The sequence below is a fragment of the Euleptes europaea genome, chromosome 9 (genome assembly GCF_029931775.1).
Source record: "Euleptes europaea isolate rEulEur1 chromosome 9, rEulEur1.hap1, whole genome shotgun sequence".
Taxonomy (NCBI): Eukaryota; Metazoa; Chordata; class Lepidosauria; order Squamata; family Sphaerodactylidae; genus Euleptes; species Euleptes europaea.
Window position 1 is genome coordinate 54,674,776 of NC_079320.1, and position 60,701 is coordinate 54,735,476.

General features: G+C 41.5%; 1 protein-coding gene across 1 annotated transcript; it reads right to left on the bottom strand.

Annotated features, from left to right (window-relative positions):
- Positions 1-11,399: 11,399 nt before the first annotated feature.
- HPGD (15-hydroxyprostaglandin dehydrogenase) lies at positions 11,400-38,917 on the bottom strand. Its single transcript, XM_056855701.1, has 7 exons — positions 38,825-38,917; positions 35,661-35,784; positions 31,277-31,383; positions 26,116-26,212; positions 16,427-16,503; positions 14,066-14,229; positions 11,400-11,538 (listed from the first exon to the last, which is right to left on the bottom strand). The coding sequence occupies exons 1-7, from the start codon at positions 38,915-38,917 to the stop codon at positions 11,400-11,402; spliced, it is 801 nt and encodes a 266-aa protein (XP_056711679.1).
- Between the last annotated feature and the right edge of the window lie 21,784 nt (positions 38,918-60,701).

Below are 60,701 nucleotides of genomic sequence, written 5' to 3' on the forward strand. Positions count from 1 at the left end.
CTATAATAGCCTCACATATATTCTGAGGAATATGTGGGTTTCCTCAGATAGCACTCCCTGGTACAAATTTACATCAGAAAAAGCAGCAAGAAATGAGGGAAGCTGAAATACCTTCACATGTGACACAGTCCTGATATGAATCAGGCACCGTGCACATAGGAATTGAGGAGAACTGCCAATTGACTGTTTATGCAGGGTCAGGACTCCAGACCCAACCTTTGTACTCTGTAATGTGCGAATCAATTCTTTTTCCTGGGGGAAAAAATAGGATTATGATCACTTAGTTGAAAGTTCAAGTATCGGACGTTTCAGATATGATTTATCAGGCTTTACCAAATGTTCAGCCAAAAAATTTCTAAGACCATCATCTTCTTTCTTTAATCGAGCATGCTGGAGCTCCAGATTTTAATTTGTTTCTTTCGAGGCAGTAATGGAGATTAAAGGCACTTAAAAAAACAAACACATTCATTGTTTTCTATGTACAGCTTTTAATGGGTGCCAGTTTCCCTGCTTTGTTACCCCTCCTGATCACTTTAACATGATTGACTTTTAATATGCCTTTTCCTGACTCTGTTAAATTTTGACCTTGATATATAATGTAAATTCCATGTTACAATCCAAATCATCATCTTTTCCCCCCATGGAAATATTCTGCAAAAAAACAAGATGATAATTATTGTTTTCCCAAGTACGTCCCAAGAAATGTGCTGGCAAACAAAGGAAACCAAGATGGAAGGAGATGAGGAGTCATTATGAGTATCCCTAAAGGTCCTGTTGTCAAGGGTTCATCATCTTGGATGACAAAATCAAACACAGTCCTGTCCTGTGACTTTTCAGTACACAAAGTACTAAAATGGATCCTGCATGTCTTCATCCAAACTTAAGGCTGGATAATTCCACAGGTTTGAAATGAAGAATCATTCCAAAGGCTCATTCTTACTATATCTGAAAACATTATTTGGCTTTAAAGGGCTAGTATCCCTTCACAACTATTCAAATGTGAGCTATGTTTGATTTGAGCAGGTGCACAAGTACTTAACTTGATATAGTTACTAACTATAGGATTGTCATGTTGATCAAATAACTGTAAGGTTTTTTTAGAATTATTTTATGTTTGCAGTGGTAGACTTGAGAGCTTCACAACATTACCGTTGTGGGAAGGGTTCCTTGATTTTCAAAACTTAGAAAATTTATCTTGGTAAACCAGAGAATCAATGAAAGTTAAAGGCTGTGATAGAATTCCTATTGTTTTAACCATGTGTGTGTGTAAAGTGCCGTCAAGTCGCAGCCGAATTATGGCGACCCCTTATGGGGTTTTCAAGGCAAGAGACTAACAGAGGTGGTTTGCCAGTGCCTTCCTCTGCATAGCAACCCTGGTATTCCTTGGTGGTCTCCCATCCAAATACTAACCAGGGCCAACCCTACTTAGCTTCTGAGGTCTGACAAGATCAGGCTAGCCTGATCCAGGTCAGGGCTGTTTTAACCATAAGACTTAGAAATCTCAGAAGCCTTTTGCATGCAGTGCATATGTTCTGCCAATTACTTATGAATCTTCTCCAGTTTAATCTCTTATTGCTATAAATCTTGGAATAGCTTTTAAATTCTAGGAACAAAAGGTATATCATTGGATTCTCAACACAGATAAAACATTTTCTCAGCTAATAAGTATATAGTTTCAAGGCTGAACTTAGCTGCTCCAACGTTTCTTATTTGCTGATTCCCAGCAAGCATTGAGTTAGATTTAAAAACGGATTCCCTGTGTCCCCCATCCCCACAAATTATTGTACATTTTCATTTTGATTATAACAGCACTACTTTTCGTGCTCGCCCCGTTTGTTCATCTCAGTTTTTAGGAATACTACCACCACGCGGTTTGCCCGCTTACACTTACTAGTATAAGCTCCTAGACCAGATCACAAAGTTCTCAAAGAGACAGGACATGGTGATCATGGGAGATTTTAATTACCCGGATATCTGTTGGAAGTCCAACACTGCTAAAAATGCAAGATCCAATAAATTCTTGACTTGTCTTGCTGACAACTTCCTATTCTAGAAGGTGGACAAGGAAACAAGGGGGTCTGCTATCTTAGACTTGATTCTCACCAACAGGGAAGAACTGGTAGATGAGGTTACAGTAGTAGGCACCCTGGGTAGTAGTGACCACGTACTCTTGGAATTTACAATCTTGGGGAGAGGAAAACCTGTACGTAGTCAGACATGTAGGTTGTACTTCAAAAGAGCAAATGTTAACAAACTTAAACTTATGCTAGGTAGAATCCCATGGTCAGAAATACTTAAGGAGAAGGGAGTTCAAGAAGGGTGGGCATTTCTTAAAAATAAAATACTGAAGGCGCAATCCCAAACCATTCCTATGAGAAGGAAAAATGGGAGGACCCTAAAGAGGCCAGGGTGGCTCCATAAACAGCTTTTTAAAGAGTTGAGAAATAAAAAAGATTCATTTAGCAAGTGGAAGGAGGGCCTTATAACAAAAGAGGAATATAAGCAAATAACTAGTGCTTGTAGGGAGACTGTTAGGAAAGCTACAGCTCAGTATGAACTTAGGCTAGCGAGAGATGCTAAACGCAACAAAAAGGGTTCTTTTCCTATGTACAGAGTAAGAGTAAGAGCAAGGATAAGATAAGCCCATTGCATGGACCGGAAAGTGAAATTGTAACAGCAGATGAAGAGAGGGCAGAACTCCTCAATTCCTACTTTTCCTCAGTTTTTTCTCGTGAGGGAAGTGGTGCTCAACATGGCATAAACAGAACATGTGATGAGGGAAGGGATTTGCAGCCTAGAATTGGCATTGGGGTAGTGCACAAACACCTGGTTTCTTTAAATGAAACAAAATCCTCTGGGCCAGACGAATTGCACCCAAGGGTACTCAAAGAACTTGCAGATGTAATTTCGGAACCTCTGTCCATTATTTTTTAAAAGTCTTGGCAAACAGGTGAGGTGCCAGACGATTGGAGGCGGGCAAATGTTGTTCCCATCTTCAAGAAGGGGAAAAGGAGGATCCAGGTAACTACCGACCCATCAGCTTGACCTCTATACCAGGAAAAGTGTTCGAACAAATCATCAAACAGTCCGTCCTTGAGCATTTAGAAAGGATGGATCTGATCACTAAGAGCCAGCATGGGTTTCTCAAGAATAAGTCATGTCAGACTAATCTTATCTCCTTTTTTGAGAAAGTTACTACCTTGTTGGATCAGGGGAAAGCTGTAGACATAGATTATCTAGATTTCAGTAAGGCTTTTGATAAGGTTCCACATAGTATTCTAGTTGACAAATTGGGAAAATGTGGGTTAGATCCTATTATTGTTAGATGGATCTGCAACTGATTGACAGATCGTACCCAAAAAGTGCTAGTTAATCGTTCCTTGTCCACTTGGAGAGAAGTGACTAGTGGAGTTCCTCAGGGATCTGTGCTGGGCCCTGTGTTGTTCAACATCTTTATAAATGATCTGGATGAAGGAATAGAGGGGATGCTTATTAAATTTGCAGATGATACTAAATTGGGAGGGGTAGCAAATACGGTAGAAGACAGAGCCAAGATGCAGGATGATCTTGACAGGCTGGAGAAATGGGCTAGAACTAATAAAATGCACTTCAACAAAGACAAATGTAAAGTTCTGCATTTAGGTAGGAAAAATCAAATGCATATAGGATAAGGGAGACTTGTTTGAGCAGTAGTGTGTGTGAAAAGGATCTTGGGGTCTTAGTAGACCAAACACTGAACATGAGTCAGCAGTGTGATGCGGTAGCTAAAAAGGCAAATGCAGTCTTGGGCTGCATCAACAGAAGTATAGTGTCCAGATCACGCGAAGTGATGGTATCACTTTACTCTGCTCTGGTTAGGCCTCAACTAGAGTACTGTGTTCAGTTTTGGGCACCACAATTTAAGAAAGATGTAGACAAGCTGGAACATGTCCAGAGAAGGGCAACAAAGATGGTGATGGGTCTGGAGACCAAGTCCTATGAGGAAAGGTTGAAGGAGCTGGGTATGTTTAGCCTGAAGAGGAGAAGACTGAGAGGGGATATGATAACCATGTTCAAGTACTTGAAGGGCTGTCATATAGAGGAGGGTGCCGAGTTGTTTTCTGTTGCTCAAGAAGGTCGGACCAGAAACAACGGGTTGAAATTAAATCAAAAGAGTTTCCGTCTAGACATTAGGAAGAATTTTCTAACAGTTAGAGCGGTTCCTCAGTGGAATAGGCTTCCTCGGGAGGTGGTAAGCTCTCCTTCCCTGGAGGTTTTTTAAGAAGAGGTTAGATGGCCATCTGTCAGCAATGCTGATTCTGTGACAGGCAGATGATGAGAGGGAGGGCAACTTGGCCATCTTCTGGTCACTAGGGGTGTGGAGTGGGGAGGTAGTTGTGAATTTCCTTCATTGTGCAGGGGGTTGGACTTGATGGCCCTGGTGGTCCCTTCCAACCCTATGATTCTATGATTCTACTATCTGACAACTCATCTTTCTAGAGCCTTCTGTTTAGCTAGACTGAATGCTAACCTCTCTATGGTTATGCAGGACAAGATTTTGAATATACCATACCCAGACAGGACCTGTCCTTTCTCTTCTGGCTCTATTGATTCATTAGCTCATACCCTCTTGGAATGCCACTTTTATGAGGAACTTTGATCACATTATATCTCTCCCCTTTTAACATATAAATCTAATGCCTCTATCTCTGACATAATGCTTTTTTTATTAAGTGACAGGGATCCCAAGGCTACATAGTCAGTGGCAAGATTTGTTTCAGTCCTTATATCCCTCAAACATTAGATTTATGCTGCTCAAGATCAATGGATCAAGGAGCTTCTAAGGGATAAAGGATAATTGACTGCTGTCTAAAGGAAGATTGTATCGTCACCACTGTTTGTTGGCTCATAAGATTTTCTTACTATCTTTCACAAGCTGTTTGGATTAAATGCAATGTTATTTTTTTAAATCTTGTATACAGTTGTGCAGAGATGCTGACTCCCACCAACCTCTCCCCCATGCTCCACGACTGCTAGAGTTTAGTTGAAAACTGCCCAGCTCCAAGGGAGTACCCTCCCCATGCCCCACCTGGCTGTACAGCCAATAAGTGGCTGGTTTAGGTGAACCCCCTTCATCAATAGATGCTTTGTGGTGTGCCCCAAGTTACCCTGTTAAACTCATTTTTTAAATTCTAATTATTTATTTTCTTTACTTTGAAAAACTAGAAGCTTATAAAATTACGCAGTGTGAAAGGAAATTTTCTTGGTCAAATGCTAAGATTGAGGTGATGGGTGAAGAAATCACTACAAAAGGGCTCAAGGACTAGGGCTGTCAAAAAAATAAATTCGGTACAGTTCGGATTCGGCCGAATTTGACCCTTGTGGGGTTGGTACGTGCCAAAGTCCGAACTCCCCCGCTTCGGATCCCCGGTAATTCGGGGGGATCCGGAGTTCGGGGGAAAATTCAGCCGAAGCGCGCCTTCAGGGATTCCCTGAAGGCGCGCGGGGGCCCTTTAAACTGATCTGAGCCTCCCAGCTGGGAGGCGCAGATCAGTTTAAAGGGCAGCCCGCGCCTTTCAGCGGGCTCCCCTGAAGGGGGGGCCGAATTGGCCGAATTTATTCGCGAACTCCCGAACTCGCTGAATTCGGCCCCCCCGGTTGCCCGCCAGATTTGAGTTCGGATCCGTCCGAACTGAAAATCACCGAATCAGGGGAAATTCGGTTGATTTTCAGTTCGGACCGAACCGAATTGACAGCCCTATCAAGGACTGAAGTTTGGCTGAAAGTGCGTTACTGAAAAGTTCCATATCTGCTCAGCGAATAGCAATGAATGGGATGTTTTAGAAGGGATGTTTCTAGAGAATGTTGTGGAGTATAAGAATTAATTCTATATATGCACCAATTTGTCACAGGAGGATTCAGTGGGAAATAGTTTGATTCCTTGCTTTTTTGGGTGGTAGTTTAAGTGCATTTCATTCATCAATTCATGTAACAGAACAGGATGATATTTTCAGAAAGGAATTTGAGGTGATTTTTTGAAGGAGTTATTCACTATCTATGGTACCTTTGTCTGCCACAAGGTTCCTTCCCTTGATACAAGAGATTCTTCTGTTAGAAGAAGAGCCTGATGCATCAGATGAAGGTACGTTGTGTCACAAAAAGGCACCACTGTTAGCAGAACAGTTCCATGGGATCTAACCTATATATCTCACCATACTGTGGCTCTATTGGAAATTAGTCCTACTCTAGCAGAGCCTGCCCTCCTCATTGAAGAATAAATGGCAGAATATCTGGTGTTTTGCTGCGGGCTGTGGAAACATTATAGATCTACCCTGGATAAATGCCACCTGAAATTGAGCATCCACCCCCAAACTGTGTTCATTCATCTTTAAAACCAATTTTTAAAATGTATTTGACATGCAAGTCGATTTGCATATCCGCTAATATGCTTACAAAACCTTATAGCTCCTGCCAAAAAGGTATAATTGGGCATGTCCCAGTCTGACTTTTTGTAATTCAACAAGCTTGGCAGTGTTCCTATAACCAAAGCTACCAGATCGGTTGGTAGCTGCCATTCACAGCTGTTTGTTTAGCATTCCATTCTACAGATGAACTCTTCAGTAATACTTGTGAATAAAATATAAAAGAAAAGTGACAAGGCTGAATAGCTGCAATAGGATCAACTCTGCTGTTATTACTAGTAAATATTTAGTCAGGGCCAAAAGCAAGGGAGGAGTTGTAGAGAACCTGGTTCTGCCCCAAAGCTCCTAAATCTACATTAAACAGGCAAGGCAAGAATGTGGGAAGATCAAGATGTAGAAGAAGAGTTGGTTTTTATACACCAACTTTCTCTACCACTAGCTTACAATCACCTTCCCTTCCCCTCCCCACAACAGACACCCTGTGAGATAGACGGGGCTGAGAGAGCTCTAAGAGAGCTGTGACTGGCCCAAGGTCACCAACTGGCCTTATGTGTAGGGATGGGGAAACCAACCTGATTCATCAGATCACAATCCACCTCTCCAAACCACTGCTCTTAACCACTACCCCAGGTATGACCAGAGCAGATATTCTATCTAAACAAATTGATAAAGAGAGGAATGTGCTAACCTTGGAGATGATGAAGAGGAAAAAGCAGCAGGATCTGGCAGTGGAATAAGTGAGGAGAATGTAAAGGAAATGAAAGATGATCTCCTTGCTCTCCTTACTCTTTTGAGAAGTAATTGTCTTGAAGTCTTTGAATCCAAGCATTTGGAGAGACTGTTAAGGAGCAGCTATGGGATTTTAAATCCTGGGGATATAACTTGTTCTGCAATAAATTCCAAATAGTAAGTAACATTTTTCAAACTGATGTGTAATTGGATCTGTAGTGTAGGAAAGTCAGAGTTTTATGGAATGGAACAATGGGCTTTCCCTCCACCAAGAATCCATCTGCATTGTTTTGCATATAGATAACTGATATGTAAATGCAGTACAGAAGTATTGTATTGATCAGAATACGTATAATAGTTGCTTGTATCTTATACTGATCTGGGTAGCTGTGTTGGTCTACAGTAGAAGATCAAGATTAGAGCCTAGTAGCACCTGAAAGGCCAACAAGATTTCCAGGGTATAAGCTTTTGGGAGTCCTCAGGAGCTTTCTTTCCTCAGGAGCTGGTCTTTCGGGTGCTACTAGACTCAAATCTTGATTTGAACAAATAGCTCTGAAAGATCCATTCATATATTAATGAAATGAGATTGCAGACTTATTGAATCAGAGATTTCACCATGATCCCTGGAATAAGGTTGTGCAAAAAATTTTTTTGGTAAATTTCAGGCTTGGGTTTATTGGGCTTAATTGGCAGGCTGGCGCCTCAAAGTCTGGAGGCTCCCTTCATTTCTGGGGCGCATAGCATGATGTCCATGCAAATTAGCTTCAAAAAAACAGCTTAAATGCAAATTTAAAAAAGCACAGAAAACATTCCTTTTGGTGGCAAATTACATCCTGTGAACAGTCCTTTATTATGGTCATCAAAAATCTGATTTCAAGAGATGGTCACAGTGTGGGGAAATGAAGCCTCTACTTGGGGCGACCTTCAGTTTGACAGCAGGTTTTCGGAGTGGTGGTGATATTGGAGCCAGCTGAAGTCTTGACCACAGGGGCTGTCTGAAGGAAATTGCTCATCCACGTGGGTGAGGGGGTCTCCTTCGGAAGCCTGGTGGTGTGAGCAGCTGTTGAAGCTGGTTCATTTTAGTTGGAGGGTATATCCCTCCAGATGGGACCGGTGAGCCCCAACTTTTAAATGACTCTTCTGCTGTGCAGAGTAGTCTTCTGTTGGGTGATATACCTGAAAAGTTGGTCAGACCAAGCTGGCTCTGATTACATGACCCCAACCTCAAAAAAAACCCCAATTATGGGGCCCTAACAAAACCAGTCAAAAAAAGATAGAAAAATGGGAGAAAGCACAGAGCTGTGCATCTGAGCAAAGGCAAATAGCCAAACCCGAAAAAGCCGTTTATTCTGCTATTTCGGGAATCGCCTATTCGGCTTTGGGGAGATCCCTGGGTTTTGGCGTCTGGTAAAGCCGAAGCCCGAATATTGCTGAAATGGCTAATTGTTGGTTTATTTTTGGTTCAAGTATATTGATATGCACAACGCTACCCTGGAAATTCAGAGGAATTAGTAGATTGTGGCAATAGATCATTATAACATCACTGTGCTATGGCAAAATGAAAGTTACTGATTTAAAAAGCTGATGGTTAGTTGTGTGAGAAGGCAGGAGAAATGGAGGCTGATTGAAGAATGTGAGTACCAACCTCCAGTGTAGATACTCCATTTTGATTACAAGCAAGAGGGAAACTCGATGCAGCCATGGAGAAAACAAGGAATACTGAATTGCCTTTGGGGTACATTCACACAAGGGATACTTTTCTGTGTTCCTTCCACTGATGCTGTGAAGGTATTTGCAGTGGCAGCAGAGCATCCACATCAGTTTTACCCATATAAAAAAGATGTTAACTGAACCTGGGAGCTTCTGCATACAAACCAGAGGTTGAATGATTTTATGAATGATTTTATTATTATGGCAATAGCCAGATAAGCTGCAGCCAGAGGTTCTTCTACTGAGCCACAGCCCCAGTATAGCATAAAATCACTAATTAACATATTGTTATCGTGTTAAGCCAAGATTCCCCAACAGGGTGCCCATTTGCACCATGGTACCAGTAACAAGCCCTGATTTAGAATGGCCCCACCCACTTTCAGAAAAGCTTGACAGGTTCCAGGAGAAGTAGTTGTGGGTACCACGGTGCCAACGGGGACCATTCTGAGGAACTCTGCTCTATGGTTTCTTTCCACCTCTCTCTCTCTGTCTTTGTTTTTTAATGGGTTATGCAAGAATACTAAAAAAAAAATCAATGTTATTTTTTTTTGCCTTTCTTAAAAAATATGGAATTTGCTGATCCAAATGCAAGCGCAGAGGAAAAGAAATATCTTACTATGAATTCCCGACCTCCAAGGCTTCTGAAGTACACTGTAAATTACGTTTAACAATATCTTCTCTCCATTTACCCCCAAAATTGTTTATTCATAGTGCAAACAGACCATATTACTTACCAATTTTAATTAGGTTCTGACTCCATTAATGCTAACTGCATTTTCTTATATTATACCATGGCCACAATCCAATCAGATCACAAGCAAAATTTCTCGAAGTTTTATTAAATTCTGTCCCCTTGCTATCCTAGCAATTGAAAAAAAATCTGTTTCTGAAATGACATACCTAGACCTGTGACTATCAAATTTATCAGCATGTCAAATTTCAGACTGATTGAATCATTCCTGTCAGGGTAACATATGGTAAGTGTCCGATGATTAATTTACAACAGTTAATCTTTCATCTTGTTTTTGATATATGATAATATGTACCCCCATACTTAATTTAGATTGGCAAATTAGTCATTGTTAGAGATCACTTAGGGATTGTTGGTACTAACACATCTATAAAATGGAGAATTAATGTACAATACAACAAGAACAGCAGGTTTTGAACTGATAGTACAATACGATTACAAGTACATATTCTGAGCCAACTTCAAAGGCATGATTTATTTAAGCAACTGGCACCAGAACTAACTTATGGGGAGGCTTAGTATAATGCCTACAGAAATTATTGGCTTCAGTGAACATTAGATTGGTGCCTTTGTCTGTCCCATAGCCAAAAGCAATATTTTAAATTCCCTTTTCTTGTAAAGCTAATACAATTATGGTTGTATACAATAAGATAAATAAATAGCTCTGAAGCTTATTCTTATCATATGCACTAATTACTCTTTTTAAGTATTTGAAAGGCTGTCATTTAGAGGAGGGTAAGGAGCTGGTAGTAGATGATAGGACTTGTAATAATGAGTTCAAATTATGGATGGGAAGATATCAGTGGGATGTTAGGAAAAAATTAACAATAAGGGCAGTTCAATGGTGGAATCAGTTACACAGGGATGTTGTGAGGTCTTCCTCCTTGGAGGTGTTGAGGCGGAGGTTGGACCATTATTTGACAGGGATGCTTTAGGTCATCCTGCATGGTGCAGATGGTTGGACTGAATTTTATGATTCAATGAATTAGAACAGTGGTTCTCAAATATTCTGAAGAGGGATGCATGTCTAAATGTACTATATTTTTTAGGAATCACTTGCACAGTAACTGCATGTTGCTTCCCCCCTTCTAAACATAAAGGCAGGAATCTCACATCAGTTAATATTGAACATGTATATTTTATATTTTCATGTTAAGTATTTACAAATATATGTTACTGAACAGCAGGTTGTATTTCTTGGTCATTTCATACACTATGTCGAAAACCCGAATATGCCATCCCAGAACCTCTTCTGCCAACTTTCCCCATGTGATCTTGTCCCTCATGGCCTCACGATCCACCTGTAAGAAAGTTGTGACTCGCTTTTGCATCCTGACCCATGTTTTGAAGACCATTGAAATCAGACAATTACAGCTAGAGTAAGTCAGACCCTGAAAGTACACAGCGCAGCCCATGTCAATATTTTGAATTACTGTGAATGCTTAAAATGTATACTGCTGTTCTCATGACAAACTTTACAAGTACACTTGGCATCTAAATTATATGACTTTTATAACTTAGCTCTACAATGTTTTGCCACAAATAAAATTAGATAGTATCATAAATAGTTTTAAAATAATTGAATTGCCATTTTGTATAAAATAAGTAACAATTACACTTCTGACACAAAGACTGATTCTGGCAATATCCACTGTCCTTCACATAAGGGATACTGACAATTAAAAAAAAAAAACTCAGGTAAACGAACATTAACCAAGATTTTCTTTCTGCTTAACCATTTATTCCAACTTACATTTTTGGAGGCAAATAATATATATTTTTAAAGCACTGAGGTGATATATTAGAATTTATTTCTTGTCTGGCTGAAATGGCGATGGACCGTATTCATGAAAATGTATCCCTTGGTTTGTTGTTATCTTCATAACTTCTCCATTTAATGTGTCGTCTTCAAGTATTTTTATCAGTCCCTCAGCAATTAATGGTGGGCTATAAATGAATTTCAAATGACAAGAATTAGAGATGGTTTACTACAGATCATACTTCTCTATCCCTTAAGGATGGGGTGAGGAGCAGAGGTATAATAAAACTGCAGTCCTGTGTTTAGCTAACCATGCAGGAGACCCAAAGCTTCAATGAGGCTAAGAACCAATTCACCTATATTCTTGTGCATGCCAGCATTGAAGTGGCATAGCCACACATTTATTTCCATGACTTTGACACCTGCTGAGATCATCATTCAGCATGAGGTAAGTGATTATACTTGATTCAGTGTATGATGAAAGCCTACATTATACAGAGACAACTGGTAGCTCAGAAGTTTCGTATCTGGCTCCCTGCATAGCCTTCAGTTCCAAGGGATCCCTTACCCTGTATTATGGTTAACGGGTGCCTTCTCTTACACATACCTAGACCCACACAAATGGTTCTATAACTCCCTCCCCACCAGTGCAAACTCAATGGGGATTTTAGGACAACCCTCTGCTTATTATGTATGCCACTGTCTCTTTTGGGGTATAGGCAAATAGCTGTTTAACCCTCTCTCCACTTGATAACAACAGTAACAACATTATCTTTACTAGAGGCCATTTCACACTCCCTCACAGATAGAAAATAAACAAAGTAAAGTATACAAATAACAAGAATGGGTAAAAGGCAGAGAGAATGGTGTTAGATTTAGATAGAAATTAGATAGAAAATAGATAGGAATTAGATGTAATGTGAAATAATATTTCTCTAATCTATGGTTAGGCTGCAGAGCCAACGGTCTCTGATGCTCTCCCCAGCAAGGCAGGATTCTAAACTCAAGAAAGGAGGGGGTGTTCTGCCCGGAAGACAGGAAGTGAGAAGTTGAACCTGCCTCCCCAAGCAGTGAGCGGAAAACACCCAAGCTAGAAGATGCTCTCCTGCCTCAGAGAGAGAAGAAGCAATCTTTTGGGGCTTTGCTTCATCAGATTTCAGCCCTGTATCATTTAAAATGTCACAAGACATACATTTTGGCTCTGTAGTCTTGCTAGACATGAAATGAGAAGTGGGAACAGCTGGGAAATGCAGGTAGCATAACAAACAATGTGCTTAGCAGAGAAGAGAAATCTTTTAAAATACCAGTTCTATATCAAAAAATCAATAAATAACAAGAAAAGGAATATCACAGAGCTGAAAAGGTATTGAAGGGAAAATCAAAATGATCAAGTTGGAAAGGCCTAGCGCTTGGGATTATTTAGCTTAGGAAAAAACTTAACAGACATTATAGAAGGTTCATAAAGTTATATAAGGGGTGATGAAAGGATATAAATTTTTCTCCTTCTACAATAATGCTAGAACTCAGGGACCAATGAAATTAACTTCCACAATATGGTGATCGCTGCTACTATATAGGGCATTAAAAGTGGGCAAGACAAATTTATGAAACATTGCTCTATCAATCATGGTTAGTCATGTTAGCTAAAAAGAAGTCCATATTTGGAAGTTATGTATTCCTAGGCACCAGCTATCAGGCAGCTGTTACTTTCTTTGTTGGATGTTGACAGGGTTCTGGATGCTGTAAAGCCAGCAACCTGCTCCTTGGCCGAGGAGGGCAGGGTATAAATTCTATTATTGTTATTGTTGTTGTTAGGATCCCTCCCTTCCTGGCTGATTAAATCCTGTATGAATGTGGCAGAAGACCCCCTGAAGGAGTTTGTTAAATTGTCTGTCTCTCATGGCTGAAGAGTTCCTTGAAGGAGGCTGTAGTTAGACCTCTATTGAAAAACCCTTTTTAGATAAAAAGGACCTAGCGAATTACCTCGCTATATAATATCTGCCATTCTTGGGAAAGATAATTGAGCAAGCAGTGGCTGAGCAACTCCAGGCTTTCCTGGATAAGACCTCTAAACTTAACCCCTTCCAGTCTGGCTTCAGGTCTAGTTTTGGGATTGAGACAGCACTTACTGTTCTGGTGGATGACCTCCTGCTTCAATTAGATTGAGATGGTTATTTACTGTTGATTTTATTAGATTGGTTGGCAGTCTTTGATACAGTTGACCATTTGGGCCTGGTCAACCGTCTGGCCTTGCTGGAGGTACAGGGTACTGCCTTGAGGTGGTTTTCCTTATGCCTCCAGGGATGTTTTCAGAGGGTTGCCATTGGGAGCATAAGGTCTTCCATGTGAGTACTACACTGTGGTGTTCCATAGGGTTCTGATGTTGTGTGTGTGTGTGTGTGCGCGCCTGCCCTCTAGCAGAGCTTTTCAGAGGGTTTGGGGTTGGGTGTCACTAATATGCTGATGACGCCCAACTCTTCCTCCTGCTGGATAAGCAACCAGAAACAGCTCTCTCAGGCTTCAGCCAGTGTCTGCATGCTGTGGTGGGATGTTTTAGAGAGAGCTGGTTGAAGCTAAATCTATCAAAGATGGAAGTCATGTGGCTAGAGAGGTCTGGGTCGATACGGGGGTTACAGCTGTGTATAACAGCCTGCAGTATTGCTATGCATTTTCTTGTTGGATAAAGATAATTAGTATTGGATATGCTTTACTCACGGCAATAAACCATAGTGGTTGATCATATCTTTGAGTTGTTCTTTGTATGTTAAATATTGGCCCATATTCTCTTCCTTTTCAATGCTTTGAAGAATTGGTGTGTTAACAAAACTAGGACAGATTGTATTTATCCGTACATCATACTTTCCTGCTTTAGAGACCATCTATTAAAAAACAACAGACAACCATCTATTAAAAAACAACAATAGGGTTTAACGCACGGCCAATTTGTCTCGCCTTTGTGCCTTAAAAGTAGCGAATCCCCGTGATCCACATGCACGACTGTCCAAGGGCTGCGCATCGGACCCACCTTAGTCGCGAGTTAAGGCAAAAAAACCCGGGTTAAGCAATCCCTGGTTTCTAGCGATCTTTTCGGTGCTAAACCGCTACTTTTTTTTTATTTCGCCACATTACTGGAACGCTGACATGCATGTAATGACTCGACTAGCTCGCTACTAATGCCCCTTACCGGTCTCCTCCATCCCGCCCCCTTTCCTGCATGAGCAAATGCCGCTTCCGGTCTCCCGTCCCGCCCCCTTTCCTGCGCGAGCAATTGGTTGAGATGATGGTATACCAGAACGCTGGTGTTCCAAGAAAAAAAAAGAGGGAGAATCGCCCTTTGATTGGATAACTCCTCAGCCAATCCTTGGGCGATGTCACTCCCACATTGCGAACTATCCCACATTATATGGTTGGTTCAAACGCACGGGGAGCCTCCAGCAGCTACTTGTTTCAGACTTATAGTGGGATGGGCTGGCGTCATGCGTTTGATTATCCAGTCTTAAATATTGTGGGATTAAAATATTGTGAGATAGCAGAGGAGCGAACCAGGAACATTCTGCCCATGCGTTAATCCCCAAAGTGTTCCTATTCGGTTCACAAACCTTTCTCAGTTAGAGGTTATATGGCATAGAGGCTAGAATGTCAGACTAGCAACTGGGAGACTCTGCTGTAGAAGCTTGCCACAAGAATTTAGGCCAACCACACCCTCTCAGCCCAACATACTTCACAGAGTTGTTGTTAGGATTAAATGGAGGAGAGAAGAGCAATGTAAGTTGCTGTGGGTCCCCATGGGCATAAAGACGGCATATATATAAAGTAAATAAATAATAAAATAAAACCATCAGTATTCTATTGTCATATCTTATCTTGTTAGGATCATTTGCCTTTGGGAGGGGGTTGCAGATGACAGTGTGGAATATCGTGGTGCTTGTTTGAGGCACATAATCTACTATATTAAAATTTTAACAGATGGAAAGCTGCCTTGGAAATATTGTTTACTTCTGAGCTGTAAAATAGCAAATATAGTCATGGCCAATGCTGAATCATGGATTCAGGTTACTTTTTAAAAAATGAAGTGAAAATAAGTGATATATAACTAGACTACCTACAAAATCTGACCCGCAGGTGAGAAATAGTTTGTCCATCATTTGTTTACGTCCTTCTAGCTAAGACAAGGAGTCTTGCAGTCCAAGTCAGTTGGTTCAAATAGAAGGGAAAACACACAGATTGTACTATCTGCCCATCTCTCACAATTTCCTTCCTCCTCACAGGACAGTTAGAAAGCTAGCCTGGAGCTTTCAAACATAGGAGGTTAACGAGAGGGTAGAAAAGAGAAAGGACTTGGCCTATTGTCTCTCTTTTAATTCTGTATGGGATCACTAATCAATCTTTGCTGGCCACTAATATAAACAGTTTGCCAAGAAACATGCTTCATGTTTAAATGAGCATTTGACTGTTTTTTAATTCAATATCTATTGCCAAACAAAGTGTCTAGAATGAATGCAAATATCATTTATAGATTTTTCACTGTTGCCATTTCAGGTACCTTGCTTAGCAATGGTTTCATATTGCCAGATAACCTGGGCAATATTCAAAATATCAAACAATTGGGTTCTAAGGAAGAAACATGATTTTATTTTTTTAAGACATTTATATCCTGCACTTTCCCCATCTTGAGTGGGTCTAGTCTACAGTTGCCAGCTGGGAAGTTTTTGGGGTTAGGGACATTTCTGGGGAACAGAGTGGAGGAAATGCTCTAGGAATCACATACTCTAGGAATTCCACCAAACTCTATGGTAAAAGCAATTGAGATTTGGGAAATTCTTAGAATGTTATGGCACACCATGACATCACTTCCGTGGACTAGTAATGATGTCATGGCATCATGGGATGCTGTCCCCCCATTTTGTTCCCACTGATCCACTGAGAGAGGGCTTTGGGCAGCAGGGGCAGGTAACCTGGTAATACTACTCTAGTCCCTTGACACTGAATGAAGCATACAGTTGCTTTCAATAGCTTAAACCATTTTGATTTTGTTGTTTAGGAAATTATGATAATTCTTTAGCTGTTCATACTCACAGCTACTGAACGTGTGAATCCAATAACCCCGTGCTTTGAAGCACAATAAACTGGTTGGAATGGAACAGGCATAAGTCCTTGAATGACAAAAATAAAGTAGACATGAATATCAATCTAAAATCAACATATATTCTGATAAATAATGCATGCAAGTGTCAGCCTATATACATTAATATTTCTGATCATATATTTTACCTTGTATTTTGACTGAAACAATGGAAAGTAAAAAAAGATGTATTACAGTTATTTACATCATGTCTAAAAGACTGTTAGTCCAGGATCTGCGAGTAAAAGGTAAAGGTAAAGGTCCCCTGTGCAAGCACCGGGTCATTCCTGACCCTTGGGTTGACATCATATCCTGATGTTTACTAGGCAGATTTTGTTTATGGGGTGGTTTGCCATTGCCTTCCCCAGTCAACTTTCCTTTACCCCCAGCAAGCTGGGTACTCATTTTACCAATCTCAGAAGGACGGAAGGCTGAGTCAACCTTGAGCCAGCTACCTGAAACCGACTTCCATCGGGATTGAACTCAGGTCGTGAGCAGAGCTTGGACTGCAGTACTGCAGCTTACCACTCTGCACCACGGGGCTCCTAGGATCTGCGAGGCCAAGAATCAAATCCCTGCTTTGCCATGGAAGCTTGCTGGGTGACCTTGGACCAGTTATTCTCTTTCATCCTAACATACTTCATAAGATTATTGTGAGGATAAAATGGAGAAGGGGAGAATGATGTTGTATGCTACTTTGGGTTCCCGTTGGAGATAAAAGTGATATATAAATAGATAGATATTCTTAGTTGCCTTTGCTGTTGAATATCAGTCAAGGTGATAAACATAAAATATTTTAAATATGTAATGGTTTGAATGTATAATGAATAGGCTGATTTGCATAACCACTTTGCTTATGGTTGGATACTTTTTTGTTGTTTGTTCACTGCAAAGACATCATTTTTCATGAAACGGCACATTTGCAGGTACTACGGTACCGTAGAAAATGTTTCTTTAAAAACTGTGCCCTGCCTCTCAACCCAAGGTTTCTGAAGGAATATCCAACCACAGCACAATATTTTAATTACTTTTTATCATACAATTTCTTTAAGAAGTTCAGAATTATGAATATGGCTTTTCCCACCACTGTTTTATCTTTATAACAACCCTATGTTATGCTGTGTGTGTGGCTTGACGAGTCACCAGTGAGCTTTATACAAAGCAGGAATTTCAACCTGTGTCTCTTCACCTACTGTGAACATTCTAACTGCTACAACTGTGCTGGCTCTCAGTACAATAGATAAAGTAAATGCAATAAACAGTCATTTGCATTTGTAGGAACCCAGCTCAATAACCTGTTCAATATGAACAAGGGCAAAGTGTCCAGCTCAGTTATCGAGCTCCTGTTAAATGGCCTTCAAAATGCTAGGGAAAAAATATCAAAGGGCTCAGAGGTAAGGCAAATCTTACCAGGGGTGTCAAACATAAGGCCCAAGGGCCGGATCCAGCCCCTTGAGAGCTCTTATCCAGCCTGCAAGCCAGCCGACGCAGCCACCCCTCCCACTCTTTTTTTTTTTTTTTATAATTTTTTTATTGATTTTTATAATAAATCCAAAAAAAAAGAAAAAAAAGAAAAAAAAATAATAGTAAAATAAAAAGACAAAAAATAATACAAACATAGATAGAGCGTACAATTCTGTTACACATACGTTGTTATACATATAGAAATATATATTACGCCCTACTTCAAAAATCCACCACCCACCACAGTGCCCATCACCAATGGACTTCCGATGGGGTGTAGTGACTAATAAAAGAAAATCACATTATTATACATTAATTAAAATCACGTTATACTATAATTCGTTAATTAAATTTTTAAAATCCGTTTTTGCCGATTTATCCCAAACCCCTCCCACTCTTGATCTGGGCTGGGGAGGCATGGCCCAGTCTGACCAAGTGACATTTATGTCATATTCGGTCCTTGTAACAATTGAGTTTGACACCCCTGCTCTAGACAGAAGCATTTTATAAGGAATATAGGGTTGCCAGGACCCTCTTTGGTACCGGTGGGAGGTTTTTAGGGTGGAGCCTGAGGAGAGCAGGGTTTAAGGAGGAGAGGGACTTCAATGCGATAGAGATTAATTGCCATGGCAGCCATTTTCTCCAGGTGAACTGAACTCTATCAGCTGGAGATCAGTTGTAATAGCAGGAGCTCTCCTGCTGCTACCTGGAGGTTATACAATTCAAAAATCGTCCCTCGTGCTATAATAACAGAGTTGAAGGAAAATAACGAGCACTGATGGCTACTGGAAACATGACAGATGTGATATTATTCACTGGCATTTGAGTCAAATATACTAGCTCAAGCCACCTTAAGCCCGATGGACAAAGCATCAGCGAAATAGGAAAATACCGGAATCCTATTTCGGGCTTAAAATATTCTAAGGAAATTCTCCTCAGAATATTTTAAAGGGCAATTTAGCCCCAATTTTTGTTACAATTTACTTTAAAATCAAGTTTTGGCTCAAAATTCTTCGGCTACATACAGCCAATATCGATCTGCAACTACCTTTGCTTGCGGTACCTGTTTCATTTGCGGCTTGGCATGCCGCTAGTGCCGCCCCAGTGAACGGATCTCCAGCCTTCACCTGGAACTTGGCAACCGGGAGACCTCACCTGGCGAAAATTATTTTCACCACGGGACTTTGTTTGCTTCTGTTTCACTGTATAAGGTTTGATTTTTATGACTGAATTATAAAAAGTCTTATTGATGTTTCCAGTAGCCATCAGTGCTCGTTATTTTCCTTCACTACCTGGAGGTTGGCAACCCTAAATATGTAAGAAGAGTAAAATACTGAAAAAGGCTGCAGGAGTGGGCAGAAAATTAATAAATAAATGGAACACATGAGAAATATAACATTTTTCTTGGGAGTGAACTAGAAAGATAGTGTTGGTGGAGCTGTTGCTCTCCATCAAATTGACAGACTATAGAATAAGGGTAAGGAAAGAGTCTTCAGAGGCAGGAATATAATTTTAGATTTTGCTTACCTAAGTTACAGAAAATGCTGTTTGTCTAAGGTAAACAATAAATTTTTATATTTTATTTATAGAATATATGTAATGTGTAAGATAACATACTACTAGTATTAATAAAAAATTAGAAGTCAAGAATTTAAACTAAAACTACCATTTTGAAGCTATTTATAAGTTGATGTACCAGCTGGGTCCTTTCTTAGGCTGGTGGAAGTTAAGAATGTATAAATAGCTGCTAGTTTTCAGCGTATTGTTCTTATTCTTACCAGTGTCTGGCTGAGGCAAGCCTTGTTCAGTCCTCTATGACTTGTGCTGTTGGTGTTTTAAGCACCAGGTTTTTGTTGGTATAACTTCCCATGTTTATTTGAACTGGAAATAATAATGTTTAACAGACACATAGTCTCAAGCTATGACTAACACCCATTATAATAGGCAGGAAATCCAAAGATAAGGCAGATTCCAAGTCCTTAACCTTGTACTGTTAGCACTATTATTACAGCGTATATCTAGGGAGAATGTCGAAGTTTCTGATCCCTAAAAAAGAAACTTAAATGAGGGAACTCTGCTCTATAACCTCACTAGCTGTTTCCTTTATGCTTCAGATCTTCAGTGCAGTTGTTGCTCAGTGACAGTATGATGACCAACCAAACTGCATTGTAGGTCTGTGAGTCAAGTCTTACCCAACCAGGCTTCAGAAATGCTAATTGCTCTCTGGCTGGAGACAATGAAATGGTCAGCACACCCCTCTGGCTAGAAGGTGACATCCAGCAGGCAATGGGTTTGGGAGATTTAAAATGCTAGAACATTCCTTCCTGGAGACTCCAGGAAGGGCTTCTTTGATCGACAGGTGGTGGACAAGCAGAGATGGCAAAACCCTTTGGCACCAGGAGGGCTCTTTTTTGCTGATTCCATCTAGGCAGATGGGATGTCACTTGAGGGAATGCAGGCCTCAACAAAGACCCCAAGGTAATGAGAACCTTTTAAAACCACTGTAACCTCTAAATTACAGTACCCAGCTTGCTGGGGGTAAAGGGAAGATGACTGGGGAAGGCACTGGCAAACCACCCCGCAAACAAAGTCTGCCTTGGAAACGTCGGGATGTGACGTCACCCCATGGGTCAGGAATGACCCGGTGCTTGCACAGGGGACCTTTACCTTTACCTTTTTAACCTCTAAATTAAATAGCCTGCCTTAGGATAAGATCAGCTGGGGATACAGAGTGATGGACAGAGGAATTACATGTTTATATTTTCTTTTGGATCCCTTGCTCAATCTGTTGCTGTACTAAAAGTATGCATGTGGGCATTTTCTTTCTAATAAATGCTTTTTAATTTTTCATTTTATTTTATTTCAGAAATAATAGTATACAAACATGAGTTAAACATAAAACTATGACAAAAAAGACACCCTACTTAACAAATGGCATATCTTTTGTGTTACAGGTTCCAAGTGAATTCAGTATTATAATTTTTAATGCTGGTATTTAGGGTTGCCAACCTCCAGGTACTAGCTGTAGATCTCCTGTTATTACAACTGATCTCTAGCCAACAGAGTTCACCTGGAGAAAATGGTGGCTTTGGCCATTGGACACTATGGCATTGAAGTCCCTCCCCTCCCCAAACCCCACCCTCCTCAGGCTCTGCCCCAAAAACCTCCCACCAGTGGCAAAGAGGGATCTGACAAACCTATGGTAGTTGTTCTTTGTACCATATTGACCTCTGCTGTTTGAACACACTATTTAAAACTAGCAGCAGAAGAAATGGGGGGCAGTCAGTTGGCAAGTGGCTAATCCCCCAGTGGTGCGCAAGTGCAACAAGATGGCCCCGTGGTAACCAGACACCAGGTATCAGGAGACACAGGCATGAGGTGAGGCCTTAGAATGAAATACAGGAAAGGGATGCTGGAAGTGCTGGTCCTCTCAGTGGGTAATTTCTACAAAGGCCAGGTGGTGGCAGCGGGTGAACCAAGAGGGAGAGAGAAGCCCTTTCAAGGATTGGGACAGCTGGGTGAAAGGCAGCTTCCAGGCTGAGACTTGGGTGGCCACTGATGCCCAGATGCAGTGGAGGGCAAGGTGGAACAGGGCTCACAAATCAGTCAGGCTCGTCTGAAACAAGATCTGTCTGGAAATTACATAACTTCAACTACCAAAGCACAATCTGCCTTAAAAGTAGAGTGATAAGAAACTTTATTGCTTTTCTAAAAGGCTTTGTCAGACAATTTGGATGAGATGCTTTCTGCAAAGATCTCTGCTTACTCCTGTCTCAAAAGGAAATATACAGACAAGGCTGGCTGAACTCAAGTGTTGTCTCAGCTGCACAAGAGGACACATGACATTGTCTTTCCTGCTACTGCTACCCAGCTCCAAGTACCACCTCCTGCTGCAGTCCACTGTGCCATTCATAATTCTTCTGGGGGAGGTGGTAGTGGTCAAAGTGTGTTTAGGAACACTTGGGAGCAAAGAAGGGTCTTCACTAGGAGGGGAAAACTGACAAAATTTGTCCTTCCCTCCTCCACTCATGGAAGCGCTGTTCTGCCAGTATAACTGCTGTTCAACTGGTGGAATTACATCTTTGGGGCCAACCCAACATATTTTAACAAATAGATTTTTCCTAAGTATTTTCCAATCTGATCAAAGATTTAAGAAACAACACATGATAAAATGATTACAATCATTTGGTTCGCTGAACTTCATCTGTCAGTAATAGCATCTTTTTTTAAAGAAAGTACTGCTTGTTGTCACATGAAAAATTAGGGGGGGAAGTAATAAAGAAGCTCTTTTTTTGTCCTGTGCAACACAATGGAGTAGGATGTATTGCTGTAAACAATCTCTTCTGTCCAGTGCAATGCAGGACTCATCAACATTCTCTCAACTGGTTCTCCATGGAATATCTCTAATCTGTGGTTGAACCCAACAACCACTACTCCATAGCAGTGATGGCATTGAAGAAATAATCATTTCACTACAACCGTTGTATCCACAAAGACCTGAGCAACTGTTCCAGATGGTCAAGCGCTTGTACAAGAGGAGGTAGACTGTTCTGCAACCCTCTGCGATAATTTTGCTAAGTACTTTGTGGATAAAATCTCTTGCATTGATTCCAACTTGGACTCTGCTTTAGCAGGATCAGGATCGGATGGTTCCAAGGTGCCAATTGGTACAGTTGTGTGGGATACCTTTTAGCTTGTCCAATCTGAGGAAGTGGACAGGATTCTTGAAAGTTTGAGACTTATCACCCACATATATGACCCTTGCTCCACCTGGCTGCTTAAATCTATTGGGGGGGGCAGTCTGGGATACTGTAAATGCCTCCCTGAGAGAGGGGGTGGTTGCCCCTGCCTTGAAGCAGGTAGTGGTGCATCCACTACCAAACAGCAACAACAAAAAACCCACATTGGACCCAGGAGAGTTGAATACCTACCATCCAGTCTCAAATGCACCATTCTTGAGCAAAGAGATTCAACAGGTGGGGCTGGGCAATTTCAGGAATTCCTGAATTAAGAAGATTGTTTGAATCTGTTTTAATCTGATTTCAGGCATGCTTATAGGACTAAAACAGCCCTGGTCACTCTGGTGGATGACCACCAGGAGATGGATAGGGGGAGTGCGACCCTGTTAATTCTCCTGGACTTCTCAATGGCTTTTGATACCATTGATCATGGTAACCTTCGGGACTGCCTTTCGGGGTTGGGACTGGGAGGCACTGTTCTGCAGTGGGTTTGGTGTTGCCCTTAAGGTAGGTTTCAGAGTGTAGATCTGGGGGACTGCTGCTCCACCCCTTGGCCTCTGGGGTCCTGCAAGGTTCTATCTTGTCCCCCATGCTTTTCAACATCTACTCAAAACTGCTGGAAGAGATCATCCAGACATTTGGGCTGAGTTGCCACCAATATGCGGATGACACTCCACTCCATCTCATGCTTCCAGCAGACACAAGGGTAGCTGTGGAGACTGTGAACAGGTGCCTGGAGGCAGTTTTGGGATTGATGGGGGTAACAAGCTGAAACTTAATCCCAGCTAATCAGAGGTGCTACTTATGGGGGGGGGAGCAATGACACAGGAATTGGGGTATCTTCTGTTCTGAATATGGTTGCACTCAACCTAAAGGAGCAGAATATTGTCGAAGGCTTTCACGGTCAGAGTTCATTAGTTCTTGTGGGTTATCTGGGCTTTGTAACCGTGGTCTTGGTATTTTCTTTCCTGACGTTTCGCCAGCAGCTGTGGCAGACATCTTCAGAGGAGTAACACTGAAGGACAGTGTCTCTCAAATACCAAGACCACGGTTACACAGCCCGGATAACCCACAAGAACTAAAGGAGCAGGTTTGTAGTTTGGGATGCTGCTAGACCCAGACCTCCTGTTGAATAAACAGGTGGGAGAGGTGGCCAGGAGTGCCTGTTACCAGCTTTGGCTGGTGAGCAAGCTGCATCACTTTCTAGGCAGGAAAGATCTTGCCACTAGGGTGGATATCCTTGTAACATCTACATTAGATTACTGCAATTCTCTTGGGGCCAGGATACCTGAAGGACTGCCTTCTCCTGTATGTCCATTCTGGTCATTTTCGGAAGCCCTGCTTTGGATGCTTCTGCCATCTGTGGCTCAATAGATGGTGACCCAAGAAAGGGCCTTCTTTGTCATGGTGCCAGAACTTTGGAACTCCCCTCCCCAGGGAGATTCATCCATCTCCCTCTATTGTTATCTTCTGTCAGTGGGTGAAAACTTTTTGTTTTGTTTGGTGTTCTCTCACTAACTGTTACTGGCCCTCCTCCCCCGTTGTGCTGTTACGTGTGTTTGTATGTTCATATGTATTTATTGAATTGTTTATTTTATATGTGTGTGTGTGTGTAAAGTTCCGTCAAGTCGCAGATGACTTATGGCGATCCCTTTTGGGGGGTTTTCATGGCAAGAGACTAACAGAGGTGGTTTGCCAGTGCCTTCCTCTGCACAGCAACCCTGGTATTCCTTGGTGGTCTCCCATCCAAATACTAACCAGGGCTGACCCTGCTTAGCTTCTGAGGTCTGACGAGATCAGGCTAGCCTGGGCCATCCAGGTCAGGGCTTATTTTATATACACTTTATTTTAAATGTTGTTTTCATGTTGTAGTGTTTTAATGTTTTGATTTTTATAGCCTTGGAAACCTTATTTGGGTGAAAAGGCAGCACAGAAATATCTTAAATAAATAAATGTAGGACCTTCAGACAGAATCACTAAAACATGGGGCAAAATTAACATTCTCCATACATTTGGATTAATGGGATTGAAAAAGGCAAGTGAAGGAGAAACATAATTTTGAAATACCACTTGTAAAAAATATTTTTTACAAAGGTCAAAGGACATAACAATTTGGTAGAATCTTTTGCCATTCATATCAAACAAAGCCAATTATTATTACAACTTTAAATCACTGATTTTGTTCTCCATTTGATTGTCAAAATAAATTTACTTGTTTAGTGGATTTCTAACCCTCAGCCAGCCTTTCCTAGTACAGATCAATGAAACAGTAGGATCAACATGTAGGATCATGTTAAGGGTTTGTTATAATTCATCATATCTAAATGTCTTCTGGAATAACACAGTTTTATGAGAATTCTGAAAGATCAAAAATGAAAGAGTCAAGTTTCCTGGGGCAGGGCGTTTCAAAATGGAGAGGGGGTTGTGCTTGTCCATCAATCTTACATTATTTAGCATGAACATGTTGAACAGAGCAGTAGCAGTTAAACTTAAGTCACAGCCAGATTCATATAGGTAGAAGCTGCTCCTTAGGTAACCTTGGATCTAAACTGCATAGGATTTAAAATGTTAATCCCATCACTTTGAAATTAGTATTTGGTATGTATTCATACTCGTGAAATATGCTCTCTGCAGTGGGCTCTAGTTAGAAACCTTGAGTTGAATTTTTCAGTAAAGTTTTCATGCATTCTTCCAAGTCAGCCCTCTCAGAAAATGATGTTCATTCTCTGACATAATATTAATTTAAATGTTTAGAAATTATCTTCTGAAGGGTTGAATGAAATTTCTTAGCCTGAGATAAACAATCTCAAAAACACTTTCCTGGGAGTAAGCCCACTGAGGAGACTGGAGTAGGATTCTATGATTTATGTCCTTAAAGCATGATTGCTGCATTGTTTGCTGCCTTGAATCCAAAGAGATAAGAAGGACAGAAATTGCTTAAATAAATAAATAAATTAAATTCGGTATATATCACTTTAGGGTTGCAATGTAAGTGCTATAACTTCCTCTTACATCAGGGAGCATGTGCTGAGTATTTCATGAGAGTACTATAATTCCCAATCAGAAATCAGTACAAACTAGATTGTGTGGGAAGAAACCCATATGAATAGAAGGCAGGAAGATGGGAATAGGTGGGGCAAGAGCAATTACCAACCTGTAACATGAGGGGGGAAGGGGAAACAGAAAAGTAATGCGGTTGTTTTTGGTGGTATGAGAGTTTCTCCATAAGAAGAATGTGTAATCCCTTTGTGTGCATTCCTTAACTTTTACTAGGCTGTGTGGAGCTCAAATTACACAAAGATGTAGTGAATCTTCAGGAATGAATGGGATACAAATCCAAATAGTAAAATTACAATCATTTATAGTTAGAAAATGGCTATTAAGTACTGATTTGTTTTTTGAAGTATCTCTTGAATAGACAAATTATACAACTTTCTTACCTGCTAATGATGCTATATTAACAATAGCCCCACCGTTGCCTCCATTTTCTGTTTTCATGTAATCTAAACCAATGTATGTTCCTCTAATCACTGAAATCTAATACAGGAAATACAAAGCAGACACTACACTTAGTAGCATCTCATTTTGGCATCAATCTGCTTAAATTACTCTTTCAATATACACTTTGAACTAAGTTCAAATAACCCTTATGGTTATTCCCTCATTAACCCTATATATTCTGTTATCTATAAACATGTTTCTCATTAACAAGGGGAGTTCAAATATCTACTAATCAACAAGCATAAACTGTAATTTTCATTAATATAGTTATTGTAATAAATCCAAATATTAACACTCAGATCCTTTGCTTATTGTAGAATTCATGCGATCAGAGGGAAGGGTGAAAAAGGGAGCAGGAAAAGAGGTAACACAAATGACAAACAAGCTTTCCCCCTCCTCTTTTCCACATCCCCAAATTGCCATAGAGCTATCTAATACTCCTTCCAACAAGGGAAAGGCAATGGTTCTGAGCAAATCAGAATAAAGTCTGCCTAAGATTTTATCCTTAAGCTTGGGTACAGTAGAGGTCACTTGAATGTTCAAAGATCTGGCCATACACATCATTTGTTCCACGGATAGGGAGGAAACAGATTCAGCATTGTCCACTGCATCATCTGATGAAGGGTCTGAAGGCAATCCAGAACTCTGTTCTGAGTGTTAGGCTGCCTCCTCCTTGGATTCGGAGGTTATTGGTTGTTCCTGAGTAGGTGGCGGTGCTGGGATGCTCCAAGTCAGAACAGGTGGTCAGATCTAAGATGTTGAAGATTGTTTAGATTCCAAGTATAGAGGATACTTAGCATAACTGCCCAATTCCTGAGGAAAGGGGGAAGGAAAATAAAAAAGGATATTGCTGCCACATAGGTGGAGGGGCAGCAAAAGCCCACAGAAATGAGTTGGGGGGTTCGGATGACACAGGCAGGTCCAACGTTGAAGGTGAGCAACGTTCCAGCTCCACTTCCCCTTCAGATAAAGACGGAACTGGGGATGGTGAGTGCGGAGATGGCATTCTCGGAGGGGGCAATTCCTCCAGCTCAGGAACCACAGGAGCAGTCAGAACTGAAGAGGTTGGTCTCAGGGTGGAAGGCCTCAGAACCAGTGTTTATATCAGTACTTGGTCTTCATCTTGGTATATCAGGGTGACAGTTCAGACGCACATCATGCCAGTGAATGGTCAGGAGATCAGGACCGGTGCTAAGCTGGAACCAACCATGGCCCGGACAGAACTGATGAAATTGATGGTAGACCTAATGGCTGGTCAACCCAGGTGCGGAACTTTTCTGGCAACATTTGAGTATGGAGATAGTTTGGCTGTCAGGCTTTCAGAGTAGGATGAAGCCTTCTCTCATAGATTAGCCTTTAATGGACTTTGGGGGTAAATTGAAGGCAAAATTTCTGATTGCTGGTATTAGGACCCCTTGCCCAAACATAGTGAACACAAAGAGTGCTCATCTGACTGAGTCGTTTTTGTTCCATGTTGGGAACATTTTTTTAAACAGCACCTTCTGTGACATACTGAAAAGTAGGGCTGACAAGAAAGGACAGGAAAACATCAGAAAAGAAAATGAAGAAAGAAGGAGCTAGCTGCAACGTACATCCTCACACAGTTGCAGCAAAAAACAAACTGAGGGAAAGGGGAGCTCCTCCCTTTGGAACACATGACTGTTTGAGTTGGAAAATGGCTCCCCAAAGCTTCTAGAATACAAGAGAAAAGCTGGAAAAAATCCTCTGATGGCCGGCCTGCGCATGCGCAGTCCCAGTGTGGGAACATGGAATGCAATCCGCTGTTTAGTGTTGCTATTTTTAGTTTTCTTGCTAAAAAGCTTTTATCTCACTGAAGAGGTAGAAACTTTTATATGACAGATATTAATTAAATTGAGGAATCATGACCTGAATCTTCCTTTCATATACATTGAATCTTTTTTAATTTTTGTGCTGAGCGAAGTCCAAGTGATTGATATTCCATGAATTTTGATAACACAACAGAATTTATATAAAAGCCAGTTTCATAGTAATACCGTATAGAAATATCAGAGTAAGTGAAGTAAAAGTAATGGCTTGGTTCCAAAATACCATACAATTACTAGGGAATTAATTATATTGAACTCAGTGGGAGTTTCAGCACATTCACAATATGCATGGGGTTAGTCTGCAATTGAAATAAAAATGGAACAAATATAGCACTGAAAAATGCTCAGAAGTATTATATTTTTCTCATAGGAATGTCAATAGTATATGACATGCTTATGATTGCTCCATTTCTCTCTTATCATTCTTCCTTCCTTCAAAAGATTGTAAAGGCTAACCCTAAATTATAAAATTTCCCAGTCTTAATTATTTACCTGGTTCTCTATTTGTTTTGTTTTATAGTGTTGCATACCATACTTGTCATTGCCTTTGGCTTTAAACTCTGATGAGAAGACAACATTTATATAAAAAGGCAATTTTATAGTAGCGCTCATTAGAAACATTAGCATTATGCAAAGTGAAGGTAATTATGTGGATTCAGAGAAACATGAATGGACTGGAATTCATACAATTACTAAGAAATTAGTCATAATGAAAGTGGAAGTTTCAGCTCCCTCAGAAAGTATATGCATAGGATCAATCTGCAATTGAGATAAAAGCATAGAACATATTAAGCGCTTAAAAATGTTCTAGAGTATTTGATTTTTTCCTACAGGATTTTGAAATGTGAATACTATATGAATACTGTTAATATTATTACAAATAAATTAAGCTTTTGTATTCTCCTGAGCAATCTATCTTACTTCATTCTTTCTTTATTTTCTTAAGTTACAGTATCAGCAATTTGAGTACATCTCTTTTTTACCCTTCCTCCTCCTTTCAAACGTTTATGAAAGCTATTCCTAAACTATAAAATGCTCTGGTATTAAGGAGTTACCTTCTTCTATGTTTGTTTTGGTGTATACAGTTATGTATTGTACTTCGTACTTTAAACTAGATCATGACCCTGTCATTTGTCCATATTCTTTTCCTTTTGAGTAGTGTTTTGTATGTTGAGAGCTGTGCCAAAAGTATAGAGGTATGTAATCACTCCTGGAGACTTGTCAAGTTTCAGTATCAGCTCTGTGATAAGTGCTAACATTGTTCACTGTTGCATCTGATGCCAGTATTCCATTTTCACTACATCCAACAGCTAAAATGCACTGTAATTTGTAATAAGCACCTAACTTACCCAAACAGGATCAGAAAAGAAATGCACTGAATCAGGTCCTCTTTCTTGTGTGCTAACATTTGTTACTGATGGTGACTTTTGATTCTTTTTCTTGTCTCATTACCCAAGACAGGTTGTATGTTAACTGTGTGATGCTAAACAGTATTTCACATGGAGTCTTCTGTGGCCTCTGTAGCTAGCAGATGACCTTTCACCGCTCCAGGTAATCAACCCATGAAGAGCATTACTGGGAATATTTACTTTAACAAATGTTATTCTGTATAGAGCCATTTTACCAAAAAAAAAAAAAAAAAAAAACCCACCATGATTGTAAACAAATTGGTCTGTTTCCTAGTATATCTAGACCAGTGGTTCCCAACGTGGGCAGTATCACCCCCTGGAGGTGGGGGGTGGGATTACCTAGAAGGCATTAAAAGGCAAGGGAGCAGCAGGGGGTGCTAGAGGTGGGCCCCTTCAACTGTGTTGTTGGATAGGGTAGTGGGCGCTGGGGTTGAGTTTGTGGAACCAAGGGGGCGGTGGTCCAGTGAATGGCAGTATTTGTTTCTGATCAAACATGTATGATTAAGATGCAAGTCTTAGTTCTAACTTTCTTGAAAATGATAAAATAATTTGCCCTTTTACTAATTTATGCAATGTGTGAAAAAGGAAAACATTAATACATTCTAGAGTACAGTGAAATTAACATATTTTTAGGGTTCCATTACATTTTCTAGAAAATATATAGTCTCTTCTGCTAAGTGAGGAGTCTCACTTAATCAGAAGAGATTCTTGACACCACCCTGCTGATGCCACTTACAACAATATTGTTATATCACATTTTACACCATCTATTTTAATGCATACTAAAGCTTGCTACATTTGCTACATGTACTACATTTTAAGACTTGATTTATTCTGAAATCCTATATACATGTGTTTAAGAGAGAGCCCCTATGAACACTATGGGACTTAAACCTATTGGGCATAGAAAAATCTATCTCCACTGAAAGGAATATGTTATATAATCACATCAGAAAAAAACACAAGTTCTGGAGCAGAACATATACAATGAACCTTTGCTTTCATCAACATAATTGGCTGTTAGTATCTAACAGGCCTAAATGAGAAGATACCTCTTACCTCAGTGATTTTTGCTGCCTGCACAAGAAAGTTTCTAATCTGCCCTGTCATTAAAATAATGTTTACAGTAAAAACGATCACTTACTAATTATTGCATCAAATGTCACTTAAACATCTGTGAGTAGACAGCTATGTCAAAAGTTAGCTTTTCTTTTCTGGACATTTTTTTTTTACCCTTATCTGTAAGTGGGATTTGCCTTTTGAGTTTTTGAGTATAAATGGATCAGTTTGTGCCATTGTAACACCGTTTCCATGCCCTATATGCCTAGCTATGGTTATATCAGTCCAAATCTCAATGGGACTTGGTCAAGAGTGCATAGGAAAGCAGATTTATATAGTCTATTTGGAATTAGAAAAACTTGACTCCGTGTTCATCTAGCTGAATTTTTGGCTTCTGGTTTAGAGGGGTGCAAGCAAGATAAACTGATGTTTTAAGTAACTTCTGCTTTTAAGATTTTCAATTAAAGGAAAAGTTGATATTTGTAAATCATGCCTGCTGTTGCAATCTTATGCATACTTGTTGGACTACTGAATTCTGGACTTACTTCTAAGTAAGAAGCATATATGATAAGGCAGGATTATTCTTATGCACATTAAAAACTGTTAACCAACAAGATTGGGGGCGGGGGGTATAAGCTTTTGAGAGTCAAAGCTCCCTTCTTCAGATGTGAGTTGGTATGGAACTTCCTAAACCCCATATTCGTTCATTCTGGAAGCCACTCCCTTAAAAAACACAGTTTAAAAAAGTGTCTCATGGGGCTATATAATACGTGAATTAAACTTACCAAATTAATCTGGACTGTGACTTCCCAGTTTTTTTCATTATTGACTCCAGCATTGTTAACCACAATATCCAACCTCCCAAAATGCTCAAATATCTTCTTAAATGCATCTATAAGGGAAAAAAGTAGGGGGAGACAGGGCTTCTTTATTTCTACACAATTCTATGTATTAAAACATCAATGATACCACCTCAATTCTGGATTTTGCATAGGGTTGCCAACTCTGGGTTGGGAAATTATTGGAGATTTGTGGATGGAGAGCAGGTTTTGGGGAGGGGAGGAACCTCAGCAAAGTATAATGCCATAGAGTCCACCCTTCAAAGTAGCCATTTTCTCCAGGGGAACTAATCCCTGCAGTCTGGAAATCAGTTGTAATTCTGGGAGATCTCCAGACCCCACCTAGAGGTTGGCAACTATAATTATGCATATAGTGAATGTGTATAACAGACACAAGACTTTTCTATCTGTTCATTAATTATTGATAGCGATTTAGCTTGTATTTCCATGGAAACTTGGTTCTTTTTATCGTAATTTTTATCAACAGGGGTGAAATAGTTGATTCAGTCACTTAAAGCTTACTGTATTGGTTGGTGTTATTTATTTCCATTTGCTTTGGTGTAAACTTGAGTGTGCACACAACATTTTTTAGGAGAAATGTTAGGAATTTATTAAAAGGAATGGCACGTTTTGCAGAATCCTTTGGGTAGATAGGAAAGAAATGTCTGTGTTGTGCAACTAGCACCTGCTTTACAAACCATGCCCTTTTACTCCGGATTAACAAACCTGGCCATCTAACCCAGTGTTTAAATGTTATTTCGAATCCTGTCTCAGATGAACTAAATACATTATTTTAGAAGAATGAAATATCTGAATTTCCATCACGGTCTTTCAAGGTGCTACAAAAATATCACCCTGTAGCAGCCCCTTGGATGAATGTATGAAATACTCACACATGCACTAAGACAGAATTTATTGATGTCTGAAGTAAAAAGTTCCCTAAATTTTGGTAACAAGCAGCCTATACGGCTACCAGTTTTTGATCAAACATACCAGAGCCGCAAACTTGGCCAGTGTTCCTATTGTTTTTGTTCATCCTAGCATGCACATAAAGCACTACAAACAGATGTTAAGCTTCATTTCCCTCTCCTCACACACTGGTAAAGCTACTGAGAACATGGTTAATGCGGCTCACCCCAAAGGACATTCATTCACCAAACCCACCCTGTTACTCCAAAGCTAGTTTGTGTCAGGGGACTATCTATACTGTAACAATAATTCCTGCCATTCCACTTACGGCCCAACCAGCCAAAGAACAGACTCAAATATAATTTCCACCAACCCGAGAATAATGTGGAGTAGGCAAAATAACAACCACCACCAAAAAATCTCTCCTGCCTAGGAAATGAGCCCCAAAATTCCTGCTGAGATCCTCAAAGGAGACCAGCTAGTCCTGCATTATTCCATAGGAAGGGTGGGGGAACAGTCTGCAAAAAAACTTGCTGAGCGGAAACCACACCAGCTTAAACAGCGGGGGGGGGGGGAACTCTCACCAATTGGCTGCCTAGCATGAGGTACAAAACAAGCTTCACCTTATAGGTGTCTTATGGTGTATTCAAAAAGGTGGCTGTCTCAAAACCTCACCACAGGACAATGTGCTGTGGACTGTCTTCTACCTTAGATTTGTTTAGTTTCCTTGAATCCGGGAAAGTGTTGCCTGGCTTCCCAATGTGGCCTCCTGCTGGCAGCTGTCCTTGATGGCTGCCACTCTAAGAGGTGGGGAGGGGGGAGGGAGAGAAAATTTTAAAAAACCTTCTGCATCATGTGCACTGCTACGTCACCTCCGGGGAAAACCTGGAAATTACTTAGGGTAGCTCTAGGAATCCCTGGTTACTTACCATAGAGTGTTCTAGTGATTCCTAGAGCTATCCTACATCTTTTCCAAGTTTTCCCTGGATGTGATATAGCAGTGCGTACTTACAAGGATTTTTTTTCCCTTTCTCCTTCATGCAATCTCAAGGATGAATAAGCTCTGGCAGTTACATATATGGAATAGGTTGTATTCTGGCTTTTAATATTGTGTTTTATTTGCCTGTAAAATTTTAACCAAATAACTACTTTTATAAACTCAGTAATGTAATTACATATTATATATTACAGATTCTCCTTAAGAAGCTTCTTGGGGGAAATGCATAGGGAAATTCTATTCTGAATAATTTTCTAAAAATCTTTGTTGCTTAGGGTTGCCAGGTCCCCACTCACCTTCGGTGGGAGGTTTCTGTGTCAATCTTGTGTGAGCGCCTAAGAGTTTGAGTGGTCTAAGGCTCTCGCGAGGCAGCAGCTCCGGTTGTAAACCGGATGTGCCGCGTCAGCACACACATGCACAATTGCCCGCTGGCCCTCAGCTGGCTGGCGGACAGAGGCACACATTACCAAGGGTTTGCCTGCCACCAGCAGGCACCTGGCAACCCTAATGTTGCTCCATTGGCCTCGGCCTTATTTTTATCTTCCATATTAGTACACACAACATTGTCCCCCACCCCATGTACCCACTCCCAAATCTCCTTCCAGTTGCCAAGCATGGTGAGGCACAGCCTCGCAGCCCTAACCCAAGCTACAATGTTAATAGCCAAGTATTTGCACAAATAATTCACAGCTTGTTGGGTACAGATCGCTTGATTTAACAGAAAGCCTGAAGCAGCGTTCAGAGTTTTTTTTATTGTTTGTTTTGATTTCTGAACGAATGCCTGAATAACATTCTTTAAATGCTGTTATTGCCATGATAAGATGTCTGCTTCATTCAAAACAAGAATCAGTAAAAATTATTTATTCCATGAAAGAAAAACAAATTATTAACTATGAACATCAGGATTTGCCTCCACATCTTTATTTATCCAGTGTCTTTTAAAAGTAATGTTACCTGTTCATTTTTCAAGCCATTGTTTATCTTCAATACCTAGGGTTTTCTGTACTGAATAAGCCCCATTGAAGTTAATTAGACTTATTTTTAACTAAGCATGGTTAAGATCATATGGCACTACTAACTCTGTCCTGAACTCCTACAGGACATAAGTTCCCACCATCACCAGTATATTGTCAATCTGTGTTACAAACATTTTCTTAATTTGGGGGGAGTGAGGGATCTTAAAAGCAGTTTAATGTGTACACACAAGTGTGTGTAAGGGGTAAGTGGTAGTGTTAAGAATATTTTTATAAATCCCATTAAATGCATGTCCATCCCAAATGATGCAGTCGTCCCTTTCCCACATAAGTGAACATGATAGATGCTGAAAACTGATCCCCAGTTTCATTTTTAAAAGATACCCCCTTCAAAATGCAAAGATTTAGTTTTGGAACATAAAGTCCTGTATTAGAATTTTAACATAGCTCTGTTCATAAAACAATCTGGGTGTCCTGGGGTATTCTCAGAAGTGTTACCAAACATTTTATGGAATTTATTTTCTTTATAATGTGCCTACTAATTCAGTTTAGGATACACACACACTGCTAATATTTCACACTAGTAGATTTAGTACACACTGTCCATTTATGCATGGTCGCTTTAACTTCCTTTATTCCCCGTTTCAGCCAGGATCAAAGTAACCTGGGTTGGGGGAAACTGTATGCATTGGCTGGAATGATCAGGGACGAAACTGTGTGCTAATGGAGGCATGAATACAGAAAAGCAGTCTCCCAAGTTCAAATCAAGTCCCACCTCTTTAAATGCTGCTCTGTAATTGGCTGACTTGCAGTACTCACCCTGAGAAGATTTCCTTCCCCCCAGACCCAACTGCCGCATAAAAAAGCATTTTAAGAACAAAAAACGGAGCAATCTGAAAGAAGGGGGGAATCAAAGCCTTTCTTTTGCTCAGCAAGAGCTCCAAGGTAGCAGGAAGCAGGAAACATTTGAATCCTTGCCTCTTTACACATTGCTTTGTGATTGGCAGTGAGAGAAGCCAATCTTCTGTGCTTCCCCTGTTTGGCTATCTGCATGCTGCCTTGAAGAGGGGTTTGGAAAAGGGTGGGGTGAAGCTCAACCCGAGAACAGAGTATGCATGCTCTGTGACTCCGGAATGAGCCAGGAACAACGGTTTAATTAAGGCCAGAAGAGGAAAGGGAAAAGTCGGGTTCGTTTTGCGTTGAAACAGCGTTGAGCTTCCAAGGAATGAGGTAACGTGCATACTGAAAAGTTTGATCCTGGCTGAAACAGGGAATAAAGGAGGGTAAAGCGACCATGCATAAGTGACCACTGTAGACTTTGAAATGCTGCTTGAATCTCAAATGTGGGCAGTGTTCCAGAAAACTGCACAATTTTTATTTCTATAGCACATTTTCCTCCCAGGCTGCTGTATGCTGTGATAAGAAAATCCTTTTTGATTTTCCTCATTACCTTTTAGCTGTTCTTCATGTGAAACGTCGCAAGGAATGAAGATGGTTCTCTGTGTATCAAACTGCTTGTCCAAGTTATTTTTGCTTTCCCTACCTACTTCTGCATTGTTATCCACAAGGCCTACCTATGCAAAAGAGATAAGCAGTGATAATTAATACTAGATGTCTAAGAGAGGAGTGTCACAATGGCTACACTGTTAAAAGAAACTCTCTTAATTCCTTTACCCAATTTCTCTCTGATATCCAACAAATTATTTCTTTCCCTTTTTATAGGAATTTGGGTGCTGTTTCTAATCAGTTCAGTTCTGAGTTCTACATCTGGGCAACAAAAATGAGAAACACACGTACTGGATGGGGGATACACAGTGTGTGTGAACAAGCAGCAGTGTGTGTGAACAAGATCTTGGGATACTGGTGGACTATAAATTAAATATGATCAGCCAGTATGATGCAGAAGCAAAAAAGGCTAATATGACCTTGGGGTTTATCAACAGAGGCATAGCATTGAAACTGCAAGATTTGCATAGTCCCACTGTTTACCGCATTGGCCAGGGTGCACCTGGAGTATTGGGTGCAATTCTGGAGGCCTCACTTCAAAAGGGATGTGGACAGAATGGAGCAGGTGCAGAGCGATGAGGATGATCAGGGGCCTGAAGACCAAGCCCTATGAGGAAAGACGGAGGGACTTGTGAATGTTGAGGGATTGTGAATGTTGAGGGATTGTGAATGTTGAGGTTGAGGGAGGCATGATTGCTCTTTTTAAGTATTTGTGGGGATGTCACTTAGAGGAGGGCAGGGAGCTGTTCCTGTTGGCAGCAGAGGATAGGACTCACAATAATGGGTTTAAATTACAGGTGGAAAGGTACCAGCTGGATATTAGGGAAAATGTTTTTACAGTAAGAGTTGTTCAGCAGTGGAATTGGCTGCCTAGGGAGGCAGTGAGCTCCCCCTCACTGGCAGTCTTCAAGCAGTGGTTGGTTGAATACTTGTCAGTGATGCTTTAGGCTGATCCTGCATTGCTAAGGGGGTTGGACTAGACAGCCTGTATGACCCTTTCCAACTCTATGATTCTATGAAATCAGAGGAAAAGTAGGGAGGTTCAGCTAATTTTCAGAATTTCACTCTGCAGATGTCTTCCCAAACATTCCTATCCTCCTGCTAGAGCAACCATCCTGTAATGTGTAACATAAAACAACTGCAAGGGCTGCAGTTACAAAAGTGTACACTAATATATCTACAAAGAGAAATAAAAAACAAATGAAAAAGAAATGCTCTCTTAAAAGAGGGGGGAAGAGAATAATCAACGGCTTTATGGAAAAAAGTAAAATTCGGAAAAAGTAATACCTGTTCCCATAAAAATGCTTACCATAGCATAGGAGGGAAAAGAAATAACCAGTATGTCCACCCTAGGCTGGATGGACATATAAAAACCACATATGTGTATATATTACAGCTTTTTATTAGAGAACGAGTATAGAAATCACATAAACAATTCTAAGGTATGCAGTTTGGCTGTAATCTAGCTTCTGTATGGTCAGTTTCTGTTTTGCCTGTTTTATCTGGCATACTAGCCGCAAATAAAATTTATTTCAGCAAATCTGAGCACAAATCCAACTAAATTTAAAAGGAAAGGTGATGTACCTACCTTTATTTCGCCACAACTCAATGCCCCTTGAAAGTACTTAATTTTGCCAGTGTTTTAGTAGTGTTAGTGTTTGTGTGTGTGTTAAGCGCCGTCAAGTCACTTCCAACTAATGGAGACCCTATGAATAAATGGGCAATTTCACACAGCCCAAATAATGCACTTTCAATCCACTTTCACTGCACCTTAACAATCATTTGCAAGTGGATTTTGCCAGTTCACACGGTAAAATCCCCCTTCAAAGTGCATTGAAAGTGCATTATTTGGGCTGTGTGAAAGTGCCCAATGTCCTTCAAAATGTCCTATCTTTGACAGTCTGACAGTGTTTTTATAGGTACAGTAAATACAGTTACATAGATTTGCACGAACCCAATCTTCATACATACCATAATTCTATCTGTGTCTACATGCTCACTATATAATTTGTGTAGTATGATAAAGCCACAAGCCTGGTGTGCGTCTTACATACATACCTTCTATATTTGTTTCCAGGGGACAGATATGTAAACAGGCGTCACGTGGCCCCAGTTTGTAAGCCTTCTGGGGACAGGGCCGGTGCTACCACTAGGTGGTCGCCTAGGGCGCAGACCTCAGAGGGGCGCAGAACTGGCCCGAGGGGCACCGTTTTCAACAGATGCGTTTCTTGGGGGGGGGGGGGAAATGCAACTGACAATTTAGGTTTTTTTTTAATTTTAAGATAATTATATCCCATAGCGCTGTTGTGGTACTTACGTTATGTACTATATAATTAATTATAATTAATAATGAATTATATAATTAATTATATGGAATTACATGCCATGGCGTGTAATTTTGGAGGGCTTTCATTCACAGGGTCGCCATGAGTCGGAAGCGACTTGACGGCACTTCACACACACACACCACACACACACACACCATCACACTGTTGTGGTACTTCTCTTAAAATTTAAAAAAAAAGTCTTATAAAAAGTTGTATTCACAGTGGGTCGCCGTGCTAGTCTGTCTGCAGGAGTAGAAAAGGGCAAGAGTCCAGTCGCACCTGAAAGACTAACAAAAATATTTTCTGGTAGGGTAGGAGCTCATACCCTACCAGAAAATATTTTTGTTAGTCTTTCAGGTGCGACTGGACTCTTGCCCTTTTCTACTCCTGCAGACAGACTAACACGGCTAAAAAGTTTTACGTTTTTATTTTTCTACAGGACATCTGTTGGTTGGCAATGGGGGGGGGGGCAAGTAGCTAACCTTGCCTAGGGCGCAAAAATGACTGCCTTGCCTGGGGATGAAGGCAAATGCCCTGGGCTCTATTCCAGGAAAGGTAACGGGGGGCGGGGCGGGGGGACTTGCTAGCCTTCAGGGTGTCAGAAGAGGCTTGGGGATCTCTTGGAAAGAGACCCTATTCCGATCCCCCTCCCCGTCCCCGCGCCCTTCCGCAGCGAAGGGGGAAAGGCGGGTCGCGGGAGGGGCTGCGGCGGGGACGCGCGCCCCCCTCCCCCCCCTCCCGTCCCCTGCAGCCGCACGCGCTCGCGCTCTCCCCCGCTTACCTTGCAGCCCTTTTCCAGGAGCGCGTGGGCGCAGGCGTTGCCGATGCCCTGGGCTGCCCCAGTCACCAGCGCCACTTTGTCCTTCAGGTGCATGGTCCCCGCTCCTTTTTCGCTCAGCTGCCTCTCGCCGCCCCCTCTTCGGGCAAGAGGGGGGTTGTGACGACTCGCCTGGTCTGCCCCACCGCTCGGGAAAGGAGGGACGGAGCGCCCCAGCCAAAACACCGACAGAGGCGAACTCGCGGTCACCTGCGCCGAAAGTTGCCTCCCGCCCTTTGGCCCTCCCTCGCTCCCTCTCTCTCCTCCTCTCCCCTCCTCTCCCCTCCGCTCCCCCTTCAGAGGCGCCGGCAGCGCGAAGCCCGCCGCTGGGCTGTCCCGGCGGACGGTTTGCGGGCGCGCTCGCCGCGGAGCCTTCGGAGAGGTGACGCGCCGCCGACGGAGCGGTGCGCGGAGGAGCCGTCGGGCGCAGAGGTCCCAACGGCGCCTGGAGGGAGCCCGAGGCCGGCGGCGCGGCTTCTCGTGCCCCCCCCCCCGATAAGCAGACAAAAGCCAGGCTGCACTGTTCATAGGCGAGCCTCGGGAACACCTCCTCCTCGTCGCCCTCCTCCTCCGAGGGGTGCGAAAAGAAGTTACAGCCTTCTTTAAAAAATAAATAACTTTTATTTTTTTTCTTTCTTATTTATTTAAAAAAATTAATATTTTTTGTTTTTTGTTTTATTTATTTTTTCTTTCTTATTTATTTAAAAAATAATTTTTTTATTTTTTTGTTTTATTTTTTATTTTTTGTTATCTATTTAAAAATAAATATTTTTTATTTTATTTTTTATGTTTTCTTTCGCATTTATTTTAAAAAATAAATAAATTTTATTTTTTTATTAAAAATAAATACTCTTTCTTTCTTCCTTCCTTCCTTCCTTCCTTCCTTCCTTCCTTCCTTCCTTCCTTCCTTTCTCTTTCTTTCTTTCTTTCTTTCTTTCTTTCTTCCTTCCTTCCTTCCTTCCTTCCTTCCTTCCTTCCTTCCTTCCTTTCCTTTCCTTTCCTTTCCTTTCCTTTCCTTTTCTTTTCTTTTCTTTTCTTTTCTTTCGCAGTTCCTCAAGTTAGCCCACGTTTTCCCTTGGCCCCGTCTTAGTGAACACAGGACCAAGATGGGAAAGTAACACACACACACAAGTCTTTATCGGCACATAAAAAAAGAAAGAACAGACGTCTGGGTAAAACCGAGTACCAATAAATAAAATTGGATAAAACCATCCCCAATCAGCCATTCAGGAAAGCTGCACGTCCTCCACCGTACCTGGTTGCTAGCCGTAAGAACCTTGCCACTGATTCAATTATTTTTGGGTTTTGTGTGGTCGTAAGATGTGTGTGTGTAAAGTGCCGTCAAGTTGCAGACGACTTATGGAGACCCCTTTTTGGGGTTTTCGTGGCAAGAGACGAACAGAGGTGGTTTGCCAGTGCCTTCCTCTGCATAGCAACCCTGGCATTCCTTGGTGGTCTCCCATCCAGTGGCAGACCTACATTTTTGGGGCCCTGAGGCTTGAACTGTTATGGGGCCTCCTTCGCAACCAGCAACAATAGGGCAACATCCAACAAGGTCCAAAGGGCCGTGCTGCCCTGGCAAGGACCTTGAGGCCAAAGTGTTGGAGAACAGGGTGGTGGGGTGGAGTCCTTGAAAATGGGCCATACAGTGATGAAATGAACCCACAGAACTATGAAGCCGTGCACCAACGAAGGATTTGAGGATCCCGCTGTAAGCCAGTGCTTGCAATTTGGCTAACACCGCTGCCAAAATGTAGGCTGTGAATAGATTCTGGCGAGCTCAGTGAGCCCTTACAGCTGGGGGGTTCGAGAGCTGCAAACCCCCTAGAAAATTTTGAAATTTGACCAATTACAGGGACATTTTCAGGCCATATGAAATGGGTATTAGAGCATATTCTAAAGTCAATATTAAGAACTTCCACCCATTGGCTTATGATTCTGTCACTAAAAAACTCCATCGGTTTTGTTGAGAAATTAACTCATTAAAAAAAGTTGCTTCAGGGGGCCCCTCCAGGATTAGGGGCCCTGAAGCTTAAGCTTCATTAGTTTCACAGTAGATCCGCCTCTGCTCCCATCCAAATACTAACCAGGGCTGACCCTGCTTAGCTTCCGAGATCTGATGAGATCGGGCTGTACCATGCTGCCTTCCCTCTGGTCATAAGATTAGGATGTCCTTATTCCACCAGAGAGCCATTCCCTGTTTACGAACAGTGGGATCGTCTACAAGCATAAAAGCAACAATTGAAAAGGATACGCACAAGGGATTCAGTTTCAGGAGGCTGAAGTTGGTTCCTTATTCCCAGTTCGTTCCAACGAACTGGGAATAAGGAACCAACTTCAGCCTCCTTTCAGTTTCACCATTCCCACAGGAGCAAACTCTGTTCGCAAAAGGGATTTTATTAAATCTTCCATATAGCAAGGCGGAGGGTAGTGCATTAAGGAATTATTTCTTTGGCAGTTCCTAAAGTTAACACATGTTTTTTTTTTCCTTGGCCCCGTTTTAGTGAACACAGGACAAAGATGGGGAAGTACCAAAAGCAAAGTCCTAGAAGGAATCAAAAGTCTACTGAGAAACAAAGTCCCAAATGGGGAGGGAAGAGGAAGGGATGCTGGGTGGGGGTAATTTCTTTTCAGGGACCATCAAACAAATGCTCATTAATACTAGTTGGGTGTTTTAAAAATAAAAATTATTACAGCATTAAAAAGAAACAATATAATCCAAACATCAACCAAAACATATAGGAATATAAAACACATAAAACATATTAAACATATAATATTTCAAACAAGCAATCGCTTTATGATTACTAGTTGTGTAGGAGAGCCAGCATGGTGCAGTGGTTAAGAGCTGTGGTTTGGAGCGGTGGAGTCTGATCTGGAGAACAGGGTTTGATTCCCCCCTCCTCCACATGAGCAGCGGAGGCTAATCTGGAGAACTGGATTTGTTTCCCCACTCCTACACATGAAGCCAGCTGGGTGACCTTGGGCTAGTCACAGCTCTCTCAGCCCCACCCACCTCACAGGGTGTCTGTTGTGGGGAGGGGAAGGGAAGGTGATTGTAAGCCGGTTTGAGTCTCCCTTCAGTGGTAGAGAAAGTCAGCACATAAAACCCAACTCTTCTTCTTTTTGTCATAGTGTCTTCACATACACAAGCCTTGATCTACAGAGCCACCATTTTACAAATGATGTTCTGCACATACTTAATCAAACAACCTTGTAAATATAATAAAATGTGTAAAAAAATACATTTTAATCGCCACTGCCAAGCTTGGAAATTCATTTGCTGAAGCAAAGTGAGTTTTAGAACAGCAACAGAGCGGCGTGATAGATTGAAATGTTCTCCCAATGTTTCTTAATGTTACTTTTTTTTGGCATCGAATAAAATGAGTGCCTTTTTCTCCATATAAATGAACCTGTTTGTCTTTTGAGTAAACAGCAGAAGGGCATGGTTGACAGATGATTGCACTGGAGGATAAGCAGGTGAATGAGCACCTGATGGTACAGCTGTTATTATTAGGTCCTGTAATTGTGTTGTCTGAATTGATATGAGAACAAAGCTGGCATCTGATTTGTCATATCTGAAAGGTAGCCAAAGAAGATTTATGCACTGGGTTTCACTTCCCTGTAATTCAGTATATCAGCCTCACATTCTTTGGAAGCCTTTTTTTGTCTTTAAAAGCATTTTAATTTTTTTCTGATCTGGAATGTATTTTTATTTTATGACACAAAACTATCCTCAACTGATGTACTTTTCATATTTAGTAAGTTTTCATTGAAATGATTTGTTTTACTATAGTCAAAACTAAGCTGCTTGTTTTTATCCATCCCCCCCTTCTTGTTGGTTTAAATGGGAAGCATGCTGCACCTGTAACTTTTTTTCTTCAATTCATTTGAGATGCAATTATCTAGAATTTCTACCTCAAGGGATCCTCTCTAACAAAGCATCCCTCTGTAGAGTGGGCAGAGGGAAAATTTGGCATCACAAGCCAAGAAAGCAGGCAGCAAGGCAGAGCGGACACAGATGCTTCCATTTGACAACTTAAGAAAGGAAGCATGGGAAAGAGGACGCACAGATAATCTACAATAAGAAAAAAAAGCCATCATGAAGGCATTACATTTAGCAAGAACATGGCAGACATGCAGGGAATGGGATCAGGCCAGGTACCTTGCAGCAGTACCACCCAATACCTCTCTTCGCTCTGTCACATGTTTGTAGTGGCCTGTGGCTAAATGCAAATAAAACCATTCATTCACTTTGTGACAAAGCCAGCTTAGTTTTTCCCCCCCTCCTTCCCTTTCCTTAAGAATGAAACTGTGTATATTACATGTAGTTTTATGATTCTCCTAACCAAGATACAATTTTATAATGTAATGGAGCCATATCACCATTACTTATTGCAGAGAAAATATGCATTGAGAGAAGATGGCAGATACTGCTGTCATTCTGCCAGCCTGAGGCATTTCCCAGGATTGCAGAAAATTCTGAAACAAAAACTGGTGGTGGGGGGGGGGGGTTAAAATGCTCCCCAAACAGAATACCACCAAAGATCTCTTGAAATGTCACATGATCAAGGTTGACATTGTGGGGTTCCCTAGAACATTGTGGGGTTCACCAGAACAGGAGAATTTTGGCCTGGAAAGACAATGGATGCAGTAATTGGGATGTGTGAAGGGAGTGAAAAGTGGGGGGGTGGGGGTGGGGGTGGACAAAGGGGAGCAAAAAGTGCTGAGAGGGTGAGGAGGGGGTAGAAAAGTGGTGAAGGGACAGAGAAGGAGGGAGTGAAAAGAGGTATGGGGACGAAAAGAGGTGAGAAGGTGGTGGAGGAAGTAGAGGTGGGTGAGGCAAGGTGGGTGGGAAAGGTGATAACAAGCAGCAAGCAGGGGTAGGGACAAGAGGTAACAAAAAGCAGCTAGGGGGCAGTGGGAAACAGATGGAATTTCCTTCCCCTGTTAATCTCACGGGCCACTGCTTGTAATTGTGTGTTACTGAATATAGTAATTTGAGTTAATGAAAATTATCTGTAAAACTGAAGAAGAAGAAGAAGACTTGGTTTTTATATGCCGACTTTTTCTACCACTTAAGACAGAATCAAACTGGCTTAAAATCACCTTCCCTTCCCCTTCCCACAACATACACCCTGTGAGGTGGGTGGGGCTGAGACAGTGTGACTAGCCCAAGGTCACCCAGCTGGCTTCATGGGTAGGAGTGGGGAAACAAATCCAGTTCACCAGATTAGCGTCTGTCGCTCATGTGGAGGAGTGGGGAATCAAACCCAATTCTCCAGATCAGAATCCACTCCAAACCACCGCTCTTAACCACTACACCATACTGAGAGGAATAAAGACGATCAAAGCCAATATTTAAGACTTATTGCGTTTCCCACTGACTAAAACTATCCCCACCCCAGGTTATAAAACATTTTATTTGCATATTTTAAAAATTGTGCATTCCAAGAATTAAAATCATTTGAACAACAACAACAAAATGGCACTTGGTTAAACTGCATTTTATAGCTCACAGGACCTTGGTTCTGCTTTGCTTGTATTCGTGTGTCACTAGATTACTGTAGTCCCACGCAGGATCTTCTTTCAGGAAACATGCAAGCTCTTTTGTGCCACTAGGACCAAAGCTAAACAGGCAGATGGAAAGGGCAGCACATTTGTGGAGCATCAGTAGTTTTCTCTATTCTTTTTTGGGGGAGGGGGGATGTGAAAGGGGAAGTGCAGTCGTTTAAACTTTATCCCACTTCTTTGCATCGTATCAAGTTAAAACAGCTGAAAGAAGTAAAATAAGAAGGCAGTGCTTGTGGAATATACAGTGCATAATTTGGAAGGGCTGGATTCATTACAATTCTCTTCCTTGCTTCTCCTGTTCAATTGTTTCTTTTGAAGGCAGTGGGTTCCTCTCTTGCGGTTCTCTCTTCTTCAGTGCAGACTTATCAAATGTCTCGATTTCAGCCATATCAGGTTTGCCAGACATATTTGCCGATTAATCCACGATGCTTCACACAGACAAAGCTCTGACCTTTGCAGCAGTTGCTCCGGACGGTAGTATACCACAGACTAAAAATCTGGTTGCCAATTTATGGTGACATGGACAAGCTTCCAGGTTACTGAGGACTTCAATAATGACTTCAGCAACATAACAAACATTTTATAAATAACCACTTTTACTTTCTGCAAGACAAACAACTCAAAAGAGCAAATACTCTAACAATGTGTTGACATTTCTTGTTTTGGGGTCAGCACAGAGACTATGGTTAAATCAAATCTTCTCTCTTGTCAAACAATGGAAATTATGACTAGATTGTTTTCATTATTTCATTTTCCGCCTTCTAGGTAGATCTCCATATTCATATTATATCTGTTAAAATTACATTTCAAGAAGTGTTTCTGTTTGTGAGTTTTACCAATTGAAGAAGAAAATGTAATAGCAGTGCTGGAGCAGGCCTATGTGGGCTATGAATGACATTATTATTGTCCAGTTTAAAAGGGTAAACATTTGTCCACTATATATAGCTGTCAAGTCGCAGCCAACTTACGGCAACTCGGTAGGCTTTCCAAGGCAGGAGATGTTCAGAGGTGGTTTGGTCTTGCCTACCTCTGCATAGAAACCCTAGTTTCCTTGGTACACTCCCATCCAGATACTGACCAGAGCTGACTCTGCTTAGCTTCTGAGATCTGATGAGATCAGGCTAACCTGTGCTATCCAGGTGAGTGCTGTGCAATGTATGGGGAGGGAAAATGGAATTGACATCCTTTTGTCAATCTTAAAATGGCTTCCCTAGTAAGGGTGATCATCAACCAAAAGGGAGACTGCAGCCAAGAAATCAGAAGGAGATTGAGACTGGGAAGGGCAGCCATAAAGGAGCTAGAAAAGATTCTGAAGTGTAAGGATGTGTTACTGGCCACGAAGATTAGGTTAATTAATGCCATCGTATTCCCTATTACTATGTATGGGTGTGAAAGCTGGACAATGAAGAAAGCTGACAGGAAGAAAGTAGACTCCTTTGAAATGTGGTGTTGGAGGAAAGTGTTACGGATACCGTGGACTGCCAAAAAGAAACAAATCAGTTGGTTATAGATCAAATCAAGCCTGAACTGACCCTAGAAGCTAAAATGACTAAACTGAGGCTATCGTATTTTGGTCACATTATGAAAAGGCAAGAGTCACTAGAAAAGACAGTCATGCTAGGAAAAGTTGAGGGCAGCAGGAAAAGAGGAAGACCCAACAAGAGATGGATGGACTCAATAAAGGAAGCCATGGCCCTCATTTTGCAAGATCTGAGCAAGACTGTCAAGGATAGGACATTTTGGAGGACATTGATTCATAGGGTCGTCATGAGTCAGAAGCGACTTGATGGCACTTAACACACACACACACACACACACACACAGAGAGAGAGAGAGAGAGAGAGAGTAAGGGTGAACCTGTAACCTTTTCTCCAGTTTTTCTTGGACATATTGAAATAGCTTGAAACAACTGTTGAGAAACTGACAGAACAATCCTAAGCCTGCCCATGTGGCACTGCCATATCTAGTAAGTATCCTATGTTCCCTCAGCAAACATGTTTTTAAAAAGATCCACCTCCGAGGAGATGAGAGCACAGCAACTGCACTGAAGCCTATGGCAATACCATCAACATCCACCAATCACAGAGTGATGCCAGTGCCACTTCCATGTCAGCTGTGGATGGAAGCAGCCAACCAAAACTCAATGCCATTATGCCTCCCTGACAGCACTATGTTTTTTACCCTGTCATAGACACAAAGAACACACAGCACCCTACACCATGTGGAGGATTGTAGTATGCCCAGTAAAAGATCTGACACTACCAGGGCCGGTGCCAGTCATTTTTGTGCCCTAGGCGAGGCTAACTACTTGTGCCCCCCATTGCTAACCAATATTTTTAAAAAAATGATGTCTTGAAGAAAAAATAAAAGCACAACACTTTTTAATAAGATGTTATAATTAATTGTATTCCATAGCACTGTTATGGTACTTAAAATAAAAAATATATAAATTGTCAGTTGCATTGTTTTTCAAGAAACTAATCTGTTTAAAACTGTGCTCCTCAGGCCAGTTCTGTGCCCCTCTGAGGTCTGCGCCCTAGGCGACCGCCTACTTTGCCTAATGGTAGCACCGACCCTGGAAACTACCATACTGTGGTGAGCTTCACAGGTTGGGGTTTGAATTCTTTCCTGCAAGTAATACACTTTTGACTGGCCAACACACAGGAGAGGAGGTATGGTCACACCAACCATATTACACCGTCTTCTTCATAGCTCATTTAGGAGAGAGAAACCACAGAGAAAGTCAATAGCTTAACCAATGCAGGAGTTCTTGTCTGGGGTGGGGAGGGAAAAGCAGGTGGGTTTTTTTGCAAAGTAAGGGGAGCTCAGACAATGGAACCAGTAACAAGCAAATTCACAGTTGTATCTTCACAGAAGGCTTTACTCTTATCTTGCCGGTCATTTAATGGAGCAATACATTAATGTGAGGGTTTTAAATTTCACTAATGGGGAATCTGGGAGTAAGGCAAAGCTCGCCTTTTGGCCAGCAACAAGCAAATAAAAAAACAAATTGAAAGGAAGAATATTTCTTTGACTACATACCCAACTGGGCACACAGGAAACCGGCACATCAGAGGATACCAAAGAGGCAAGTCTAGCAAATTTACTGTAGCATAACATTTTACGGGCCATATTGCAGATGTCCTAACTTAAGTGGTTAGATATATATGCCTCAAGTAGAGAGAAGGGCGGGGAGATGTTCTCTTACAAAGGTTAAGCAATGCAAGAGTTAGCAAAAGATACATCACAGTATTATGCAGAGCACAAATGAATACAGAGTGCAATCAAATGAACACATCATTTGTGTAAATTGTTCATGTTAAGAATCACTAGGAAGTGGAGGTTTCTGACTCAAAGGGTTCAGCCTTCATGAGAACATGCAAAGACATGACTTCCAGCATAGGTGCATAATCCATAAAGCTATTACAGATCTGAAATCTTCAGTAAAGGAACTGAGAGAAGGATTCAGGGTATAATGACATATTCAACACATTGAGATGCATGAGCACTGTCCCAATCAATACATATTTTACCCTTGCAGAGAGCCATTATACTATACAGCACATGTCAAAACAGGAGTCTCTGGAGGTGTCTCTATTTAAAGAGATAAACTGCTCCCCTTAGAAACAGGGTATATATTATAGTATATGCCAAGAGACATTGGTAGAAGAAGAGTTGGTTTTTATATGCCAACTTTCTCTACCACTTAAGGGAGACCCAAACCGGTTTACAATCACCTTCCTTTTCCCTCCCCACAACAGACACCCTGTGAGGTAGGTGGGGCTGAGAGAGCTCTAACAAAGCTGTAACTTGCCCAAGGTCACCCAGCTGGCTTCGTGTGTAGGAGTGGGGAAACAAATCCAGTTCACCAGGTTAGCCTCCACGGCTCATGTGGAGGAGCAGGGAATCAAACCCGGTTCTCCAGATCTGAGTCCACCGGTAGATAGAACTGGGGTGTTCATTTCATGCTCAGATTAACTGAAGCTTTGACATTTTATTTATTTGTTTTATTTATATCCCGCCTTTCACTCCAATGGGGACCCGAAGTGGCTTACATAATTATCTTCTCCATTTTATCCTTACAACAATCCTGTGAGGTAGGTTAGGCTGAGAGTGTGTGGCAAGATCACCTAGCAAGTGTCCAAGGTATGAGTGGGGATTCGAACCTGGATTTTCCAGATCCTCATTTGACACTTTAACCACTACACCACACTGGCATCGCTGAAAACTCACATAGACCTTATTTTCTCTGACAGTCAGTTTTTCTGAATCACTCCATGCGACCCAGTTGTAAACTCTTAACTCTGAGTTATCTTATTCTTATCAGTTGGTACAATATCGATTACATATCTATCCCACCCATTTAGGGGTAGCACACATAGTTTCCTCCTCCATTGTACCCTCTCAACAACCTTGTGAGGTAGCCAGTGAGTGGTTAGAGAGATGGACTAGGGCAGGGAAACTTCAGTTCAAATCCCTATTCTTCCACGAAATTTACTAGGTGACCTTGGATTAGTCACTCATGACTTAACCTAACTCACAGGGTTGTTGTGAGGATACATTGGAGGCAGGGAGGATAAGTGCCACCTTGAGCTCCTTGGAAAAAGCATTATTGTGTGTGCTCTGCACACGTGTACGCTAAAGCCATATAATGTGTAAGTAAGCCCTCATTCCAACACTGGACTCAAAGTCACACCAAATAACAAAGTGCAAGAAAGAAATCTCTCCTTTGCTGTGACTCACTCCTAGCCTACCAGGAGCTGTTGACTTGGTTTTAACAAACAAGGTGGCCCTTATGAAGGAAGAAAGGTGGGGGTATACATTTTGGAAAAAAACAAATGCTTGGCTAGAAAGAAAACACACCGAGAAAGATACGCCTAAAACCGGATTGAGACCACCACACATCTTTTAAAAACCAGCGGCAGAATGATGGGGCTCCCGAGCAAGTCTGGACAAGTAATGATAGAGAATAACAAGGATTGTTTAGCTGAGGTGACGTCTATGCAGACAAAATAATATTCAAGCATGTTACAGCACAAAACACTACGAAGCCTGCAATCGGACAGGCCAGGTAGGCTTCAGACCTGCATACGAACTGGGGGTGGGGGCTTGGGGTTTCAGGAGGGAAACTTGCCAGAGGGCAGCTGCGCACGGCTCCAGGCAGAGGTTTCTGGCAATGATCCGAGGAGATCCAGAGTGGAATAGCACATGGAGCAGGAGTGGGTTTGATAAACAAGGCAAACTACGTAATGCACAGTTCAGAAGCTCCCGATATAGGCGCTAAGGAATAATAACATTCAGATTTCCCAGGCTTGGAAAGAGGAGGGGAGATTTCAGGTAAAGTCGGAGCAAACCTCTGACTTGGTTAGGGGAGGCTTTGGAGTAGAGTGAAGAGGGGTTTAAGTTGATGGATGAATAGACTCTAAACAGGCCTTGCTTTTTGCATTGTAGAAGATATTTTGTTTTGTTTGTTTATATTGACTGATATTCTATATATTACCACCACATCAGAATATTCCACAACCTTCAGAATGGTATGGCCTGCATAAATATGAGCAAGATGGTGTGTGTGTGTGTGTGGGGGGGGGGCTGTGGGTCAGTAGTAGAGCATTTTCTTGGCATGCAGAAGGTCCCATGTTCAATCCCTGGCATCGCCAGCTAAAATGATCAGGTGGTAGGTGCTGTGAAAGAACTGAGGCCCTGGAGAGCTGCTGCCAGTCATAGTAGACAGTGGCCTTTTATGCAGGGACATTTCCCTCCGGTCACCCCCACGACTGCTTTGGGGTTTCCTTTTGATTATGCATGCCTTTTCAACCTGTCAGAGGTCGCCTCGCTCTCCTCACGCATTTTGCTTGCATTTTCCAGGTGCTGTTTTAGCCAAAATCTGGAAAATGCAAGCAAAACGCGTGGGGAGAGCAAGGTGATCTCTGACGGGCAGAAAAGGCGTAAATAATCAAAAGGAAGCCCCCAAGCAGTCAGCGGGGGTGACCGCAGGGAAACGTCCCTGCATAAAAGGCCAGTATGGACTAATGATATGATTCAGTATAAAGCAGTGTCATATATATATGTTCATATCTCATTTCTCAAGATGAAGGATGATAAATGACTTTCAACTGAGACGTTTGGTAACATTTGTGTATATTTGGCATGGGGATAAAACAAAATCTGAGAGACAGAATCTTCATTCCCAAAATGTAATAAATGCAGTGCAGGAAATTAAGTCTATTTTTTAAAAAACAAAATATGGTATTTTATCAAACTGCTATTCTTTTCTGCTTAATTTAATTGATAATGGCATCAAGATTTGTCTGCATATACAAGGTTAGACTGAATGACGGAACAATGATAGATGAATACAGCATTATTTTTGTGGAATGTTGTCATTCTCGTGAGTGACTGTATGTCCCCAAATTGGGGGAAATAAGCCTGAGAAAACTGCTATTACTTTTCTATTAAGTTCTTTGTTGTATAAGCATGTCACTCCTTAGGATATTAGTGGTGACAATGCTTGTAGAAGAATTGCTGCAGGGATAATTCAGAAAGTCAGATGTAGAAGTTCTCGTTGCAGCTGTGAATGCAGCTGGAATGGATAGTTCATACAGCAGTTTGCCCCACACTTGATTCAGCTCCTATGGCCTCCCCCCCACACCATCGGAGGTCTTTTTTCAGGGAACATTCAAAAATGTGCATGTTTCCATCTACATGGCATGCAGGCATGCTTTTACAGTGATATTTCCCTAAAGATTTAGCAAACCAGGTTTGGGAAAGATCAGATAAAGCTCTGGAGAGTGGACAATTAGGGATGATGTTGTATCGATGCTCAAAAAACAAAACAAAACTGTTGCAGTTTGGATGCCAAATAGGGTTGTGCAAAAAAAAAAAAAATCAGTAAACTTCGGGTTTGAGTTTATTGGGCCCGATTTTGGGGGGGGGGGTAAACTTGGAATAATCCAAATACCCATACAAGTAATTTTTGGTATTTGGCTTATTACCGGGTTTACCCCCCCGCCCCCACAAAAATCAGGTCCATTATAGCCTATGGGGATTTTTTTCGAAGCTCCTGTGGGGGCATTTTTGGAGGTAGAGTCACCAAATTTGCAGCGTGGCTACAAGGGACGTTCCTTAGACTGACATCAAACTATGGTGAACATTGGGACAGAGGATCCAATTTTATGGGCCCGCAAAGGGGTCACCCCCATCCTCCAGGCATTTGAGCCGAGCTTTCCATCGGTTTTCAGGTTCAGAAGTTCAGTGTTGCCAAGGGCTGGCAGAAAGAGCCGTTTGGCAGACTGGCACCTTAAAGTCTGGGGGGCTCCCTTCGTATCTGGGGCACATAGCAGGATGTCCATGCAAATTAGTTGGAGAGTATATCCCTCTGGAGGGGACTGGGTTAGCCCCGTCTTTTAAATATGCTTGATGTAGATCAGCCCATCTCATAGTTGGTCAGACCAAGTTGGCTCTGATTACATGACCCCTACCTCAAAAGTGCCCCAACTATGGGGCCCTATCAAAACCAGTCAAAGGATAGAAAAATGGGAGAAAGCACAGAGCCATGTATCTGAGCAAAGGCATAAACGATCGCCTATTCAGCTTCGGGCATATTCCCAGGTTTTGGAATTCGGTTGAACCAAAACCCAAATATTGCTGAAACAGCCATACTCCAGATTCATTGATCCTGGAACTTCTCACCACTCAGGGCAGTGGGGCGTGCAAAAGAATATATGTAGTGTATGTACATATGATTCAGATGATTGTTGCAAGGTTGGTTTCTGATCAATTTGCATGGGTTGGGCCTAAAGAGACTGGAGCCAAGCCTATAGTAAAGGAATGAGGTTCTGTAACTACTATGGATGTTTTCTCAATGGGGTGTAATTGAAAAAGATGACTGATCTAATGCTCTGCTGAGCACTTATCAGAGCATGGAGGAAGTGATCTTTCAGCTGAAGGTAGAGAGCAGCTTTGAGTTTCATGGAGACAGAGAGAGAAGCAGACAGACTGCTGTGAATTGTTTGAAGCCAGCACTGAATTAAGACATGCTGAAGCCCTAAACTATGTCAAATTGAAGAGGTGCCATAGCATGACCAAAAAAAGTGTATTTCTAACCAGCTATGTGCAGCTTGAAATTTAGTAATGCTTCCCCACACCCTTAAATGGCCCTTAAATGTAGCTTACTTAGCTTGTGTGTAAATCTAGCTCTGACTAAATCACCTTAGAGGGGTACAGTATTTTTCTCTTTCTCTCTCTCGGGATTTGATGTTGTGCAGCGGATATGCTGCCATATCACAGGGTTGCCAGGCCTCCCACTGATCATTTCCACTGCTGGAACTCTGTGCTGGTATGTCACTTCTGGGTACAAGCAGAAGTGGCTGTGGGTAGCTCTAGAAATCACCAGAAACTCTATGGTAAAATCATAGAGTTTCTGGTGAACCTAGAGCAACTCATGGCCACTTCCAGGCTGTATCCAAAAGTGACATACGGTAGTGAGGGAAACATCACATGCCCCCCCCCCCCGTCTCAGCCGCCATCACTCCTGCTGGTTGCCAGGCTTGGCTTGGCAACTCTATTTGTCTATGATCTACTTGTATATGTACAAGTGGGGGGCTGCAAAACCTGTGGAGAAAATCCCATCTCCCCCCATCACAGCCCCAGACCTCCTTTCCTCCCAGCCCCACTCTCTTGCCAAATGGGGGACAGTGAAACTCATGGGGGAGGGGAAAATCCCATCTGTCCCCTCCCATCATTTACCTTACAGCAGTGGGGGGCACTGCCACCGGCTCCCAGGCTCTGCCATGTTGTTCCTGGGCTCCCCAGCCTTTCCCCCGAAGGACAACACTGCCAGGACTGTTATGGCTCCTTGGTAGGGTTGCCAGGTCCCTCTTCACTTCTGGCAGGGTTTTTGGGGGGCAGTGCCTGAGGAGGGTAGAGTTTGGGGAGGGGAGGGACTTCAATGCCATAGAGTCCAATTGCCAAAGCGACCATTTTCTCCAGGTGATCTGATCTCTATCAGCTGGAGATCAGTTGTAATAGCAGGAGATCTCCAGCTATTACCTGGAGGTTGGCAACCTTACTCCCCGGCCTTCCCCCACACCTGAGTGCAATATTGCTGGGACTGCTGTGGCTCCTGGCTTCCCTTCCCAGGGTGACACTGTTGGGCCCAGAGCTGCTCTTGGCATTTTCCAACGCCAGCAGTTCAAAAGATAAGAGTGTTGTCTGAGCATGTGCAGGCAACACTATTTTTTTTAAATAGGAGAATTTAACCCCCCATTTTTTATTTTTTCTGCAGATCTGGGGGGGGAAGTCTGCAGAGAAACCTGTTGGGGTGAGTGTGCCCCCTATCTGTGGATTTAGGTATCCACAGGCAGGGGGCACATGTAGAAATTAAATATATAGATAAGTAAAGGAAATGTTATTCCCCCTAAAGTCTCTGAAACTCTCTCCTCTAAAGGAACGAACCCAAGTAAATGCTGCCCCAGGAACATCTCACTATTCTGAAAAGTGGAAAATGTGCAACAATATGCTAGGAATTGCATAATTTTAGGGTTGCCAACCTTCAGGTGGGGCCTGGAGCTCTGCTGGAATTAGAACTGACTACAGTTCGCCTGGAGGAAATGGCATCTTCAGAGGGCGGACTCAATGGCATCACATCCCTGCTGAGCTCTCTCCCCTCCCCAAACTCCTTGCACAGCCCCCCAATCTCCAGGAATTTCCCAACCAAGACTTGGCAACCTTAGATACTTTTTTTCAGTGTTAGAGGCACCACTTGAAGACTTCATTAGGATAGATGTTTCTTATAAGAGAGATTATGTTTGCATAAACTATCCTACTGGCAAGGCTACAGAGAAAGATGGAACACGAGCTTGGAGCATTTCTGAGACTGAACATTTTTATCATTAATTAAAAGGAGCAAGATAATGTTGACTTTGAACACAGAAACAAAAAAGAGCACACTTACTTTGTTGTGCTGCCCTAATTTATGCGTTAAAGGAGCAAGAAATCACCTTTAGCAAGTCCTATGTGGAAAGCCTTTATTACTGCACAAAATCTTGGTATGAAACACATAGAAAGGAAACTCTGTATGAGATGCTGAAAATTATACTCCCGAGGCATTTTATGTACAAAATAATATGGACAAGAGATTCTTGGAGAACCTGTTGAGTGGAAATGCTGTCAGATTTTGGCTGCAGGATGATACTTTGAAGGGAAATTGACAAAAATTGTCTGAATGAACTAATTTGCTAATCACATACTCAGAAGAGGAGTTTAGCATGGTTATAGAAATGGTTATATAGAGTTCATCTTGGGAAAGATCTGTGTGTGCAGCCGAGGCCTCTTTTTGTCTACTTTAAGTAATGCCAGTGCGAAAGGAAACATTTTTCTAATTCACGCTGTTGCCAAAATTCACAAAGTGCACTGTGTTTCTTTGGAAACATGTGTAACTATAGCTTCAACAGGCCAACATCAATGGCAGAATTGCAGAACACTGCCTACACTTTACCCTGAGAAGCAATTTCAGTTCCATAAATCAAATTGCCATGCTTGGTGGAAGAGGCTGACATGATGTCAACTGGTACTTCCTTGCAAAATGTTCTGTTGCAAAACATGTTCCAAACAAGTCCTGAAGAGTCATCTGGGGCACATATGTTGTGTGGGAATGGCATGAGGAACACCCTGAGGAACAGCATAGTGCTTCCTATAACAAGGCCAGAGTCAGAGCTGCCATATCTACAGCCAAGTACAAAGTCTCTTTGCCAGCCAAATGTACAATTAGAACAAATGAGGGATTTTTTGTATGCATAGAGTCAATGTGCTGATATATGCTCCAGACTCAACATCAGATGAGACAACTAGGGTAAATGGAAAGAAGAATCCAAATAGCACCATAGCATGCAACACTGGAAGCTCTGCAGACATGCTGTTAGAGGCAAGTCAACACAGCTGGCTGCACTGATTATGAAATAGTAATAAATTATACATTTTCTTTGATATTTGACATGATACCAACCTGACCAGGCTAGCCCCAGGCTAGCCTGATCTTTTCAGATCTCAGAAGCTAAGCAGTGTTGACCCTGGCAAGTACTTGGTTGGGAAACCTCCAAAGAATACCAGGGTTGTGACACAGACTCAAGCAATGGCAATCCACCTCTGAACATCTCTTGCCTTGAAACCCCCACCAGGGGTAGCCATAAGTCTCCAACCTGCTGCAGGGGCATGGCCCCACCAACCATCTGAATTGCTGCATTGGGTTCATTGCTAGGGCCAGAAGACCCGCCCAGCTCTGAACACCAAAATATTGGCACAAGATCAATCACAATGTTACACCTTATAAGCATTTCCTTGGAAGGGAGCCCTCATTTACTTCCATTGAACTGCCATATTCTTGTGGGTTTACTATCTTGGCGTGAACAGGCCAAGGCTTGTAAAAAAAGAATGTTACTCAATGGGCGCTAATTGCAAGAAGATGGCCCCCTAATTGTTAACTTGATTCAGGTACTTGTGAGAGCTTGGAAGGGAGACATATGCTACTGTGAAATTCTAGTGATTCCCAGCTTTTGCATTAGGTTCAGCAATCCTATGTAGAGTTATGTCAGTGTAACTTTGCTGATCCCAATGGACTTACTGTAGCAACTCTGCATAGGATTGCATTGCAAACGTGCACTATTTTAAAAATGTTGTCACAACATTCTTAACTTGGAGCACTTTTCCTCCTGTGGTTGATTTTAGAGAAGAAAAACTAGCTAGGTCAGCAGACTGGGAAGAACCTTTTTATTAATATTGTAATATGTAGCTGACAGTGTCTAAAGAAGACAATCTTATCTGACGTTTTTCTGCAAAGGATGGAATCATGCTTCCTGATTTCCAGTGAAACTGAAGACTGAACTCTGACTGGCTTGAGAAGATACTATGAATCATAAGCCAAACTAATGAAAACACTCAACAATAACAAGAGGACTATGTGTTAATATTTCCACAGACATCCAGCCGGCTGTTCATGTATTGGATCTTTAGAGGAAGTCAACTTTTCTTACTGAAAAAATATAGAATTATTGAACAAACTGGAGAGGTGGTAAATAAAGTTTTAAATACATTTGTAAAGTAAGGTGAGAAGGAACCCAATGGATCATTCTAGCCCAAATCCTAGTCCTGAAGATAAGATCTCCCTTTACTCCCAGAAACCTATCCAATCTTATTTTGAAAAGCACCAGGATAAGAGATTGCTTAGGTTCTGCTTTTAATTACATTTTTAAAAAATCCAAATTCTACCCTCTACTTTTAAAATCATTGTTTCCTGTTTTGTCCCAAGTCCCGAGCTATCTTCTTCTGGACTATCTTGGCTGAAAGGGGTTTCAGTAATAGTTTGGTTTAGGCATTATTTGTATTACATAGGAGTAGATAAGGGCCTTTTTTTTTACCCATGTTGTGAAAAAATATTTAAGGAGTCACCTTGGCTTTACACTTGGCATTTCTTATACTAATGTCTTGAAGAAGATAACATGGACATTTCTTTATGATCTCCATAATTACGTAAATATTAAAGCTATTATATGATTTGAAAAAATAATTTTCAAAATACTATTTGTATGAATTGTACTGTATCAGATATAAACATATATACAATAAATATTGGTAATAACTTAGTTATTTCAACACACAGTATTGCTTTACATTAAATAGTTTTTCTGTGTATTTTCAACTGTATATAGTTATATACAGTATATTGTATGGGAGGGAAATCCCATCTGTTGTCTTTCTGCCCCCTTACTGCTTACACTCCCTTCCCCTGGGCTTTTCTGCATACTCATTTTCCTTGCTTGTAAATTCCTGTTTCTTGGGGGGGGGTCAGTTCTGCTTATGTTTTGCTCCCTCTAGTGGTCAATTCGATATTACATCAATTTATGTCTGGCATAAAAACCTGCAGTTTAAATCTGCAGGGTATTGTACTGGACCTAAACTGATGTAATATCAAATCAAGCACTAGAGTGAGCAAAACACGTGTGGAACAGAATCTCGCCCCTCCCCAAGAAACAGGAATTTACAAGTGAGGAAAATGAGAATGCAGAAAAGTACCCTGCCCCCTTACCACTTCTTGGTCCCTTTCCCCACCCCATCACTTTTCACTTTCTTTTCCTGCTCTCCATTACTTCTGACAATCACAGAGAGACCACATGTTCTATGCTATTGAAAAGGGGACAGAAGAACAATCTCAAATATCCTGCTTGTAGGGAAAGAAGGGAGTCTACTTCTGAACATGAGCAGTTTGTGAACAGTTTTACAGTACAAACTTAAGATGCCCTCCTGAGTAATCATCATAATAAGAATAGATAAGAAATTGTCTTCTGTTGATGTTACTGCAAAAAGTAAAGCCTTGAATCATGTGGCTGTCCCCTGAAATATCTGTATCACAAAGATGATATATAATTGTGCTCAGTATTCCTGTTCATCTCAATTGCAATATTGGGTGCCTCTGATTTGGAGATATAAGTAAGGGAAAAAATAAAAGAAAAGTTCAGTACTTTAAATCCCTGTGGGCAAGAAGTCAAAAGAGGCATGCATTTTCATAATTGCTCTACAGAAGAAAGAAGAATGTAAACGGTAAAAGGAAATACTAAGCCAAGTATTTCCAGGAAAACATTATGCAAGTCATGAGTAATGACGAAACAACTGTATTCACAAACACGGTGAGATAACAGAAGATGGTTTAATTTAGAAGGTCCCTCATCATGTGGCATCAACAATAAGTTTAGTCACCCACGCAACAGAAGGTTTTCATAGCAATTGGTTTGTTTTACATTGACCGCTGGCCAGTTGTTACAGATTTCAGCATACAATACATCAATCCAGATACCACCCCCACTCATTTCTCAGCCTGAAGCAGCAGACCAGACCATCGATCTTTAAAACTGAGCATTTTTTTATTGGCTTTATTGACTTTGTGTATTAATTTTAGACTTTGGGGGGTATTTTTTGGCGGGAAATGCAGAACAGAATTGTTTAAATATGCAAACATTCTTTAATGTGATATTAAAACTACATCACAGTCTCTGAATCATCTTAGGGAATCTCAGTGAAACCCTGGATGTGCTTTGTCAGAGACGCATTAATTGCAACAGTGCACACCAGGGATCTCCAAATAAAAAATCCCCAGTGTCTTTGCTTTGCAGGCACCTATGAGCCTCAGGGAAGCCAGGGTGGTGCTTTCACTGTGATCTTAAAATTGCAGAATTATGGAAGTGTGCCTGAAATTTGGTTTTTGGGATGTCTGAAAACATTTGCCATGGACTTGCCATGGGCACATGGGTGGACTCAATCACAACATCTTTTAAAAAAACAACAACACAGTGTCTGTCCCTGTAGGCATTGGAGACTTTTTTTTAAAAAAAGCAAAGTTGTTGGTCAGATTGCTCTTTGGAAGCCTCGTGAAACAGAATTTGATCTCATGATCATTCTTGGGTGGGCTGGTACAAAGTTGAAATCTGGTTTCCATTAATACAATGCTCTGTAAAAACAACAACAACAAAAACAACTCTGCCTTACAGGAAACTGGTCAAAAACAGAAGTTTAGAAATTAGGCTTTCCTAAACTTAACTATAAATGATCCACTAATTGCTGTCCCCTCTACTACTAAGTTAGTCCCCAACCACTATTAGACAGAGATAATAGTTAGATTACTTCTTCTTCTTCTTTTTGCCATCAAATCACAGCTGATTTACTGTGACACTGTGGGGTTTTCAAGGCAAGAGATGGTTGGAGATTATTTGCCAATGCCTGCCTCCGCGTCACAACTCTGGTATTCCTTGCAGGTTGCCCATCCAAATACTAACCAGGGCTGACCCTGCTTAACTTCTGAGATCAGGCTAGCCTGGGGTGATCCAGGCCAGGGATTAGATCACTATATATGCACATTACATGATGATTTATTTAAATAATACTTGGAGTTCTCACAAGAACAAGAAAGGGAATTGGTTTCTTTTCTCAGGTGGTTTCTTTCCCCCCTTTTGGTATACGTTTTACGAAAAAAGGGTATCATTAGCATCACATCCCTGGAAGAACCTCTGGGGAGTCTTCTGCTTCTACATTTCATTGCAAGAAAGTGAGTTTTTCATTTAAAAGGAACTCTCCCCTAACGTTCTGTGCAGTGCCTAGCCAGTTATTGTAAGAAGCACTGGTGGATCTTCCACCTCCCCCACCATAAAGGACTGAGGGCAGGGGCAGTGCTACCATTAGGCGAACCAGGCTGTCACCTAGGGCGCAGACCTCAGAGGGGTGCAGAACTGGCCCAAGGGGCACCGCTTTTAAACAAATTAGTTTCTTGAAAAAAATGCAACTGGCAATTTTTATTTTTTTATTTTGAGGTAAGTACCTCAACTGTGCTATGGAACAGAATTAATTATAACATCTTATAAAACATTTTGTGCTTTTATTTTTTCTACAAGACATCTGTTTTTCAAAATTGGTTAGCAATTGGGGGGGGGGCGCAAGTAGTTAGCCTTGCCTAGGGCGCAAAAATGACTGGCACCAGCCCTGACTGAGGGTGATGTTCCGCTTTGGCAAAATTCTCTTTACAGCAGCAGCCTCCTTCCCCAAGAGTCCATTAGGCACCCCTGCCCGCTGCACTATCCATTCACAAGTGATTCTTCTGCATGAGGATATAGAGCTTTCCAGGGGGAGAGAGATGAGGAGAGACTGCTTGCCCTTCCTCCTTCTTTAAATGAACTGGGTGGAGTGAGCACACTGTAAGAGAACACTACTTCTCACACTTCACATGTTTTGAAAATAATGCCATTCTAACTGGTACGCAAGCAAGATTGCCAATAACCTCTTTGACATGATGATTCATTTGCATTAGCTCAGAAAGTGTGATGTCAGGTTTTCTCTATCACAGCTGTCAAATCACAACTGTCAAATCAGCCAAGGGGAAATACACAGTTCTTTCTCTTGCCTTTTTTTTTTAATTGCTAGAAATCTGGACATATTCCAGATTTCTTAAGGCTTCTTGTGTTTTTGTGTGCTAAAGGCTTCTTGTGTTTTCTTTATACTTCCAGGTTCTCATGTCTTATCTGGATGAGTAAGGTACGATGTAGTCCTAAACTGAGCTACATCCTTCTGAGTTTGGTTATGGTGGTGCATGCAATCCCTTTGTACATCAAACCACCATATTCTCAGGAAGTGTCATTGCAAGCGAAATCTTCTTTAAGGATTCTGCCTTGGTCTTAAATCACCTGATGCGACTGGAAGTTGCCATTCAGTAACCACCATCCAGGAGAACATT

Excerpts from the sequence above, each read along its gene's own strand:
- HPGD (XM_056855701.1), bottom strand. The coding sequence starts at position 38,917 with ATGCACCTGAAGGACAAAGTGGCGCTGGTGACTGGGGCAGCCCAGGGC. Across the intron at positions 35,785-38,824 it reads TCCTGGAAAAGGGCTGCAAG|GTAGGCCTTGTGGATAACAA; the intron begins GTAAGCGGGGGA and ends TCTTTTGCATAG. Across the intron at positions 26,213-31,276 it reads TCACAGTCCAGATTAATTTG|ATTTCAGTGATTAGAGGAAC; the intron begins GTAAGTTTAATT and ends TTCCTGTATTAG.